This window comes from Netta rufina (assembly GCF_964035555.1).
Source record: "Netta rufina genome assembly, chromosome: 30".
Classification (NCBI taxonomy): Eukaryota; Metazoa; Chordata; class Aves; order Anseriformes; family Anatidae; genus Netta; species Netta rufina.
This window is the reverse complement of record NC_140154.1, coordinates 36,171-106,821: the sequence shown is the minus strand read 5'-3', so window position 1 is coordinate 106,821 and position 70,651 is coordinate 36,171. Positions and strand designations below refer to the sequence as shown.

General features: G+C 50.8%; 4 protein-coding genes across 4 annotated transcripts; all 4 read right to left on the bottom strand.

Annotated features, from left to right (window-relative positions):
- Positions 1–9,739: 9,739 nt before the first annotated feature.
- LOC311220149 (keratin, type II cytoskeletal 4-like) lies at positions 9,740–15,289 on the bottom strand (the record flags this gene model as incomplete). The annotated part of the gene is made up of 9 exons (XM_084303605.1): positions 9,740–10,218; positions 10,737–10,765; positions 11,090–11,310; positions 11,695–11,820; positions 11,906–12,070; positions 12,679–12,774; positions 13,433–13,493; positions 13,798–14,012; positions 14,831–15,289. 9 exons carry the CDS (start codon positions 15,287–15,289, stop codon positions 9,740–9,742), a joined length of 1,851 nt encoding a protein of 616 aa, XP_084159731.1.
- A 6,311-nt stretch (positions 15,290–21,600) lies between these two features.
- Positions 21,601–25,598, bottom strand: LOC311220175 (keratin, type II cytoskeletal 7-like; the record flags this gene model as incomplete). The annotated part of the gene is given in 9 exon segments (XM_084303637.1): positions 21,601–21,637; positions 21,767–21,987; positions 22,671–22,796; positions 23,078–23,242; positions 23,529–23,624; positions 23,924–23,984; positions 24,165–24,376; positions 25,007–25,504; positions 25,506–25,598. Coding segments are annotated over 9 exon segments (1,509 nt in total).
- A 12,531-nt stretch (positions 25,599–38,129) lies between these two features.
- LOC311220174 (keratin, type II cytoskeletal 71-like) lies at positions 38,130–43,357 on the bottom strand (the record flags this gene model as incomplete). Its single annotated transcript, XM_084303636.1, has 10 exons — positions 38,130–38,278; positions 39,120–39,148; positions 39,333–39,553; positions 39,854–39,979; positions 40,080–40,244; positions 40,588–40,683; positions 40,948–41,008; positions 41,672–41,889; positions 42,933–43,119; positions 43,206–43,357. The coding sequence occupies 10 exons, from the start codon at positions 43,355–43,357 to the stop codon at positions 38,130–38,132; spliced, it is 1,404 nt and encodes a 467-aa protein (XP_084159762.1).
- A 10,103-nt stretch (positions 43,358–53,460) lies between these two features.
- On the bottom strand, positions 53,461–66,313 carry LOC311220173 (uncharacterized protein; the record flags this gene model as incomplete). The annotated part of the gene is made up of 20 exons (XM_084303635.1): positions 53,461–53,732; positions 53,840–53,874; positions 54,188–54,408; positions 54,635–54,760; positions 54,880–55,044; positions 55,215–55,310; positions 55,468–55,528; positions 55,718–55,932; positions 56,822–57,387; positions 59,494–59,577; positions 60,084–60,159; positions 62,357–62,724; positions 62,826–62,860; positions 63,171–63,391; positions 63,586–63,711; positions 63,831–63,995; positions 64,166–64,261; positions 64,419–64,479; positions 64,669–64,883; positions 65,672–66,313. The coding sequence occupies 20 exons, from the start codon at positions 66,311–66,313 to the stop codon at positions 53,461–53,463; spliced, it is 3,846 nt and encodes a 1,281-aa protein (XP_084159761.1).
- Between the last annotated feature and the right edge of the window lie 4,338 nt (positions 66,314–70,651).

Here is a 70,651-nt window from a genome sequence, read left to right as displayed (position 1 = left end):
AAAGCGCAACAGCCAGGAGTAGCACTGGGAATTGCCCCTGCAGAGGGAGAGCAACCGCATGCCAAGGGCAGGGCGTGAGTTTGGCACCAAAAGTGTTCTTCTGGGGAAAGGTGGGCCTTCCTGGTGAAAACCAGCTGTGCTGGGGTTGGAAATGCTGCCCTGCTGTGTCATGGGACAGTTGCCTCTTCTACGATACCAACTTTTCTAACCAGAAAGCATGTTCCTTCACGCACGGAGCCAACCGGGGACTCCAGAGATGCCCTCCAGCAGCTGAGTGAAAGGGGAGGGTGTGGGAAGAGGGAAATCCAGCCACGGAATTTCAACTAGTTCCCATCAATAGCTCTGTAAATCTGTGTGCGCACCATAAAGACCATAGAAGGTAGCTGTTCAGTGTATGTGGTTAATGTAATAGAGTTAATTTTGCAAACTTACAGACAGGTTTCTTCAGAAAAATGAAGTACAGCCGATACAGAAACATTGCGTGCAGCTTACTGGCAGCACAGCAGAAAACACGAGGCTTTTATCAGCAGCACAATCTCCATGTGCCGTGTCGAATCAGGAGGCATCACTCTACAGAGAGTGACATGGAGCATGTTCAGCAGAGAGCAACCCCCTCGGCGGCCTGGTAAGAACAATGTGGCTGGTGAGATAATGTGGAAGAAGCAACACACTCCTGGTGTGGGAGACCTCTTACCTGAACTCACAAGTCACCGAGCTGGAGCTAGAGGTATGGAGCCCATGAATAGTCAATGAGAGAGCTTGGTATCATCAAGCAAAAGATCATTTTCTAAAGTCACTAGTACAAAAACTTGGAGTCACCCTTTGCAGGGCCACGGGGGCATGATCCGGGAGCAGAGGTGGTGTTCCTGTGTCGGCTGCCAGCCTCAGCAGAATAAAAGGAGAAATATGAACCAGGAGGAAAAACAATGCTGTGTTTACAAGCACCCAGCTATTCATAAAGCCTTCCAGATGGACACTCAGATTAAGGAGATTACAGAAGGTATAGTTTCTAGAAGATGTACCTATTATCTTAATGAATGGTTGGAGTCACTTTTGTGATTCATTTTGCCACCAGCACACAAAAAACTCAAAATGTGTCATTCCAGAGGTGGTGGCTGGGTGCTTAAGCTCTGTATTATGGTTGTCTCTACTGGGCTAAACATGATAAAGAGAAGTATTTGTCCTAGAGGAATCTGCAACCAGCTTCTATTCATCACAGCCCTAATGCTCAGCATCACCTGCTCCAGGGGTACCTGAACCTGCAGCGCTCTGCCCCGCAGAGCAGCCAGCTGCAGCATCAGGCACCACAGCCTTCATTTCCCTACTGAGCCTACGGGCTCGTAACCTCCATTTCCAGAGATGAGTGCTCTGAATTGCTAGCAAACCACACATCCAGGGAGATAAAGACAAGCAACGGTAGTGATTATCGCTCCGGACTGGCGATCCCTCCTGCCAAAGCTGAGCTCTCGCAGCTATGTCCTCGGTGAGCCAGGTCACTGTGCCTTCAGAGAGGCAAAACCATGCCTCGATTCGATCTGTTTCTGGGATGGGTTCCTAAACGTCTTCACCAAAATCTCCCACTCTAGGAAGCAGTTTCTTTCTTGTGCCCATATTGAGTTGGAAATCCAGCTGGGCATCTGTCACCGACTACTGCCCTGCACTTGGGAACCTGTGCTGCAAGAAAACCCTGCGCTCAGTAACTGGAAAAGAAAGCTAAAAAAGGCAGAGAAAAATGGAAAAGAGCAAGCCTTGCTCTTTTCTCAAAACATGAATCACATGTTTTATTAGGCTGTACTGAAAGGACACCCTGGCCATCCTCTGTTGGAGGATAAAAGAAATCACATCATTAAGGCTTTCAGAAGAAGCTGCACGGAGTGGAACCTGAGAAGTTCAGGTCACATTTCACAGCCAGGCTGACTCTGTGCCCCACGATCCTGCGTGAATCAGGCACCCAGGCTCCTCCTGAGCTCAGTGGGGTTGCATGCACTGAGAAGATTCATTTGGGGAACTACAGTGTAATTTCTTGAAGCCACGTCCACGCATTGGTGTGTTGCCTTGTTATCCTCTTTGTTCTTGTTATTATGTGGTTGCTTTTTCTGGTTGAATATCCTATGGGGTAATCCACCTGCTGGGCGCAGTGTGTGATACCAGGGAGTGTTTAGCACCTGTCTCTCTTGTTCTCCGTCCAGAAATGGCTTGCATGTGGAAATCTCAATGACCAGAAGCCAGCTTGGTGCTCAAGACATCCCAGTAATTGCACACCTGGCCTCCCAGCTCCTCCTTGGCTTCCTGCAGAGAGCAGTTGGTGTTTCTCCCCTGGGCAGTTTTGCAAACACTGTCACCATGCTGCTCAGCATGGCAAATACCTGTCTGCAGAGAGGCCACCTGGCAGAGGATGGACTGGTGGCTCAACTTTCCCTCTAATTACTGAGTGTGACAACTGTGGCTTCCTTGTCCTCGTTTCAATTATGGATTGACAAACACCAGAGGCGGACTGTCCCCAAAACGTCATCCCCTGTCCCAGTGGCTTTCTTTCAAGTTATTCCAAGAGTATATGATAAAGAGAAGCAGTTGCTTATGAGATGGCTACTGGGTTTGGCATAATTGCGTGTTGCTCTGCTGTGCTTCAGCACCTCCTTCCCACCCTCACCCTTCATCACTGCCACCATCCGAGCGCTACAGGGCACCGCATGGGCTCGTCTCCAGCACTGGAGGAATCGGGTGCCGAGTGGTCAGGCCCTGTTTGTCAGGTACGCTGAGTCCCCTTGCCTTCACCCCAGAACTGAAAAAGCACCCCTGAATGCAAAATATTTCCATGCTTTACCCTTCTATCTATCTGCTGTCTTTGCATTTTCAACCTGTCACTGCCCAGGAATAATAGCAGAGCTAATTTGCCTTCTGCTGTGCAAAATAACTCATTTCAAGAAATCTGTCAGTGTTTTTTTCTTAAGGACCTATCCAAGGTCAACGTCTGGGCTCCTCCAGCATTGTCAGTCATACTTGTGTGCTGGTATTCGGTAGCTGGTGTGTCCTTCGTGCATGGTGCAAAGCCTTGTGTCCACTCTGCTCTGAGCCCTGCTCAGTGTTGCAGTTTCTGATAGAGCCCATCTCCCATCACTTGTCCATTTCCACGGTGATGGAGGCATTGCGAAGCTTGTGCCCAAAGGTTGCAAAAAGTTGCAGTCCGGAGTGATTCCCCCTCATTTGCATCACTTTTGGGGAAATGCAGAACTAATTGTATAATGTGAGTCCTCTTCCTGCAGCTAAAGTCCGACCTGGAGTGACTCACTGCTGAGGAACAGACCGAGCTGCCTTTAATCCAGAAAAAGGATAAAAACCAACCTGCTGAGCTGGAGCACAGCCAGCGAGTGCTGGGTGGAGACGGAGGATTCCCCACTGCAGCGCGTGGGCAGCGCCTCGACCCACCCGAGCCCTGGAGAATGTCTGTGGGATTTCGGTTCCCACATGTAACACAATCCCTGTGAGTGCCTAGTTTGGATATGTAGCTGTTCCAGCTCCAAAACCCAATTCTATCTATGCCAAACCGAGCCATGCTAAAGATGAGGATGTTTCCAGGGTGGATGAAACCTTCATTTCCCTGCGCTTCCTTTAATTGGGCTCGCAGGCGGAGGTGCCTGAGGTTAGGAGCTTCCTCCGGCCACCTCATTGACACCAAAAAAGTGGAGAAGGGAAGCTCAGCCTCTTGTTGGCCTGTGTTGGGAGAGGAGCAGACCTTCTGAAGACACTGCAGTAATTCTTAAGCATTATCTGGCCTCCTAATAAGAAAAATTAATAATGAGAGCAACACTGGCATGCTGATAGCAAGGAGATAGCAAGTGCTGCTCTGGCCTGAATACACTTCAGGAAGAAAAAGAAACAGCCTCGTACTCATCTGCATCTTCTCCTTCCTTACGCTGCTCCACCACAAACAGTCCCTGCCTCTGAGAATTTCCTCATCTGCTGTTTGTGTCTCATGGGTGGTAGAAGAGAAATCCTGACCAAAGGCAGCAAAACACGTTTGGGGGCAGGTGAGTCAAAGCACACCCAGGAGTTTGGTTCAGCCACCAAGCAGAAAGGGCCACCATTCACATTGCTCTGGTGCTGCTGAGCTGAAGTAAAAGAAAACGAACAGTTTTCCATCAACAGCAGCTTAAAAGGAAAGCAGTTTGATTAAGTGGAGGCAGGACAAAGCCCAGCAGCTGGCACCCGCAGAGCTGGGGGATCCTCCAGCCCTAGGCTGAGCGTGGGCGAGGACATCTCGCTGCCACCCTGAGCCATCCCTTTCCAAGAGACATCTCCAACTTCCAGCTTCCCCTCCCTCCTGTTAGTAGCACTGACCACATCACAAGAAACAACTTGCTTTTGAATGTAGTGTGGATTGTGGAGCCGTCTGGCTGCGAGGAATGAGTGTTCACAGGAGGGACTAATTACTGGCTAATTTCTTACCTGTATTTATCCACAATCTGCTTTGTGGCAGGCTCTTTGGGTATCATTTGTTCCCACCTGCTGTGCAAAGTGTCTATCCGCTTCCTGGGGCTGAAAACACGGCCTTGGATTTCCCGTGTGTGCAGCCACGAGGCACCCCATGGCTGCCAGCCCCGTGTGCTAGCAATAATAATAACGTAGTAATAATTATAGGCAGTGGCGTGTTCATTAAAGAGGAGAAAGCAACGTATCAGGAAGACAGCTAGGCCGTCCCATTTGGTGCAGAAAAGGGAAAGGAAACCTCTTGTGTGAAAATTGGGTATACGAAGAAAAAAAAAAAAAAAAAAAAAAGAAATGCAAATGATCCCTGATAATGATTCCCTGAGTAATGGTTAAAAAATGCAATAAATCTGCGTCTGCTTTGTCAGACCACAAAAATGCAACTTCTATCCCCCAAGGAAATTCTGAGCTGTGTAAACATTGGTTTTTTTCACACCTGGGATAAAAAGGTGAAATTACACAAGTCAACTTTTTTTTTTTTTTTTTTTTTTTTTTTTTAAGTGAGATGTTTCAAACCATTTCTTTCTGATGTGGCTGGGGACTTCCCAGTTTGGCTGTGTAAGGTATTCACAACAGAATAAAGCAAAATTTCTGCTCCCACCTTAGCGTAGCAGGCAGATTGGCTGCTGAAGTTTCTTTAGCTGCATGTTTCATGGTCCTCTTGTTCGGCCCTGAAGCTTCCCTGATATCAGGAACTTTCATCTACACTGGTGCATTGGCTGTTTTCATGGGACTTCCAGGATCACCCTCACCATGACTCACGCTGCAGGCTTCTTCACTGCTATAAAATCCAAATTTGCTGCACTCACCAGGGTCCCTACAACCTCTGGGATCTTTAAAGCCAGTCCTGTGAAGCTCTCACACCTTCTGCAGCCTATTTGTTGTCCACCACCGAGATCTCCATAGACTTGAACAGAGACCAAAGGCAAGTTTTGATTTCAGAAAAGCTATTGAATTATTTATTTTATTTTATTTTATTTTATTTTATTTTATTTTATTTTATTTTATTTTATTGTATACTTATTGCTGTTGCTACTGATGCTCTGATGCTGCATGTGCTTGAAGTCCCTTCATCTCACCAGCAGCAGAAAAGGCAGAAACAAAGACCCAAAGTGCTGGACCTCCGGGGCTGCATCTTCAGCTTGTTCCAGGTAAGGAGAGAAGAAAATGGCATTTTGCTTGTGGGCAAAGGGCGGAGCAGGAAGGGAAAGAGCCCAGCTGGTGGCATGCTTTGAAAACAGCCCTTACGTTGGGCACAGTTGGATGAGATAAATGGCTTTGAACCTGTTTGGTTTGGTTTGGCTAGAGGTAAGCAATGTTTGGTTATGACATGAAAAAACACTACAGTTGCTATCACATGCACATGGAGAATAGTGAGCAAGTGAAAATGCTTGACTGACAAGCTTGGTCTGAAGGACTTCCTTGTGTAACGCCTGGCACTCAGTTTGCCTGCTCAAATATTTGCTGCAAAGTGTGTTTTTTGGGTTGTCTGCTGTGGTTGTGCCACCTCGTCCGCTTGGTGCTGCAGGGCTCTTCAGACTGATATGAGCACTGTGGGGATGACTTTCTCCCTTGGTCTGTTCCTGTAACAGACCCACCTCTTCCTCCTCTTCCCACGTTCTTATCTGGGTGTATTTATCACAAAGCTGCCCTGGGAGGCATGAGTCACCCTTCTGGGGCTGTAAATGAGGTTCAGGGTGAGCGGGTCAGTGGGGTAGGGCTGTCCTTTTTGAAGATTAATTTATGTCAGAAGAGGTCCACCCTAACCAGGTTAGTAGAAATGGAAAATGCAGGTTATAAAGTAGGATGAGACATTTGAAGGATTTTGCATGATGCAAGAATGGAGTCAACCCTGTATTTAAATTGCTGTAGGCCAAGGCCATAACCATTTTTTGGAGGGGGCACAACACCCTCCACTCTGCCTGTCTGTTCCCATGGGTGATGGAGGGGACCTGGACCATGCTCTTAGCCCAGAGGCTTTGCTTCTTCCCACTTTCTTCTTCATCCCCTTGACTGTAGTAGGCTTTGGGTTAGAGTGCTTGTACTGGTCAGGCAAAACACAAAAACCAAAACATTTCACACAATTAAATTTCTGGAATGGTATTTTTAAGTTTCTAATTGCTAAAAGAACTGAACAGAAGCTTTTCCCAGTTATCAACATGCTTTCTCTGGGTATTTTTACATGACAGAAAATCCAGATGCCCAGCCTGAAACAGCAGTTTGTTTTAGATAACTGCAGTTAGAAAAAAGAGCAAAAATCTTTCTTGGAAAAATAGTCAAAACAGTCCTTTGAAATGTTTGTAATGAAACTGTATAGATGGCAAAAGTTCAAAAATATAATAGTGTGGGTTTTGCTATTTTGCCATGATTCAAAATGGGAACGTTGTTTCGATTCATAAAACAAACAGTCACAAAAAGAGTAGGAAGGAAAAATAGTAATCACTTATCTGGAAATGTTCCCAGCCTCTCAAAGCTTGTAATACAAGGCTTAATGAATAGTTTGCAAACCATTTGAGATGAACCTTTCCCCTTTGTTACTGTGACAAAATCTTTACAGCTAACCCATTCAGCCATAGCCACACAGAAAATAAAAAATAAATGTAGCCTTCATTTTCCTCTTTGGTTTTCTAAAATTATAGCTGAGAACACCTGGGTGTTGGCTCAAACACAAGGGGGAGCGGTGCTGCCCGTCTTCTGGAAGAGGCAGTATCACCTTCCTTTCTTCTCACTATTATTCAGTCCACTAAAAGGTAATTATTCTCCTGTTGCAATTAGGCAGTCGCCTACTGATTCCTTGGTTGAGCTGGGAGAAGTCACTCTGGCTGACGTCAGGGTTTTGAACAGGTTTAGGCTCCTGTTCGCCCCTGAAGCCAGAGAGAGGTGCAGCGGGGGGGGGGGGGGCGCTGCCCTTTGCTCCCCAATATCCCAGGCTCTTGCCTCTTCCTTGGCCTTGCTGTCAGGGGATACCAAACCTTGGCCTCATCCCTGTCGTGGCCATGAGGGGAAAGCCCCGGATAACACGGTGGCCTCCACTCAGCCTCCAAAAGAAGGCTGAGCAGAGTCTCTCTGGCTGTGGATCACAAGTGCCCCAAGGAGGACCCTAGAGCTGCCTAGCATCTCAGCAGGGGCTCGAGGCGTTGGGCTGGCCTTCCTTCCAAATTGCATTTGCAAGCACGCAGTGGTGAATACATTATGCCCAGATGCAAAACTAGCTGATGAGGTGGGCTCTGTCTCATCTAATCTTAGCCACTTCAGATAAACCACCGAACTGTGTTTCCTCGCTAGAGATTGGGGCTTGGATGGTGGGCTGTCCATCCCACCTAACCTGGGTCTGTCAAGTGGCCAAGCTTAGATGAGACATTTTCCACTTTTAGCAAGGAACTGACAGCTCATGCCCTTCCTCAAAGGCACTTATCTTTTTTCTTTGCATCAGTCTTTAATTTTTGCCTTTTTTTTTTTTTTTTTTTTTAGGTTGCTATTAGAATTGTGCCCCGTGAGAGCACAGAGATCAGTGGCGCCATGTGACCTGTAATTCTTCATGTGCTGGAGACAGGAAGAAATTCAGTGTGATAATAGTGTCTGCAAATCCCAGGGATGACAGGCAGGGTGTATTCGTCTGAGTGTATGCAGGCGTCTTGCATGGCGATGTCTCCATTTGCGCTAATACCCCTGCCCCAGGCTGCCTGTAGAGCCAGAAGAGAGCTAATTGATGCAGTCAGTAGAGTCTAGCGCTTGATGCATTTCATGCTAAATTAGGCGTCTGTGTTTGGTCAGATGAATCACCCAATGGAAATGTTGGTTTCTTTCCATGAAATGAGCCCCCAGCAACCAGCTTGCATGAGCTCTGCGTGGGAGACTTCAGAACTGAGACAAAGTCAATCCCACCCCGTTACAGCTGAGAGCTTAGAACTCATCCCTTTGCCTCTGAACCATATGGGGCAGCGTCACCCTTTGTCAGCCCTAGTGCCACTGGAGCAGAGGTAGTTTATATCTGGAATAGATACGGATCTGGCAGAGCACAGCCCTGATTGCAGTCCCACTGAGCCCACGTAGGACAAGGTCAGCACGGGCATCTGTCCTCGTTCCATGAGGTGACCTGGGAGGAGCAAGCAGGAGGAGGTCGTGGTGGGGAGTGAAGCTTTGGGCTGGCACCCTTGTCATGCAGGAGGCTGTGCAATGCTCAGAAGCATTTGGGGGGATCCTTGCAAGCTTTGAGATCAGTTGGTACTTAAGCAAAGGGCACCTTGGGCTATAAAATACCTAAGGGCAATGTCATTAAGGAGGTAAATAGAATAAACACCACTGGAGTCCTGGCATCTGAGTCCCACCACGCCCCAAGCTCTCTGCAGAGAATCCAGAGATCAGTTTGGCCCTTTCTCTGCCCATGGACACACAGACAGCAAAAAAGCACTTCTTTCCCCACTTTGTACTTTCATTAAACACCAGCTATGGAAAAATTCAGGGACAAAACACATACTTTCAATGCAGTTTATTGAAGGCACAGTGGAAAGCTGGGAATTTTGAGCAGTCAATGAAGGAAGCTCAGTTTACGTGAGTAAAAGATGTCAGACTCAGAAGCCTTGGAACTTCCTTGGTGTTTCAGGGGTGGGGATGGGGGTGAGCTCTTCTAAAAATCAGCACGCTTTGAACTAGCCACCCCTAACATGCAGAAGCAAATGAAAGTACTACGTGTTCATCTGTAAGCAAATTCCACAAAAAGCCTATGGCTGCAGTGTAAATAGCAGGTGCTTTGAAAGTTGCAATTGCCCTGTTTAAAATTTAAGCTCAGATTGGCAGCTCAGGGTTTATTTTTTGACAAGAAAAGGAACATGCGCTTTGCAGTGCCTCCTGGGAAAGTTAAACCATCACGCTCTTTTCTGAAATGCTTTGGGAGGTGCTGTAAGAAGAAGTGTCTTGTAAGGAAGAACATCACTAATGAATCTGCTCGTTATGGGAAAGCCAGGGAGGGAAGGCAGTGGAACAAACAAAACCTAAAAGCTGCACTAACCTAGGCAGTATAAACTCAGGGAAACAACACCATGTTGAGCACCTGCTGCAGAAGCTTGCTAGATGTGACTTTAGGGTTGGGGACTCTGAAAACGTTACCTGATGGAGTGTATGTCTGATGCTAATGAGTTTGGGAATGGACTTGGTGACAATGGTGCTATTTGTGGGCAGAGAAACAATTCTGCATCATCTCAGTGATAGGAACTGAGCTCTGATGGTCCTGGCTGTTCCACCCCTGTGGATGTTCCTACGGAACAACACAGGGGTCTCTGACAACCCCAAAATTCCCCACCACACCATTGTTGCACCCCACCACTTCGGGGCCATTTGCAACAACGACTGGGGAGCCCCCCAGCTGCCTGATTACACAGCCTTGGTTTCCAAAGCTGACCACACCACCGGCTTGGCAAGCCCCCATCCTGGCATTCAAGCCCGGGTTTCCCGTGCTGATGACGGTGCGGGCCGGGTACCCGCCGCTCCGGGAGCTGAATCCCCCATTTTTGCAGCTGACTCCCCCAGCTTGGCAGTACACCTCTGGGACACACTGCTTCGCCACCGAGCTCATGACTCTCTTGGGATGGATTCCAGCACTCCGGGAGCTGAACCCTCCGTTCTGGGAGCTGTGGCGTCCGGACCGCCTCCCCAGGGAGCCGTAGCCACATGCGGCTGCGTTCGCAGCCAGCATCCCGCAGTCTTCAGGGATATTGTAGCCGCTGCTGACCACAGCTGCAAGACAGCCCATGGGATTAATTATTTGGAGCTGGAAGACGCTCAGAGGCAAGTCATTTCATGAGGGACAGAACCAACCAAACCTGATCGGCACTGCACTGATCCAACCAGCCTGAGCCCCTGCTCCTTCCTCCTCCTCCCCCAGGTCCCCGCACAGCCCTCGCAGATCCTCCTACCTCCCACGCTGCTTTCCAGGCTGGAGGCTTGTTCTTGCCCAGACCCAACGCACACCAGCCCGTTGCCTGCTGGGCTGGCCAGGACAGCTTGCTGTCACCTCCAAGAGGAGAAAAGGGGCATGAATTTGACCTTCCCCCCCCTCCATCCAAATGATGATTTTCTGGAAATTCGGAGGCATTTGAGGTTTCTGGGACAAAAGCTTTTTCCTAACAGCCTGGGCTGGACTGGAAAGGGAGACAAAGGAGGAGGGAGCCAGGATTTATGGAACACTGCTGTTCCGTAAAGTGCCCTTCCTACCACGAGAAACCCTCAAGGCTGTAAATCTTCAGGTTACTTACACACGCTCACCGGGTTCCCCACACATATCCTGTTAGGGGAAAGAAGAGAAATGCATGTTATCCCATTAACCAGTTGCATGCACATCTAGAAACTTGACGTTACTCATAACTTCCAACCACACATCCAGCCCACTTGTCTCCTAATCCCTTGTTGCAACACGTCTGACTATCCCTAGGACAGGAACTGTTTTTGCTGGCACAAGGGTGGCCTGTATGGCCTCCAGCCATCTCTCCAGCCCCAGTTTCTGTGAGCTGGCAGGATCCTGGAGCTGCTAACTTCACTTAGGAGCTGGAATCATCTGGCCTATAGTTGCAATATCCAGGAGGAAAAGGACAAACCCTTGGCCACCCACCTGCTCTCTTCACCCTCCAGTAAAGTCTTATAGGTTGCAATCTCAATGTCCAGGGCCAGCTTGACGTTCAGCAGCTCCTGGTAATCCCGCAGCATGCAAGCCAGCTCATCCTTGGCCTTCTGGAGGGCGTTCTGCAGCTCAACATGCTTCTCCCGTGCATCTTTCAGGGCACAGTCCCCACGCTGCTCAACATCACAGATGGAGGTTTGCAGGCAGGAGACCTGTCAGAGGAGAGGATGACAGTGCAGGTGTGTTTGGGGCTCTGCTTCCTAATCCTTGGGTAATCTGCATCTGGATTAATCAGCTCTTCCAATTGCAAACAGGGAAAGACACCAGCTTCCCTGGAGGGGTTTCTTCTCCCAGTCCATTTTTCTACTACATTGTACAATGCATGACTAAAACAACTCCATTTTTAAAAGACTGCTTAGCTCCCAAATTTCTCCCTGTTTCATTTCAGCGCTGGTCACCACTGAAGGCTGGATTTGGGACTTAGCCTAAAGCAGGTTTTACGACTACTAAAGGCCGATGCATCATCTTCCCCTGTGTCTCATCGGTCCTCCAAGGCATTGCCCTTTCTGCCAACAGCACCTCCAGGCCTCACCTACCTGCTTCTTCACATTCTCCAGCTCACACTGCAACTTCTGTATCATCCGGGTTAGTTCTGAAATCTCACACTTGTTGCTCTGCAGATCGTCACAGTACTTGCCCCTTTTATCCTGAAGCTCCTGAAACTGGAAACCAAAACCAGGACAGTTGACATTTCTGACCTGCAGCCCCCTGAGCTGCTGTCAGACACCCAGGTTGCTTCGTACTCACCCTGGTTTGGTAGAAAGCATCCACTTCTTCTTTGCTCTTCTGGGCTATTTCTTGGTACCAGCACTCCACGTTCTTAATGATGCTTTCCATGTCCAGGTCTCGGTTGTTGTCCATTTTCACGATGACCGAGGTGTCACATAACTGACGATCTACCTGAGCTCGTTCCTACACAGTGGGGAATGGCAGCTGTTAGCAATGTTAGCTGTTGGCAGTACTCAGACTTTGGAGGGAGGGAGGGAGGGAGGGAGGGCTGGAACAAAGAGTCACACTGCCCAGCTATGGGCACGAGTCAAGAAATGTCCCTTTGGCTGGCTCAGCAGAAAATCCTCCCTGCTGGATGAGCACGTCAGCTGCTGACCTACGTGCTGACCTGCAGCAATTCTGTCCACATCAAGGGCAAGGAATGCGGGTGACTTAACCCCTGGTATCCTGTCATCTTCAGCTGCTTTAGTGATGTTAATGACAGGATTAAGCTGGGAGTTTCTTGAGCTCTAATCAGCCAGCTGCAATCCGGAGTAACGAGACAGACGCATCTCTTTTCTCAGGGGTAGAGTTAGGACAGCCAGTTCATACCTGGAGCTGCATTAAGAGAGGGGGAACCACCCTACCTCCAACATAATCATGCTAATATTACATTGACCTTGTAGTTCTGTGCTTTCAAGTATTCAGGGGTTGGGATGAGAGCGGTCCAAGAGGGACTGGGAGCTGTAGAAGTTGGGGGCACCCAAAGGGTGAGGCAGCACTGGCTCTGGGGACAAACCAGAGGAACTCACCTCCTCAAACACACATTTCAGCAGCTCCAGCTGCCTTCTTAGCAGATCCACCTTCACCTCCAGCTCTTCCTTGTTCAGGAAGATACAGTCTGCGTCCTGAAAGAGATGAGATGCGCTCCAGCCCAATCTCGCTGAAACATTGGGGAAGCTCAGAGAAGACAGAGGCAGCGCCAATAAAAGAGATGCATGTTTCAACAAGATCTCAAGAGCAGAAAGGTGTGAGAGGATGAGTCAAGATGCCCCACTGTCTCCTCAAGGAAAACAAAGCCATTCCAACATGACTTACAGGGATTAGTTTATTTATTACTTAGGACTTAGCTACAAACTCAGAATTGACTAATGAGTGCATAAACATAATTTTTTAATATTGTTCAAATGATTTCTCCTTTTCTGATGTCCAAGTATAAAGGATGTAAAGAGACCATCAGGAAATAACCAGCCTCTTTAACATCAAGTGTGCCAGTGCAGCCTCTCCCACTCTGACCCCTTCCACGAATACACCCTCCCGTGACAATTTAAGAACGTGTTTGGGCTAAGAAAACTATTGTAGTAGTGCTGATGATGTGGACTTTGAGGGTATATTATTCTTGCTTTCTACTCCCATTGTCTCTGTTTCTGACTGTGCTTCTTTACAGGCCTCCCTCTTCCTGCTCACTTCTGCCAGGCGTTTGCTAGCAGTGCATTATTTCAGCCACGCTTTACACCAAATAAGCTCGTTAGAGGTATAACAACCCATTTATTCTGTGCTTCTCACCTTTTTCAGTGCTACAAACTCGTTCTCTACAGTTGTACGCCTGTTGATTTCCTCTTCATATCTGTTGGAAAAGGAGAAGAAAATGGCTGAGGCAAGCAACACTCAAACACAGACAGCAGCCACCATGAGCAATAACAGCCTTCGCTTGCCCAGAGAATCTCATCAGGCGCTGGAAGAGCAGTGTCTGGAAACCAAGCATTAGGCCAACCATAGATTAGAAGCCTCGTCATAATATTACCAATGCAAAGAGCCTGCAAGCGAGGCAGAAGAATGCACCATCCCCGAAGGGGCTGCGCCACTGGGCTGGGAGCGGTTGCCTGCAGGAGAGCAGCGCCAGCAGCAGCAGGAGACCCGAGGGCCCTTACTTGCACTTGAACTCCTCCACCAGCTGGCTCGTGGCACACTCTTCACTGCCCAGCTTTTGCTTTTCGCACAGCAAGCAGTCCAGGCGCTTCCGCAGGTCGCAGATGTAGTTCTCAAAGTACAGCTCGAGGTTCTTCCCTTTCTTCGGTAGTACGTACTGCTGCAGGAGGCCCCATTTGGTCTCCAGCACCTTGTTCTGCTGCTCCAGGAAGCGGACCTGAGGGCCAAAAAGCAGCAGTTCTTCAAAGAAAGAAGGGAAGGCAATAACCCACACCTGATTTAACTGTCTGCCCCCACTTTGAAACCAGAGCTGGTCCTGCAGGCATACGAATAGGACCTTAGGAAAGCGTGGGGCAATATGCCATAATATTCATGAAATTATCATGAAATCCAGCCCCTATTTAGGAATCTAGAAGTTACATGTCTGAATCTCTGCTAACTCAATTTCTCACTGATGACTGCAAATGAAGCTCCTCCAGAAGCTGCCTCTGATGTGCTGTAGGACGAGACAACGTCCCCAGCTGGAGGGACCTGTTTGTCTCTTCCCTACAGAGGGATTCTACCATGGCAGCTCAGCCTTAAACATCTAACATTTGGGTGCCTGAATCAAGATCAGCTTTCTCTGCCTTCAGGAACAGTTTTGGAACAGCCACTCCACGTAAAGACAAAGGGGAAAAGAGACTCTAACACAGGACAGAAAGATGAGCCCATCTGAGCTCTAAGTTCTGAGGCAGAACAAGGCTGCAACAAGAAATCAGCCTTGGACTGAGGCCATCCAGAGAGGGGACAACTTCAGGAAGTCCGGTGCTGCCACAGACGGGACTGACCCCAGCAAATACTCAGGCTGAAGTGAGCCTACCTCCAGCAGTGGAGATCCTGGTCTGAACAAACACAGCTCGGTGGGATCTGGACCCTTGCAGGGACCCAGCTCCGTAGCACAGGGCACAGGCAAGACTGGTGTTTTGGGGAGGATTTGGGTTGTTTCCCCTTGTTTTTCCACTGAGAAACGTGGGTAGGGAGCAGCCTTGCACTCACCTTGTCAATGAAGCAGGCAAACTGGGTGTTGAGGGTCTTTATCTGCTCCTTCTCCTGGCAGCGTATTTCGTGCTCCAGCGGGTCGACCCCAACGCAGAGGGGCTTCAGGAGCCTCTCGTCGATGCAGATTCCTTGGATGCCATCAGCCTTGCGATCAGGGTAGCCTCTGATGATGCTGTATCCCCTGGGGCCACAAAGGCCGACCCTTCCTCCGACACCACCGTAGCCTACACCTCCGAAGCCGAAGTCTCCGAAACATCCAGTACCACAGACCCCGTTCACATAGGAAATTCTCCTGCTTCCACCCAGGTTGCAGACGCTCCTGCTGCTGTAGGCGCCAGCCCCGCAGCGGGCAGGTTGGCAGGCGGAGGCGGCGAAGCTTCGGCCGCAGATCTCCGAGGCTGAGCTGAAACCTCTCCGTCCCAGCACGGACCTCACCGTGGGCGCCTGTCTGCTCATCGCGGCTCCCGTGGAGGTGGAATGTGGAGGTTCGGGGGAAGCTCTGCTGCAGGAGAGGAACGGAGATCCCGCTGCAGTGACACCTTGACGCTACCCCTTATATATATTTGGGAAGCTGGCCTTGATAGGATCAGGACATTAATTTAAAGCGCTTAAGGGTTTGGTTTGCCTGGCAGCAATGAATGCTCCTCAAAATGCAAAACAGCCCAGCAAATACTAACTACTGAGGAAATAAAAAGGAATCTAAAAGTGCTCTGTTTGCAAGTTGGCTTAGAATACATTACGGTTTGAAGTGCTCCCCTAACTTACGCTAATTATAGTTTAGCAAACATTTTTGAAGAAACTCTTTGTGATTTGTTTGCAGTGTGTCGTTTGGGGTTTTGTGTCTCATGGGGTTTTGTGTATGATGGCATATTTTGCAGACTTGCACTTTGTGGGGTTAATTTCACAATCTCTCCTTTTTTCTCTCACCAGGCTCATTTTGGGTGTGGAAAAGTAATAACAACAAAAAAGAAATCAGCCATGAAAAAAAACAATGGAAGTAGTGCTATGATGCCTAAAACACTGGTAAATTTACTGAGTTATGGGTTTGGATTCATATGCAAGGACTCAGAGTGCCCCCCCCAGAAAAACTTCCCTTGCAGCATTTCACACCAACCTTCACTTACCACCACAAAACACCACCAAAACAGAGCAGATTCATCCAGAAACTGAGGCACGTTTCCGTTGGCCACTAGATTTATGTCCTGTGACATCCCAGTGATGTTTTTCACTCAAGCAGTGCTGCAAATTCTTAACCCGAGGTCCATTTGACATGGTTAAATCTTTGTCCCTCGCTATGTGGAAGTTCCTACCCATCTGGACGTCAGAGACCTTTTGCTTCATCTTCTGGCAGTACCTGCAGGTAGCAAAAAATGATTGGCCGCGTGTTTCAGGCTGGTGAGATCCACCACATTCAAGAAGCGACAGCTGAAGGATGGGTGACTTTGCCAGGCACGTCCTTGACTCAATGGGGATGCACTCAGAGAGAGACAACAGCCCCTGGGCCGGTGTCTGGGGGAACTGGCGTGATTCACTCTCCACAGGCATTGGTCTTTCTCCATCAACAGAGGAAGCCTTAATGAGTAGATTAGACGGACACCTGAGATGGCTTTGACTCACATTGGCCAGAGAATCCCTCTCTCCTAATCACCAGCCCAGGGAGGTGAGACACTGAAACAACCATCTCTGGCTCTTCAACAAACTGAACCTCAGAAAGTCAGAGCAACCGGGCTTTTCCAGCTCTTTGGGGATAAAGCCCTTGGGAGACAAGACATTACCGTGCACACAACTGATAGCCCTCAGCCCTTCCTCACCAAAGGGGATCTGAGCTCCAAGAAGGCTGCTCCTGCCTATAGATGTGAGGGTATCTGGTGGTAGCCAGTAGCCATGTTCCCTCACCCTCTTTAACCCCCCTCCAAAGACATTTTCATTGCAAATCACAAAACCAACGCTAAACCTCCTTAAAATGTTAAGCCTTCTAATATCAAGCTCTCTGAAAAGGATACACGCATCGAAACTCAGAAAGCCATAAGACGTGACTACAACGCTGAGATTCACGAGGCTATTAATTGAACGCATAATTGCAACTTACATGAGTTTGAGGGTCTGGTGGTATAAATTAGTTGCGTAAACTGATGCTCTTGCCTTATACAACTGGAATAATTCAACATGTTTATAGCATGACTTTCAGATTACACCTTTGTCTGTAATATTTTAGGCTCACAGTTCATGCTGGGTTGCCAGCACAATTGGCAATATCAGTTAAAACATACTGCTGGCAAATACGGGAGACTTCAAGCTAAAGCTTGTAACTTCTACAATCTTTTAAATTCTAAACAAAGGTTGATCGGAAGTGAAATGCACATTTGAATCCAAAGAACAGTACAAAAGGCAATTGTTTCACTCTCTCACTCAGCTAGAGCTGCCATGCATTCTACATGGCAAGGCTGCGTCCTGAATCAGAAGTCGGGCTGGGAGCTGCTGTGCTGCCGCTCCCTTTCTGCACCCCATTATACACGTCGGCTGCGTGAGGGACACCTGGAACTTATCACAGACTGCAATTAGACGTCTGTGAACCAACTGCGCTGCATCAGCCCCACTTCCAAAACTTCTCACCAGTGCTGCCGGCTTCACGCAAGGTAAGAGATTTGTCCAGTATTGAGAAAAATGTTGGTGTTGGCCAAACTCCTGCTGTTGCTCATGAGCCACGCTGAGAAGGCAGCATTGCAGGAGGTTCACTTAATGTCTTCTAGGTCTTTCCAAGGAACATCGAGTGTTTCATCTGTTGACACGTAAGATCTCAGGAACCAACAACTTGTTGTGAGTAAGGACATGAGAAATGGGAGAAGCAAAAATTGCATTTTTTAAGAAAAGGTAATTCATCATACTTACTTCTTTTTTAAGGGAAAAGGGGGGACAGAGGAAGGAAAGAAGAAAAATATTTTGATGAGGGGTTGAATGAATCATTTTAACGACTAGCAATCTCTCCCTTTGTCAGCGTTCTTCTCCCTGTATGTGCTGCTGAAAATGGAATTCATTATGAGAACATGTGAAGTTCACTAATTTGTTTGTTGCCTCTGGAGATGAATCTCAACTAGCTCTTAAAATATATTTTATGCGATAGTCTCAAAGAACCATGCTCCATCTCTGTAATTATAGACAGCCATAGAAAACTCCTTGCATTCAGATAGGACAATGGCAATAACAGCATTTGATAGGCATAAGATTGGGTTGTAATATGCATTTTTACACACGCACAGCTTCATGGACTATATAGACTCTTGTCCATGACATTCACAAGGTGTTAAAGAATTGATTTGGTTAGTGCATCCTCATCTTCTTGTATCCTAAAGCCAAGGTCATCCATGAGAATTCAGTGTGGTAATGTATTTTTTCCTCTCATTAGCCTCTGTCTGCTCTATGTCAGAAGTCGAGGCTGGGATTTTCAAAGGATGTTCCTCATAAAATTCATCAAACACTGGGCCTGGATTTGCCTCCCTCCCAACTTCAGCCATCAAACTGGCCGTGTATTCTAATTTCATCTTTGAGACTCCCTCTATGGCTAATGTAAGGAGATAGGCATCTCCAGACGGTGATTCATCACGTCCTAAAATAGGCAGCTAGGATAGGTGGGAGGAAGCAGCCTCTGGAGGCACTTGCCTCGCTCTTTATTGACTACCAGAGGCAGTCTAGACAACCAGACAACCAGACCAGGCGCCCAACTTCTGGATGGTTAAAGTTAGGCAAAATTAGTCCCACCCTTTGGGCGCCGAATTTCTTCAGCACCTTTGAAGTCTTAATGAGAGTACACAACATCACACGCTCCCTAGATCTGCTCAGTTCCTGCTGTACACGTATGTCATATCTCCGCGTGGTGATTAGCACCTGTAACTCTGAGGCTCCCAACAAAGCAAAGGATTGGTTTGATCTTTTTCCACGCTGATGTCTTCCTCCCACAGAACTGCACAGTGGAAATAAGTGTGGGATGTATGGGAACCCAGGCCCTTGAATGGGATGGAATCACACTGCCTGTTAAAGCAATAAGATCAGAAAAGGAAAGGAAAACATTGCGGCTATTACTAGGCTACGGCAGCCTCCCTGTAAAGCTGGGGGAACTCTTCTCCCTTACCACTGAAGCTGTTTGCTTGGGCAGGAGGGATTCTGTGAGCCCTGCAGAGGAAGAATTGCCCACAGAGGCTGGGCCAGGTCCTCCTGGGAAGCATGTTCAGGTGGCAGGAGATACCTCTGCCTTTTGTTATGCTAAGGCACTAATGCCCAAGCCCTTGTTTGACTTGATTCGTGTAGCTTTGTGATGTGCTGCTGAATTCCTGATGAAGCGCCCGGCTGATTCATGAAGCACTGATGTTCAGAGAGGCTGGTCACGGCTTTAAAGAAAAGTACTTCCTAAATTAACTTATCAGATCAGAACCTTGAAATGGTGAGGGGGGAGGCTGGAGGTGAGAAAGCAACACTAATTCTGTGTCACCTCTCTTATTCTTCTCTTATGACAGAACCACCTGTTTTCAGTGGAAACACCATAACCTTTTTGAGATACTTAAACCCCTCTTAATGAATATTTACAACTGCTCCATTTTCTTTTGTTGTCAAATCTTTCCTGTGGTTTTCTTCATTAAAGATCATGACTGTTTTCTTTTGTATTCCTGATTGTTCTCTTTGTATATGATTGGGAAAGGGCATCTTATCACACAGGAATTACGGAGGGAGAGAAAGCTCTTCCAGTTCTGAATCACGATAATTGCTTCCGATAGAAAAGACCTTCCCTCTGGATTCCCCCTTTTGTAAAACACATATCTGCCTGGCTGGCACCTACATGGTTCATTTCTTTGCTCTGCTAGTTAGCTTTCATCAGTTCAATCGCAAAACAGTTTAGTCCTTTGTGGTTGGTTTATGGCACCAATTTGTTGGCTTCTTTTTTAATCTGCTCAAGCGAACAACAAAATGTCTCCCTCTGATCAGTTTTGAAATCCTAAACTGGTAGTCATAGGATTTTCAAAATGATGCTGAAAAAAAAAAGCAACCAAGCATATTCCTGAGTTCTTTCCTATAATGACCCTATTGCAGAAGCTTTTGAGCAGCTATAAAATGTGTTTTATCATCACACCTCTGTAGTAGACATGCTATAAAAATGCAAAGCAACTGAGATGAGTTCTCTGTGAATCTTGTAACACCCATTGAATAGCATTGGGAAGGAGCCAAATTTGCTGCAAATTGGCATAAATAACCTGACTTTAAAAGGTTTCTGTAATTTACTCCAAGCAAAGTCGGTGCTGCACAACACTCTCTGGACAGCCCTGCTACCTCGGCTTAGCTGTTCAGGCTTCTAATCAACATATACGCCTGAACTGGGCTTTTCTGTAGTCTTGGGAAATGCTAAAACCCAAGCAACAAAACATTCGTCTCCATGCACTTTATTGGGAAGAAAAAAAAAAAAAAAAAAGAGCAAAAAGTGCAGAGCTCTGTAGTCACCAAGGTAGAAGCGAGGGTGCTGTAATTCATGCGGATGTCAAAGCACAGACCGCCTGTCAGGACGCTAAGGAAGGAAGCTAATAGAAGCACAAGCAATGCAATTACTCTTTGCTGACTACAGAAGGTGAAATGTATCTTTTTTTTTAATTGAGATTTCCTTTATGACTTGCCTGCCTGCATATGGATGACCCATCAGCTCCAAGACAGCGAACAAAGAGCCCCTGGAGTCCTGCCCCTCCCCTCCGTGACCCCGCGCCACCAGCACAACTCCGCCAACTCGTCTAAAATTATGTCGGGCAGACTTTGATGAAATGGAGAGTCCCACAGGCTCATTTCCAGGAAAACTCCAGAGGCAATTTATGGAAAGGTTTTGAATTAAATATCTCAACTTGTTTCATAGAAAGCAAAGGCTTAATCAGGAAAAAAAAGGGAAGATAAGGCTGGTGGGAAGTGGGAATTGAGTGATAACATGATAAGTGCCCCAATCCAACCTCCAGACCTTTAAAGAAGCAGCATTAAGCAAGAAGTATATGTGTTAAGCATCTATTTTTTGATGCGATCCTGGTGGAATTCCTCTGATGTGGTTTCCTAATGTTCTTCTACCCAGGATGCCTCTTCCCCTTGTGTAAGGTGGGGTGGGGGACATTTTGCTGCTGCAGGTGGAACAGGGCTGTGCTTTTCTGCTTTAGCTCTTGCCTCCTGCTTATCCTGCCTAGCAGAGCGGGTGCTCAGATGCAGGTATTCCTGGGGCACAGAGGCCCAACTGGGATCCCCTTCTGTGGCCAGTGCACCACCTGTGAGCAAGCCGGGTTTCCTGAGCTCTGCGCAGCTCCGCAGCTCTCCCCAGACCGCCTGCCAGCCCCTTTGCAGAGCCCATCAGCACCCATGGGGGCCGAGCTCTGGCACGAATGGCCCCCACATCCAGAGCTACTCCTGGGGAAGCAGCCACAGCTGGGAGCACCAGAGACCCAGCACCTCCCTGCAGAGCTGGCGGCGCTTCTCGAGGTGAACCCCCCATGGCAAGCTGCAGCATCTCCCGGCTGGGATGCTCTCCCAGCACCACAGAAGGACCCGTGTCTTCTGCACTGCAGACCAGGTCCACAGCCCGGGCTGGCTTTGGAGCCAGAGGATCTGTTGCAAGGTGTGGTGATCGCTGTTATGGGAAAATACAGGCTGAATCACTCGGGGAGCGCTTCCCATGGGGATAGTGCAGCCTTTCTGCACCCCGCTGCAAACCAGCGCTGGCTTTTTTAATGTCATAAGGAAAACAGAAAACCTCGAGCTTACTTACATACTCTCATGGGGCTCCAAATGCGTATCCTGAAGGGGAAGAAAGTCAGAAGGTTATCTGTCATATAACTAGCATTTCTAGCATTTTCCAGTCTCCGTGTCTCTGCTGAAGTGTCCCGAAACTGAGCACTGCACGCACACTGTTGCAGAGGTACCCACCTGCTCTCTTCACCCTCCAGTAAAGTCTTATAGGTTGCAATCTCAATGTCCAGGGCCAGCTTGACGTTCAGCAGCTCCTGATAACCCCGCAGCATGCAAGCCAGCTCACCCTTGGCCTTCTGGAGGACATTCTGCAGCTCCGTGTGCTTCTTCTGTGCATCCTTCAGGGCACAGTCCCCACGCTGCTCAGTATCCTTAACTGATGTTTGCAGAGAGAACACCTGTATCGGAGGCACAGAATTCCTCACTTTCCCTGCCCAATGTCTTCCATATTTTCCTATAAAAGAGAAATTCTGTCGTCTTTTGAAATGAAGTATCGATGTTGCTTTTAGGGAAGGCAAATATTTCCAAAATCAAATCTCAGTTCTGAAACACTACAGAATAGATCTCTGTACTGTGAGGCTGTGTTAAGCCTTGTTTTGAGGATACTAATACTTCTAATAGCTCTAATTGGAACTGATAATTAAGGTTTTCCATTACTTCCCGTTATAAAATATATAATGAATCAGATGGTCTGAAAATTATACTAGTTCCAATGGGTGGTGAATTACTGGTGATTCATAATTCTACCCTACTTACTGAATGCTTTGAACCTATGTCAGAAGCATTGTCTCCTGCCAGAATTCTTGCTGGAGCAATTGTCTGTGTGCTGTAGTAAATCCAATGATCTAATATGGCGATTTTTTTTTTTTTTTCGATAATCAAAATGATCCAGCAGAAAACAGGGCAGCACAGCAGATTACCCTTTTTCCCTGCTCCACAGGGCTAAGATCTTCTCTAGAGTAGTGGGACCAGTGTGAGGCACTGCTATTCAGCAAAGACAAAATAAATGCAAGAGATGTAGAAAACCAGACTTGCTATATCCCACCTAGGAGATTCAGTGATTAAATATGGCCCACGATACCTGCTTCTTCATGTTTTCAAGGTCACACTGCCACCTCTGGATTGCAAAACTCAGCTCTTCAATGTGTTGCTGGTGGGACTTGAGTTGACTGCAATGACTCCTCTTTGCCTCCTCAAGCTCTTGGTACTGACAGAAAGACAAGAGAGAGCTGGCAATCAATACTGGTAGCATAGGCAACAGAGGAGCCTTGCCTCTGTTTCCAAAGTAAAGTAGACTAACTTTAGAAAAGTCCTCATGCTATTGCTTTGGGGATGTTCTCCTGACTTGGAGACTCTGCCAAGTTTAGCAGAACAGAAAACTAGGTCCATAAGTTACGTAGTCAAGACAGAATGAAAGAAATCCTTGCCTCTGAACTGCTGCCTTCTGACAGCTACATGAAGGACATGTTACTGTTTGCTGCGACTTACCCTAGTTCTGTACAACGCATCCAACTCTGTCTTGCTTTTCTGAGCTGCATCCTCATACCAGCGCTCAACGCTCCTGAGGATGCCCTCCATGTCCAGACCTCGGCTGTTGTCCATTTTCACAACAATGGAGGTATCACAGAGGCTTGTCTCCAGCTCAGCAATTTCCTAGAAGCCATATGAAGTGGCTGTGAGCACTGGGTTTCCTATCTCGCAGCCCAGTGGCCGTAATACCACCCCTGAGAGTTTGTCTGGAGCCACAGCCCATGAGTTGTGGCTAGAGTTGGTCATGCATGCAGCTTGAGGGTTTGGGGCTTTTGGAGATCTTCTTTATTCCCGCTGCCTCTCCTAGCGACCCTGATGGATTGGTTTAACTGGGACTAAATCAGTGTAAACAAGGAGTGGCTGGTAAGAATAGCTGCCATCAACAAGAATGGGAGAGGAGCATCCATACCTGAGCCGACACACACTTCAGGAACTCTGTCTCCTGCTTTAGGGTTTCCAGCTTTGCTTCCAGCTTTGCCTTGGTCAGATAGACACAGTCCGCATCCTAAAAGAGTTCCCAGACATTTAGAAGTCAAAATGGTGGCTACATGGAGACCTAAGTAACTTTACTGAGTTTTTAGTATAGGAAATTTTGTTTAGGAGATGTAGTTGTTCACCTCTGAGGGGTGCCAGAGGCTTATACAATATTGCTGAGTTCTTATGCTCCCTGGCAATACTCTGCAGCATATTTTTCTGAATCCATAATTGTCCAATGACTTATAATATTCTCAAAATATTATGGCAAAACAGAGGAAACTTTTCGGATGTCTGAATCCAACGCTTCCATTCATCCCAATTCCTTACCTTCTTCAGTAACACGAACTCGTTCTCAGCAGCTGTGCGTCTGCTGGCTTCCTGCTCGTATCTGTTGGGGAAGAGAAGGGACTGGTTGCTGGGTCATGCTGATGCTGGAGATCTTCCAGCATCCTGGGTATTTAGGGCTCAGGGTGCCTTTGGACCTCAGCCTTTTGTTAGAGAGAAGTCTGTTGATATGTATAGAAGTCCATTAGAAAAATCTGTCTAGCTCCCTGCCCCATGAACTTACTTGCATTTGAACTCTTCAACCAGCTTCTCTGTGTTGTTCAGCTCAGGCTCCATCCTCTCCCTCTCATGCAGCAGCGAGTCCAGCCGCCTCTGCAGGCTGCAGATGAAGTTGTCGAAGGCCTGCCTGAAGTTCTTCTGTGATGGCAGGACCTGCTTTTGGAGGAGGTTCCATTTGGTGGCCAGCAGCCTGTTCTGCTGCTCCAGATGCTGCACCTGCATTCAGAAGGCAAAGCCACCGTCGTTGGGCACACGCTTTGGTGCATCAAAAAGGGACCAGATGAAGGTGGGGGGAACAAGGGGACTTCTCTTCCAAGTTAATGCTCCAGGGGCTCATTGTGGTTCGAAGGGGACGAGAGGGCAAAAGGGGAGCATTGCAACCTTCATAACCCAAGAATCCAAGAGCAAACAGGGTGTGCTGCTCTCCCAGTCTCCAAGGAAGCCCCACAGACTTTGTGGTTATGGGGTATTTAAACACCTTTGTAGGCCAACTGGCTGGTAGCAGAAATCATCCTTTGGCTGTCGACAACACAACTTTACAAAGTCTATCTGTGCAGAGAGGGCAAGAGTGCAGAAGCGCAGCAAGGTACCTTGGAAGAACAGCTCGCTTCAGCTATTAATAATGCATACAGCTGCAGCTTGTCAACACATAAATAATCAGGTTAAAATAACATTATCAGCTAGATCTGCACTTGCATCTCATGGTGCTGGAGCCATGCATGCTAAAACCAGCATCAGGGCCACGTAATGGGACAGGAAAAGGAGAGGAATCAAAGACCTGAGCACAAAAAAGGGTTCCTTTATACTTAAAGCCCATCATTCCTTTAATCTCGCCTCAGCTCTCACCTTGTCAATCAAGCAGGCAAACTGGTTGTTGAGACTCTTCAGCTGCTCTTGCTCCTGCCTTCGGATGTGCTGCATTTCAGGGTCGATCTTCACATCAAGAGGCTGCAGCAGGCTCTCGTTGATGTGCACTGCACGAATACCTTCACTTCTGCAGATGAAGGCACTCCCCTGACCCCCCCTTTCACTACAGGCGTGGACGTCCCTGCGCCCCCACCCTCCACAGCCTGCCTGTGCCAGGCAGTGGCCAGCAGAAATCCATTTCCAGCCCCCAACATCACGGAGGCTTTGGCTGCTCCAGGCTCTGTGCCCTCTTCCCAGTGGGGCAGCAGAGGGGAAGGTGCTGCTCCGACAGCAGCTCACGCCACTCACAGCAGAAGATGCTGAGAAATTCCTCCCATGAAGACACCTCCCTGCTGACAGCTGCTGGCTCATGCTGGCAGACGTGGCGGGGGAGAGGATCAGGGATGTGGGGCTGCTGGAGGAGAGCAGCTCAAAAAGGGGCCCCTCTGCTCTGACATCCCTGAGCGCCTCCTTTATACGCATCCCAGAAGTGGGGCTTGGTTGATGCAGATGAATAATTTGGGGTTTTCATGGGGTTTGCCTTGCCTGGCAGCAATTTGTAGGTTTAAATATGCAAAACAATGCATAACACTGAACATTTGTGAAATCCTATGGAATTGTGCTGCTTTTGAATTGCTTTGCTTGCATTCCAAGCTTGGAGGACACCGTGTGCTGGGTTTTGTAAGGATTTTTTTTTCAGCTTGTCCTCCCTCCTTCCATAAATTACAGCTTAGCAAGAAGGACATACCCTTAAGAGTATCTCCCACTCTGTCCAAGAAACTCTGTAGAGGAATGTTCTGCTGAACAGCAAATTAAAACTGATCCTTGCATTATCTATTCTTTCCCCAGTCACTCCCTTGGGAGTCTCCGAGGCATCTCACCCAAAGGCAAAGACAGCACGTGTCCACCAGCCACAGGCAGCCCCACACCTGGAAGCTGGGAAACACAGAGAATGGGACGCACCAATTGGTACAGAAGGGTGAAATATTTATTTTTACAAACAGCCCTCCTGACACCATCCCTGTGCTGAGGCTGCTCACTAGCAGCCTCTCTCTTCTCCGTCAACTCCAACAAAAGTCTAAGCTGACAAGCTCAGGCTTAGATGACCAGCTTTTGGAAGCATAAATTAGAGCAGCTCTAACTTCTCATTAAGTTTTTAGCCCAGATTTTATAAAAGACCCCCCAAAATGAGACTTCCTGGAAGATGACAAATATCCTAGATAGGAGACTTAGCCACAAAGCTGTTACCTGGATGCTCGTTAACCATTTAATTGGGAACAGCGGCAGGCTTAGCCCTGGTGGGAAGACTATGAATGCACCAGCAACCAGTACAAGGTAAAAACATGTACCTTATTAATAGGGCCGCTGTATGGCTGCTCTCTGTTACTATTCTTTATACTTGAGCTTGTAATTAAAACTCTCGGGATACCTCAAGGCAAATAAAAATGATTTATTAGGGTTGCTTGACAGCTGGGGAAGAAAAGGCTGATACGTTTAATATATTTGCTGAGAGCCTCACAATGCCTCAGAGGTGGGGCCAGGATTACATCTCTGTCCTGGTGGCTTCTTTCCAAAGCCTCTTTCAAAACAGAAAGGCAAATGGTTTCATTTCAGAGGGCTTGAAATGAAAGGTTTTCCCCTGCTATTATGCCATCTTAATCCGTAACTTTTGGTTGGCTTTTTTTTTTTTTTTTTTGTCAATTAAATGTTTATATGTTTCAATTGGAGAAGGAAAAAAAAAAAAAAAGCATTTCAATTGCTCATCTCTTCTCTGGGCTTTGCAGGGATTTTTTTAATTATTTTTCTCACTTCCTCATTTCAGTGGAGGGCTTTTTCACCACCTTTCGCAAGAAGGCTGATGAAAAGCAAAACGGGTTACCAGAAACCTTGCTGGTATTCCAGCTCCTGGAGCGGCTGGTGCCCAAGGTTTTCTCGTACCTCATTATTTGCAAATGCTCTGCACTGGAACAGTTTGCCCTTAGCCCAGCAAGGGAGACAATCGATGGTATGCAGTAGCTGGAAAGACAACCGGCTTAATTGCAGGTTCTTGACAGCACTATCAATTACACCCACACGCCGAGGAGCAACAGTGATTGAAGCCCTGGGTGCCTCACCGCCCGCTTAAATGCAGGCAGAGTCCATGGCAGCCCCAGCTGGAAGAGCAGGATCGGAGCCCACAAGGAGGACACTTGGCCCGGAGCTGCACCGGCTGCTCTGCACCCATTTTGTGCTTCCAGCTGGGCCCTCCCCAGCCTCCCACTGAAGACCATTGCTGCACCCAGGGGTGAGCATTGGGACACCCATGTCCTCCCGCACCACGCAGGTGGCGAGCTCACCCACTCCACCCAGTGAAGAGAGGCTGAGCCTTCCAGGGAGGCAGGGTGAGCATTGGGTCCTGCTCCCTCGATGTGTTTGGAGCCTACAGGGTTACAGCTCCTGCTTTGGAAAGTTTTCTTCTCCTGCACATGCTTTGATGAGCAAAACTCACAAACTCAGGTTTTTGTGTGCTCCCAGATGTAGCAAAATGTTCCTCTGTCTGGACCAGCCTCACCCCTGACACCCCCCCCCCCCCCCAGTCCTGGTGTCCCTGATGGCCCCAGCTCCACAGAGGACAGAGGATGCCACCAGAGGCAGCACGTGTGCACACCATCTGCTCGTGGGGGCACTCTGGGCTTAAAACCCACCAGATCTGCCCACTTCCTTCTGGTCGGTGGCACTCCGTGTGCCCCTGAACAGAGGTGGCTGTATGTGTTTGTGAGCACTGAGGAAGCAGCAAGGGGAACAGCTACCAGGGCAATCACAGCTCGTCAATCCTCTAACCGCCAGGAATTTTGGAAAGAGGCCCAGCAGCGAGAACAGGAGGCCCATAATTCTCATGGTGCTACAATGGTGCCGTGCCCAACGTCACACCTTTTGCCAAAGTAAAGCAAGGGAAAGAACCTTTTGTTCCTGCCACCTCTGCACGGCAGAGGGCTGCAGCCCCAAGCTCCATCGCCCAGGATGGCGCCCGAGGGGCATCTCCGCGCAGCTCTGGCCCAGCTCCTTTCTCCCACCAGGTGGTGGCATCGAGCGCACCCTGAGCATCCCCACCCGGCCGTGGCGGTGCTCCTGCGCCCAGTCCAACGCTCCCCGCTAGCAGGAGCTGGCTCGCACCTGTAGAGGGCAATATTTAGAAGGCACGGGGACAACGAGGTCCTCAGCCGTGCCAGAAGGTGAGATTTCTTACGGGTTTGTACCCCCAGGTTTGCACCTCTCGTGCACGTCAGGGTGTGCCCCGAATAGACCAACACATACACACACACCGAGGAGGGTTTCAAGCTTTTAGTTCCCAAAGAAAAAGGTCCCAAACGGCCTCAGTGGAAGGGCTCAGAGCAATACAAAGAAAGTCTACAGAAACAATAGCAAACATCACAATACAGACGTAAAACAGAGGTGAGTCCGTGGTGAGCAGGTTACAGCACTCGGTGCAGGCAGAAGAGCGCCCAGGGTTGCAGGTGACGTGGCCAGACCAGTGGTGACAGGGTGCTGGGCCTCCAAAACAAAGGCAATACCCTTGCAGATTTTTGCAGGCAGATGTTATTGTGGTAGGGTTCTCTGGAAGAAGGCTGGGTCCCTGACCAAATCCCCAGGCAGACAAGCATCCCCCCCCCGCGAGCAGGCCACCCTCCATCAGTCCAATTCCCAGCCCCGTCCACAGGACCAAACCATTCAAGTCCTCCACAACCTGAAATGCATCACTGATATTCCTCCTCCCCGGAGCTGCTCCTATGTCCAAAGCCAGACCCAATGCGGCCAGAATGAGAAAGGTCCCCAGATCTTGACCCCAGAGCACTAGAGCTATACCCTTCATGGACAGAACTGAAGGAATCCCCAGAGGTGGATATCTCACAATGAAAACCTTCCCCACCAGCAGATGTACAGGAACCATATCCTGAACTACCACAACCTCCAGAAATGGAGCCTCTCCTACCACAATTGCCTCCAGAGCTAGAGCCTCCTCCAGAGCCTCCTCCTCCTCCACAGATGGACCCTCCACTGCCATAGCTCGATCCACTACGACCTGAGCTCCCAGGGCCTCCAGAAATGGACCCACTGCCTCCATAACTTCCTCCAGAACCTGAGCTGCCTCCTCCTCCTCCTCCACAGATGGACCCTCCACTGCCATAGCTCGACCCACCATGACCTGAGCTTCCAGAGCCTCCAGAAATGGATCCTCTTCTACCACCAGAACTGCCTCCTCCTCCTCCACAGATGGACCCTCCACTGCCATAGCTCGATCCGCCATGTCCTGAGCTTCCACCTTCACCCGATATGGACCCTCTTCTACCACCAGAGCTTCCTCCAGAGCTGCCTCCTCCTCCAGAGATGGACCCTCCACTGCCGTAGCTCGATCCACCATGACCAGAGCTTCCAGAGCCTCCAGAAATGGACCCACCACCTCCATGACTTCCTCCTATGCCAGAGCCAGAACCTCCTCCTCCTCCACAGATCGACCCTCCACTGCCATAGCTTGATCCACCGTGACCTGAACTTCCAGAGCCTCCAGAAATGGATCCTCTCCTGCCACAGCTCCCTCCAGAGCTAGAGCTTCCTCCAGAGCCTCCTCCTCCTCCACAGATGGACCCTCCACTGCCGTAGCTCGATCCACCATGACCTGAGCTTCCAGAGCCTCCAGAAATGGATCCTCTCCTGCCACAGCTCCCTCCAGAGCTAGAGCTTCCTCCAGAGCCTCCTCCTCCTCCACAGATGGACCCTCCACTGCCGTAGCTCGATCCGCCATGTCCTGAGCTTCCACCTTCACCTGATATGGACCCTCTTCTACTACCAGAGCTGCCTCCAGAGCCCCCTCCTCCTCCTCCTCCTCCACAAATGGACCCTCCACTTCCATAGCTCGATCCACCATGACCTGAGCTCCCAGAGCCTCCGGAAATGGACCCTCTTCTACCACCAGAACTGCCTCCTCCTCCTCCTCCTCCACAGATGGACCCTCCACTTCCATAGCTCGATCCACCATGACCTGAGCCTCCAGAGCCTCCAGAAATTGACCCTCTTCTACCACTGCTGCCTCCAGAGCTAGAGCCTCCTCCAGAGCCTCCTCCTCCTCCACAGATGGACCCTCCACTGCCATAGCTCGATCCACCATGACCAGAGCTTCCAGAGCCTCCAGAAATGGACCCACCACCTCCATAACTTCCTCCTATGCCGGAGCCAGAGCCTCCTCCTCCTCCACAGATGTGCCCTCCACTGCCATAGCTTGATCCACCATGACCTGAGCTTCCAGAGCCTCCAGAAATGGACCCTCTTCTACCACAGCTGCCTCCAGAGCTAGGGCCTCCTCCAGAGCCTCCTCCTCCTCCACAGATGGACCCTCCACTGCCATAGCTCGATCCGCCATGTCCTGAGCTTCCACCTTCACCCGATATGGACCCTCTTCTACCACCAGAGCCTCCTCCAGAGCCTCCTCCTCCTCCACAGATGGACCCTCCACTGCCGTAGCTCGATCCACCATGACCTGAGCTTCCAGAGCCTCCAGAAATGGACCCACCACCTCCATAACTTCCTCCTATGCCGGAGCCAGAGCCTCCTCCTCCTCCACAGATGTGCCCTCCACTGCCGTAGCTCGATCCACCATGACCTGAGCTTCCAGAGCCTCCAGAAATGGATCCTCTCCTGCCACAGCTCCCTCCAGAGCTAGAGCCTCCTCCAGAGCCACCTCCTCCTCCTCCACAGATGGACCCTCCACTTCCATAGCTCGATCCGCCATGTCCTGAGCTTCCAGAGCCTTCAGAAATGGACCCTCTTCTACCACTGCTGCCTCCAGAGCTAGAGCCTCCTCCAGAGCCGCCTCCTCCTCCACAGATGGACCCTCCACTTCCATAGCTCGATCCACCATGTCCTGAGCTTCCACCTTCACCCGATATGGACCCTCTTCTACTACCAGAGCTGCCTCCAGAGCCTCCTCCTCCTCCTCCTCCTCCACAGATGTGCCCTCCACTTCCATAGCTCGATCCACCATGTCCTGAGCTTCCAGAGCCTTCAGAAATGGACCCTCTTCTACCACTGCTGCCTCCAGAGCTAGAGCCTCCTCCAGAGCCTCCTCCTCCTCCACAGATGGACCCTCCACTTCCATAGCTCGATCCACCATGACCTGAGCTTCCAGAGCCTCCAGAAATGGACCCTCTTCTACCACCAGAGCTGCCTCCAGAGCCTCCTCCTCCTCCACAGATGGACCCTCCACTGCCGTAGCTCGATCCACCATGACCTGAGCTTCCAGAGCCTCCAGAAATGGACCCACCACCTCCATAACTTCCTCCTATGCCAGAGCCAGAACCTCCTCCTCCTCCACAGATGGACCCTCCACTGCCGTAGCTCGATCCACCATGACCTGAGCTTCCAGAGCCTCCAGAAATGGACCCTCTTCTACCACTGCTGCCTCCAGAGCTAGAGCCTCCTCCAGAGCCTCCTCCTCCTCCACAGATGGACCCTCCACTGCCGTAGCTCGATCCGCCATGACCTGAGCTTCCAGAGCCTCCAGAAATGGATCCTCTCCTGCCACAGCTCCCTCCAGAGCTAGAGCTTCCTCCAGAGCCTCCTCCTCCTCCACAGATGGACCCTCCACTGCCGTAGCTCGATCCGCCATGTCCTGAGCTTCCACCTTCACCTGATATGGACCCTCTTCTACTACCAGAGCTGCCTCCAGAGCCCCCTCCTCCTCCTCCTCCTCCACAAATGGACCCTCCACTTCCATAGCTCGATCCACCATGACCTGAGCTCCCAGAGCGTCCAGAAATGGACCCTCTTCTACCACCAGAACTGCCTCCTCCTCCTCCTCCTCCACAGATGGACCCTCCACTTCCATAGCTCGATCCACCATGACCTGAGCTTCCAGAGCCTTCAGAAATGGACCCTCTTCTACCACAGCTGCCTCCAGAGCTAGAGCCTCCTCCAGAGCCACCTCCTCCTACTCCACAGATGGACCCTCCACTGCCGTAGCTCGATCCACCATGTCCTGAGCTTCCAGAGCCTTCAGAAATGGACCCTCTTCTACCACTGCTGCCTCCAGAGCTAGAGCCTCCTCCAGAGCCACCTCCTCCTCCTCCACAGATGGACCCTCCACTGCCATAGCTCGATCCACCATGACCAGAGCTTCCAGAGCCTCCAGAAATGGACCCACCACCTCCATGACTTCCTCCTATGCCAGAGCCAGAGCCTCCTCCTCCTCCACAGATGGACCCTCCACTGCCGTAGCTCGATCCACCATGACCTGAGCTTCCAGAGCCTCCAGAAATGGATCCTCTCCTGCCACAGCTCCCTCCATAGCTAGAGCCTCCTCCAGAGCCGCCTCCTCCTCCACAGATGGACCCTCCACTTCCATAGCTCGATCCGCCATGTCCTGAGCTTCCACCTTCACCCGATATGGACCCTCTTCTACTACCAGAGCTGCCTCCAGAGCCTCCTCCTCCTCCTCCTCCTCCACAGATGTGCCCTCCACTTCCATAGCTCGATCCACCATGTCCTGAGCTTCCAGAGCCTTCAGAAATGGACCCTCTTCTACCACTGCTGCCTCCAGAGCTAGAGCCTCCTCCAGAGCCTCCTCCTCCTCCACAGATGGACCCTCCACTGCCGTAGCTCGATCCACCATGACCAGAGCTTCCAGAGCCTCCAGAAATGGACCCACCACCTCCATAACTTCCTCCTATGCCAGAGCCAGAGCCTCCTCCTCCTCCACAGATCGACCCTCCACTGCCATAGCTTGATCCACCGTGACTTGAACTTCCATAGCCTCCAGAAATGGACCCTCTTCTACCACAGCTGCCTCCAGAGCTAGGGCCTCCTCCAGAGCCTCCTCCTCCTCCACAGATGGACCCTCCACTGCCGTAGCTCGATCCACCATGACCTGAGCTTCCAGAGCCTCCAGAAATGGACCCTCTTCTACCACTGCTGCCTCCAGAGCTAGAGCCTCCTCCAGAGCCACCTCCTCCTCCTCCACAGATGGACCCTCCACTGCCATAGCTCGATCCACCATGACCAGAGCTTCCAGAGCCTCCAGAAATGGACCCACCACCTCCATGACTTCCTCCTATGCCAGAGCCAGAGCCTCCTCCTCCTCCACAGATGGACCCTCCACTGCCGTAGCTCGATCCACCATGACCTGAGCTTCCAGAGCCTCCAGAAATGGATCCTCTCCTGCCACAGCTCCCTCCATAGCTAGAGCCTCCTCCAGAGCCGCCTCCTCCTCCACAGATGGACCCTCCACTTCCATAGCTCGATCCGCCATGTCCTGAGCTTCCACCTTCACCCGATATGGACCCTCTTCTACTACCAGAGCTTCCTCCAGAGCTGCCTCCTCCTCCACAGATGGACCCTCCACTGCCGTAGCTCGATCCACCATGACCTGAGCTTCCAGAGCCTCCAGAAATGGACCCACCACCTCCATAACTTCCTCCTATGCCAGAGCCAGAACCTCCTCCTCCTCCACAGATGGACCCTCCACTGCCGTAGCTCGATCCACCATGACCTGAGCTTCCAGAGCCTCCAGAAATGGACCCTCTTCTACCACTGCTGCCTCCAGAGCTAGAGCCTCCTCCAGAGCCTCCTCCTCCTCCACAGATGGACCCTCCACTGCCGTAGCTCGATCCGCCATGACCTGAGCTTCCAGAGCCTCCAGAAATGGATCCTCTCCTGCCACAGCTCCCTCCAGAGCTAGAGCTTCCTCCAGAGCCTCCTCCTCCTCCACAGATGGACCCTCCACTGCCGTAGCTCGATCCGCCATGTCCTGAGCTTCCACCTTCACCTGATATGGACCCTCTTCTACTACCAGAGCTGCCTCCAGAGCCCCCTCCTCCTCCTCCTCCTCCACAAATGGACCCTCCACTTCCATAGCTCGATCCACCATGACCTGAGCTCCCAGAGCGTCCAGAAATGGACCCTCTTCTACCACCAGAACTGCCTCCTCCTCCTCCTCCTCCACAGATGGACCCTCCACTTCCATAGCTCGATCCACCATGACCTGAGCTTCCAGAGCCTTCAGAAATGGACCCTCTTCTACCACAGCTGCCTCCAGAGCTAGAGCCTCCTCCAGAGCCACCTCCTCCTCCTCCACAGATGGACCCTCCACTGCCGTAGCTCGATCCACCATGTCCTGAGCTTCCAGAGCCTTCAGAAATGGACCCTCTTCTACCACTGCTGCCTCCAGAGCTAGAGCCTCCTCCAGAGCCACCTCCTCCTCCTCCACAGATGGACCCTCCACTGCCATAGCTCGATCCACCATGACCAGAGCTTCCAGAGCCTCCAGAAATGGACCCACCACCTCCATGACTTCCTCCTATGCCAGAGCCAGAGCCTCCTCCTCCTCCACAGATGGACCCTCCACTGCCGTAGCTCGATCCACCATGACCTGAGCTTCCAGAGCCTCCAGAAATGGATCCTCTCCTGCCACAGCTCCCTCCATAGCTAGAGCCTCCTCCAGAGCCGCCTCCTCCTCCACAGATGGACCCTCCACTTCCATAGCTCGATCCGCCATGTCCTGAGCTTCCACCTTCACCCGATATGGACCCTCTTCTACTACCAGAGCTGCCTCCAGAGCCTCCTCCTCCTCCTCCACAGATGTGCCCTCCACTTCCATAGCTCGATCCACCATGTCCTGAGCTTCCAGAGCCTTCAGAAATGGACCCTCTTCTACCACTGCTGCCTCCAGAGCTAGAGCCTCCTCCAGAGCCTCCTCCTCCTCCACAGATGGACCCTCCACTGCCGTAGCTCGATCCACCATGACCAGAGCTTCCAGAGCCTCCAGAAATGGACCCACCACCTCCATAACTTCCTCCTATGCCAGAGCCAGAGCCTCCTCCTCCTCCACAGATCGACCCTCCACTGCCATAGCTTGATCCACCGTGACTTGAACTTCCATAGCCTCCAGAAATGGACCCTCTTCTACCACAGCTGCCTCCAGAGCTAGAGCCTCCTCCAGAGCCTCCTCCTCCTCCACAGATGGACCCTCCACTGCCGTAGCTCGATCCACCATGACCTGAGCTTCCAGAGCCTCCAGAAATGGACCCTCTTCTACCACTGCTGCCTCCAGAGCTAGAGCCTCCTCCAGAGCCACCTCCTCCTCCTCCACAGATGGACCCTCCACTGCCATAGCTCGATCCACCATGACCAGAGCTTCCAGAGCCTCCAGAAATGGACCCACCACCTCCATGACTTCCTCCTATGCCAGAGCCAGAGCCTCCTCCTCCTCCACAGATGGACCCTCCACTGCCGTAGCTCGATCCACCATGACCTGAGCTTCCAGAGCCTCCAGAAATGGATCCTCTCCTGCCACAGCTCCCTCCATAGCTAGAGCCTCCTCCAGAGCCGCCTCCTCCTCCACAGATGGACCCTCCACTTCCATAGCTCGATCCGCCATGTCCTGAGCTTCCACCTTCACCCGATATGGACCCTCTTCTACTACCAGAGCTGCCTCCAGAGCCTCCTCCTCCTCCTCCTCCTCCACAGATGTGCCCTCCACTTCCATAGCTCGATCCACCATGTCCTGAGCTTCCAGAGCCTTCAGAAATGGACCCTCTTCTACCACTGCTGCCTCCAGAGCTAGAGCCTCCTCCAGAGCCTCCTCCTCCTCCACAGATGGACCCTCCACTGCCGTAGCTCGATCCACCATGACCTGAGCTTCCAGAGCCTCCAGAAATGGACCCTCTTCTACCACCAGAGCTTCCTCCAGAGCCTCCTCCTCCTCCACAGATGGACCCTCCACTGCCATAGCTCGATCCGCCATGTCCTGAGCTTCCACCTTCACCCGATATGGACCCTCTTCTACCACCAGAGCTTCCTCCAGAGCTGCCTCCTCCTCCACAGATGGACCCTCCACTGCCGTAGCTCGATCCACCATGACCTGAGCTTCCAGAGCCTCCAGAAATGGACCCACCACCTCCATAACTTCCTCCTATGCCAGAGCCAGAACCTCCTCCTCCTCCACAGATGGACCCTCCACTGCCGTAGCTCGATCCACCATGACCTGAGCTTCCAGAGCCTCCAGAAATGGACCCTCTTCTACCACTGCTGCCTCCAGAGCTAGAGCCTCCTCCAGAGCCTCCTCCTCCTCCACAGATGGACCCTCCACTGCCATAGCTCGATCCGCCATGACCTGAGCTTCCACCTTCACCCGATATGGACCCTCTTCTACTACCAGAGCTGCCTCCAGAGCCTCCTCCTCCTCCTCCTCCTCCACAGATGTGCCCTCCACTTCCATAACTCGATCCACCATGACCTGAGCTTCCAGAGCCTCCAGAAATGGACCCTCTTCTACCACAGCTGCCTCCAGAGCTAGAGCCTCCTCCAGAGCCTCCTCCTCCTCCACAGATGGACCCTCCACTGCCGTAGCTCGATCCACCATGACCTGAGCTTCCAGAGCCTCCAGAAATGGATCCTCTCCTGCCACAGCTCCCTCCAGAGCTAGAGCTTCCTCCAGAGCCTCCTCCTCCTCCACAGATGGACCCTCCACTGCCGTAGCTCGATCCGCCATGTCCTGAGCTTCCACCTTCACCCGATATGGACCCTCTTCTACTACCAGAGCTGCCTCCAGAGCCTCCTCCTCCTCCTCCTCCTCCTCCTCCACAGATGTGCCCTCCACTTCCATAGCTCGATCCGCCATGTCCTGAGCTTCCACCTTCACCCGATATGGAGCCTCTTCTACCACCAGAGCTTCCTCCAGACCTAGAGCTGCCTCCACAAATGGACCCTCCACTGCCATAGCTCGATCCGCCATGTCCTGAGCTTCCACCTTCACCTGATATGGACCCTCTTCTACTACCAGAGCTGCCTCCAGAGCCCCCTCCTCCACAAATGGACCCTCCACTGCCATAGCTCGATCCACCATGACCTGAGCCTCCAGAGCCTCCAGAAATTGACCCTCTTCTACCACTGCTGCCTCCAGAGCTAGAGCCTCCTCCAGAGCCTCCTCCTCCTCCACAGATGGACCCTCCACTGCCATAGCTCGATCCACTATGTCCTGAGCTTCCGCCTTCACCCGATATGGACCCTCTTCTACCACCAGAGCTTCCTCCAGAGCTGCCTCCTCCTCCACAGATGGACCCTCCACTGCCGTAGCTTGACCCACCATGACCAGAGCTTCCAGAGCCTCCAGAAATAGACCCACCGCCTCCATAACTTCCTCCAGAACCTGAGCCGCCTCCTCTTCCTCCACAGATGGACCCTCCACTGCCATAGCTCGATCCACTATGACTTGAACTTCCAGAGCTCCCAGACTTGGACCCACCACCTCCAGAGCTTCCTCCAGAGGCAGAGCCTCCTCCTCCACAGATGGATCCTCCACTGCCATAGCTTGATCCACCATGTCCTGAGCTCCCAGAGCTTCCGTACTTGGTTCCACCACCTCCGGAGCTTCCCCCTACTCCAGATCCAGAACCTCCTCCTTTGCAGATGGACCCTCCACTTCCATAGCTTGATCCTCCTTGACCTGAGCTTCCAGAACTCCCATACTTGGACCCACCTCCTCCAGAACCTCCTCCTCCACAGATGGACCCTCCACTGCCATAGCTCGATCCACTATGACTTGAACTTCCAGAGCTCCCAGACTTGGACCCACCACCTCCAGAGCTTCCTCCAGAGGCAGAGCCTCCTCCTCCACAGATGGATCCTCCACTGCCATAGCTTGATCCACCATGTCCTGAGCTCCCAGAGCTTCCGTACTTGGTTCCACCACCTCCGGAGCTTCCCCCTACTCCAGATCCAGAACCTCCTCCTTTGCAGATGGACCCTCCACTTCCATAGCTTGATCCTCCTTGACCTGAGCTTCCAGAACTCCCATACTTGGACCCACCTCCTCCAGAACCTCCTCCTCCACAGATGGACCCTCCACTGCCATAGCTCGATCCACTATGACCTGAGCTTCCAGAGCTCCCAGACTTGGACCCACCACCTCCAGAGCTTCCTCCAGAGGCAGAGCCTCCTCCTCCACAGATGGATCCTCCACTGCCATAGCTTGATCCACCATGTCCTGAGCTCCCAGAGCTTCCGTACTTGGTTCCACCACCTCCGGAGCTTCCCCCTACTCCAGATCCAGAACCTCCTCCTTTGCAGATGGACCCTCCACTTCCATAGCTTGATCCTCCTTGACCTGAGCTTCCAGAACTCCCATACTTGGACCCACCTCCTCCAGAGCTTCCTCCTCCTCCTCCTCCACAGATGGATCCTCCACTGCCATAACTCACACCCCCATGTTCTGAGCTTGCACCCACTCCTCCCTTTTCTGACATCGAACCTTTCCTTCCAGAGTTTTTTCTACCACCAGAGTTCATGCCTCCCTTCCCTGTTTTCACATCACCGGAGTCTCTTCCAATGCCACCAGCAGAACTCACAGTGTGTTTAACAATACCTGCAAGGAATGAAAACATATCCACCTCATTTTTTGGCTGTAAGTATTATAAGCAAAATTCATATATATATATATATATATATATATTTTATGGCTGTCACCAGAGCTTTTCTAGTACTCATAAAGGTGTCAGTTAGGATTGTCAGCAAGGTTCTTAATTTATCATTATAGTAATGAAATTTTGCCTGATCTGGTTCTGGGTCTTATGGCTTGACCAGCTTGTGTTTTACATGACCTATGTCTTACACTGCGAGTGAACATACAGTGCAGCCTTTTCTTTTAGGAAGGAAAGCACTGGTCAGTCTTTCCTTTAGCTCCTACTTTCATAGATTTGAAGACTTTTTTTTTCATTTAGTTCTGACATTTTAGTTCTGACCATATGGACATTCTAAGTGATATATTTCCTGTTTCCTAGAGATTTGGTTCAATTTAACTGTTAAGTTCAAAATTTAGTAGATCAAGACTGACACATACATTAGCATATAACTGCGTATATACAGGCATGTACACACACTCTCAGAAGGGAGTACCATTTACTTTGTTTCCCTAGGAAAGTAATGTAGAAGCACATGGGGTTGTTCTGGTGCTGGTTGTTAGGTGCTGCTGACAGCAGAATTGTAACAGTGCCCTTAAGAAAGCAAAGCAAAACCTCGAGATACTTACAGATCGTGGCTGGTGCGCCTTCTTGTATCCTGTGGATGAAAAGCAGCACTGAGACGATGCAGCCAATAAATACAAAAGTAAGCCTAGGCTCTATCAACAGGCTGAAAAAATCTCATCCCTTAAAGGCAGCAATTCTCCTAAGTGATGGGTGAGAGGATGGGACAGAGTGCACAGCACAGCTGCTCCCAGCCAGGGGGAACAGCCTATACCTACCTGGTCTCCTCCTCCTCGAGCAGTGACCTGTACATGGCAATTTCAATATCTAGGGCCAATTTCACATTCAGGAGCTCCTGATAATCATGAAGAATTTGAGCCAGGTTATCTCTGGCCTGCTGCAGGGCGTTCTCCAGCTCCTGAAGCTTTCTCTGGCCGTCTCTGACAGCAGAGCTCCCACGCTGCTCAGCATCCTTAATGGCTTCTTCGTGTTCAGCATTCTGCAGAGGGCACAGAGAGAATGCATCTGTAGCCCTCCAACAGAACAGGGATTTTCCAGCTCTCCTGCCTCAGTGACAGAGCTCAAACAATACAACACCTGATTGGGTTAATCAACTCAAATTACAACCCGGCGTAGACACCCAAAATCTAAATCTGCTTCATTTTGAAGAGCAAATATCATCTCTAGGTTTGCCTCCAAAGGACAGGCTACATTGAGCTGAGCGCAGGACAGGCTGCATTTAAACCCCGTGTAAGAATGACCTGAATAGTTCAGTCTTGTTGGAAAGTATCAGCTTTACCTTTTTCCTTACGATTTCAATTTCCGGTTGGAGTCTTTGGATCTGCCTGGTAAGTTCCTGGATTTCCTGGTAACTATTCTTTAGTTGCTCCCGTTGATTTACCCACATGTTCTGAAGGTCCTGGTACTGATGTGCAGCAAGAAGAGAACAGAATTTTTGGTTTCTGAGCCAAGGAACCCCAAGCCAGGCACGGACTTGCCTCCCTGCCTAGATGATGCCTACTCACCCTGCCTCGGTACATGGCATCTACTTCAGCTTTGCTTTTCTGAGCAATTGCTTCGTACTCCTGCCTGACCTCCTCAACGACGCCATCCATGTTCAGCTCCCTGTTGTTGTCCATGGACAGAACAATGTTGGTGTTGCCAGCCACTGTTTGCAGCTGGGACAGCTCCTGCAAGGAAAACAAGATTTGGGATTTCAACAGCCAACTGAGCAGTTCAGGCCCTGTTAGGAGGAACAACACGGAACCTCGGGACAGTTACCACCAGAGTTCCCCTGCATGCCCCAGGTCCTATCACTCCACCACCAGCTGTAATTGTCAAGTGTCTTTTCCAGCCTTCATGACACACCTGCCCCCTTCACTCACAGATAAAAAACAATTTTATTAGATGCAAGGCCAAGGATGACCCACTCTGCAACACCACCCTACAGACAAAGGGGAATTTTCCTGAAGCCTCCAAAGATGCATGTGCTTCCTGACCCAAGGGGAAGTTTTTAACCAGAGGCATACTCACAGCATCATGCAAGCATCTGAGGAACTCAAGTTCCTGCTTCAGTATTTCCACCCGAACTTCAAACTCCATCTTCCCCATGTAGGCACTGTCCAGCTCCTGCAAGAAAAACCACAGACTCTTATGTGTCTTTGATGGCAAACTCTCCACCAAAATGCTATTCTTGCAAGACTTGATAATATCTAATTAAGCCCTCAATCCCAGAGTCGGAGAATCTCAGCTTCATTTGAAAATTTCTCTCCTTGCTTGCAGTGAGAAGATCTGGTTTTATATTACTCCAGTTAGAGTAATATTTGCTTAACCATCCAGTTGCTCTTTTATTTCTGAGGCTTTGAGTTAACTCAGTGTCCCGCATTACTTCACCTTTTTAAGTTCCACAAACTCCTCTTCCTTGGATGTGCGCTTGTTGATTTCATCCTCGAATCTATCACAGCAGAGAAAAGAAATATGTAGCTCATTGCCTGTCTTAATTTTTCAGTCAAGTGGCTCAGAAAACAAATGGAATGGCCCAAACAGCGAATGTGTCAAGCTTTTATTTAACTTCATTTAATTTCTGGCAGCTGCAAAACCATTGGCAAACCCTCTGCACAGGCATAAGCTACGTCAGCAGACAGAACATGCTATGCATCATCTACCATGCCCTCGTGACTTCAAACTTGTTTCATGTAGACAAGAATTATGTCTCTTGGGTGCCACTGAGCCAGCAGAAGCAACTCTTCTCAACTTGCCCCCCGCTCAGCTCTGTCCCTCCTCCCCCTGCCACCAGGTTTACCAAACCCCTGTCAGAGAAGCAGGGGTGAGGAATCCAGGGCTGCTCGCTGCCTGGGGGAGGCAGGGCATGAAGGAGGACCAAAAGGATAAATCCACAGATTTCTCCTGTCACTGCGCTGGGTTCTACCCCCACCGGATCCACTCTGTTCTTCCAGCTTCAGCATCTCACAGTGAACCTGCCGCAGAGCAGTGCTACAGCGACTACAAAATGCTTGAAGGCAAGAAGCTAAGCCATACCATCCCAGAGCACAATTATCACCGCTTTGGAAAATTCCAGCTCTACAATCTGCCTTTTCCCAGTCTTGAGATTATTCACCTCTTTTTGTAATCTTCAACAAGCTGAAGCATATTATAGGCTTCTGGATCCAGCTGCTCCTTCTGGCTCTGGAGCGTCTCCAGCTGCCTCTGCAGGTTGCTGATGTATGACTGGAAGAACGTGGCGATGTTCCTGCTCTCCTCCGGGTGGGAGCTCTGCTGCTGCAGAAGTTCCCACTTGGTCATCAGGGCCTGGTTCTGCCGCTCAAGACATTGAACCTGGAAGGCAAAGCAGAGGAGTATGGCAGCAGCACATAGGCAAGAAGAAACAACCCCTTCACAGACCACACAGGACCACTCTATAAATACCTCTCGCCTTAGAGAAGGGGATCAGAAAGACCTACACTGTGCAGAGCTGGCATTTTTGGAAAACTAAAGGGACAGCAAAAAAGGTTGTAAGCTGGGAGCTGACATCCAGAAGGTTCCAAAAAAAAAAAAAGAAAAAGTCAAAGGTGCTCCTATTTTTTCAGCATTAAGCTTGCTTAAAATAGCTGGGTGTAACCAACGAGTTTCTGTAAGGTGATACAAGAAGCCCTTATGTCTTCACGTGGGACAAATAACACCAGCTTCCACCCCGTACAGAGACTCATGTGAACACCCAAACAGAGGCACATGCCAGGTCCATGTGGGTGGAAGTGTTTTTCTGGATGTTTTGCTCCCGTGCCTGTGAGTAGGAATGGCTGGGAAGATAAGACTGCACGTAGAGGTGGAGGCGTTGGGCAGAACACAAAGAAAGGTAAAGAACAACGTGGGGGCCACCGGCCACTGGGAAGAGGCTCAGGGCTCCAAGCAAAGGAGTCACTCTCTGCTTCGTGGTCGGTAGAAATGTGACTTTTGCTTTGCTTGGGAAAAAGAAACAGAACATACCAAGGATGTCCAAGTCTACCACCCGTTCCTCTTGCTAGCACAAACAATTCTCAAGCCCCAGGACACAACTAGCCATGTACATAACCTTTTCCTCTAAAGGGAAATGAGTTACGATGTCGGTGACATCCTGGCAGTTTGTTATTGTCTTGCCACAAAAGACAACTCAGAGATACTTATCCCAGGGCTAAATGTGATTCATGCAGAAGCATTTATAGCAAGCTATTAACAACTTCACACCAGCGTAAGAGAATCCAGGGGAATTTTGGGGGCAGAGGATGCAATGTAAAAGGGGATCAGATGCCTGAATCAGGTGTGTCCCCATGTCTCGTGGGCACTGAAGCACCCCTGCTGTTCCCCCCTCCTGGATAAGAAGTCCAAAAAGAACAGGGACTCACCTTATCGATGAATGATGCGAATTTGTTGTTGAGAGTCTTAATCTGTTCTTTCTCATCTGACCGCATCCTCTGGAACTCGGGGTCAACTTGTACTTGTATCGGCCTCAGCAGGCTGGTGTTGACGCGGACCTCCTCGATGCCTCTGCTGATGCCAGCATGTCCAAAGTCCAGTCCAGCCCCTTGCTCGCTAAAGGCAAGGCCAAGATATCCACCACGTGCCCCTCCGCCTGGTCCTCCTCCATACACGCTACCACCACTGTGAAAATCTCCCACAAAACACCCTCTTCTTCCAAAGCCCCTATCAAAATATCTCCCACCACCGAACCCCAGGCACCTGCCATATCCTCCTTCTCCTCCATAGCCTCCACCGGGATAAACATTCCTAAACCCTCCGAGGCTGTGGAGACTCCTGCTGCCATACCCATACCCGTAACCACCGCATCTCTCCTCTCTGTCGCCTTCCCAATGGCTCATGGCAGCCGCGCTCCTCCCGCTCCCCAGTGTGCCGCAGTGAGCAGAAGAAGAGCTGAAGTACCCGTCCCCAAATCTGGAGAAGTGGTGGCTCATCGCGCTGCTTTCGGAGTGTTAGGGCAAGATGAGCAAGCAGGTGGGGATGGTGCAAAACAGGAGCAGAAACGAGTGAAGGATCCTCAGCTCCTCTGCTGGGGGTGACAGAAGTTCTCCTTTATATGATCTGGGGGAGTTAGCCTCCATTCCGTGGTAATTAGCAGGTCTGTTAATATTGTTATTGGATTGGTTCATCAGGCAGCAATTAATGGGTGCTTGAATAGGGGACGGAGTAAACACCACACACCAATGGAGGAATTGTGAAACTCTCCAAATCCTGCTTGACTCATGAGCTTTGCTCAGATGAGATTTTCTTATCTCATTAGCGTGCCCTCCATTATTAATTACAACTCGCACAGTTATCCATATGCATTACCATGGTTTGTCCTCTCTTGAATTTCCCCACCGCTTTGGGCATTTCATTTTATGAGACGTGAGGTCTTGGTATTGCCCTCATAGTGATGGGCTGGGGTCGACCCACCTTGCTTCGTGCCATCACCCAAAGTATGTGCTACACAAAGCAGGCTGCGTCCTGCTGCTCACACCACTGAAAGCCTCCAGCTTTGACTAATATCTCATAAAAGTGAGCAAAATCCAATCCAGAGTCCCCAGAAGCACGGGTCGAACAATTTCCATGGGACAAGCTCCTCTCCCTGGTCCCTCGCACAGCTTTTGAATGCGCTGGGCTGCACCTCGAGAGGATGCGCCTCTTCCCAAGGATGTTGGACCGAGCCCCACAGGTACGTGGGTTACGTGGCCAGGGCTTCACAGACCTCACCCTGGGTCCCTTGGGAAGAGACTCAGAACCCCCTGAATGGGAGGTTTGTAGGGAGAGCTGGTGTACTTACAAGTGGGTGGGCTGAGACCTTGGAGCATCATTAGGCTCAGTAGGGGATTAGCACAATGCCAGATTTGCTTCCAGCTGCACCAGGCCACTGCAGGCACCTCACAAGAAAGTGCTGCACAAAAAACAGTGCCCACACAAAACCAGTGGCCTAAACTAACGCACCAGTTCCCCACACAAAGCAAACCACATGGCTGCTGAAGCATGCAGAAGCTCTGCACTGCTCTCCGAGGCACCAGCATCCCACAAACCCTGCCGGAGGAGCAGCCATCCTGCCCCGTGTGCCGTGTAAACTGGGCTGCTGCTGGGACCAGCACTGGTATGGCCCAGCCCCAGCACTGCATGGCCTCAAAACGGCTCAGCCTTGGCACAGCTCAGCCTCAACACAAACCAGCCTTGGCACGAATCAACCTTGGCACAGTGGCCCCAGCCACGCCTGGACCTGCTGAGCTGGCTGCAGAAGCAGTGATGCGTCTGGGCTCAGAGATGCTCGTGCATCCTGCGGAGGAAGGAGATGCCTCCTGCTGCCCCGCAGCCAGTTGGCATCACTCTCAGACGCCTCCAAGTAGCTCTGACACTTCACAGGAAACAGCAAGGCACACGTGGACCAAAAAGAAACAGCAGGAGAGGTCCCAACACGCATAGACCACAAGGACCACAGACCCAACACGTCCTTCCCTTGGGGGTGGATGATGCCGAGTCTGTCGGGGCGTGAGGCCCTTCAGGGGCCACGTGAGTCCCCCGGTTCTTTGGGTAGGGGGTTGAAGCAAATTAAAATAGTATCCAAAAGATGTCCAATTTACTGCCTAGTCTGCTTCTCATGCTCAAGGAAATGGATCTACTCTTGCAAAGGACCATTTAATCCACCCAAAATAGAAAGCTTAAATGGCTAAAATAAGCCAAGGAAGAAAAATGTGCAAGATCACCCAGGGACACAAACCAATGCCCTTTACAAGCCATGTTCGATGAGCACTGCAAGGAAATTGGCAGCCACTGGACACACAGCAGTATGGTACAGTAGTCCATTAATAAATACAGTACTTAAACTTAATAGCAGTGCAGATGGAAGAGATAGATGCGCATACACGGGATTGAAATTGCAGATCTCGAACACTGATTGCCTAAATACCTGTGTAAGTAGAGCCCTCAGACACCCAGGAAATGGGACTGGGGTCGCGTAGGCACACCTATAAAAATGCCTCTCGTCCCAGAGACTTTCGTTTTCCCCCACCTTCCATCGTCAGCACCAACGACAGCCATGAAGACGCTGGAAGGGAGGAAGAGGAGGAAGAGAAGCAAAAGGGCCCCACATCAGGGCATGTGCGGAGCCAGGCAAATTGCCAGCCCAGCACACCAACACCACGAAGCTTCCTGGAGAGGAAAGTTGGGAGGTCTGGGTGCCCCCTAAGGTGGAATGGCTTTGAGACTGACAGAGGCTGGAAACAGGTCCTGCAGGCTGGGAATATTTTTTGGGGGGGAAAAACGCTCATTTGCCTCAGTAAACAGAAGTGCCTTGTGGAAACACACCAGTTCCATAGTGCAGAACCAGGGTGGGAAGTGATGGAGCCCAACAGCACCAGGAGCTGCTTCGTGGTGCGGATGCACAGAAGTAACCTGGGGACCACAGCAGCTTGGGGACAGCCCCACATCTCTGCTGGCACACGGGTGGTTGCCTTTTGGGCTGAAGAAGGCCAGAAAATGGGATTGGGTGGAGACCAAGACACCAGGGGACCAGCCTGTAGGAGGCTGGAACCAACACTGAAGCTCACGAGGACAGCATCAGCCAGGCCAAGGGCTCTGGGAGCATCATCCCTCCCTGGGGCTTCAGAGCGGGTGCTCAGCTCCAAGAAAGCCAAAGCCCTGCAGGATGGAGCCTCTCCATGTCCTTCCCTGCCTCCTCTCACCTGCAGGATCTGCTTTAACGTGGTGGGCAGTGCTAGTGCTCCCTTTCAGCCTCAGGTCTGGACCAGCAGGTATTCTTCTGGTGCACACGCAGCATCGCTTCGCCTTGCAGACCCGTTAACAAGTGACTAATGGCTAATTATTGCAGGGTAACAGGAAGGTAAACAAGTCTATAACTTAATTTTAACCACCTATAATATTAAATGATCTATTCTGAAAATACTAATCATAATTATAATCTCTTAATCTCTTACTTCCCCTACAAGAATGTGAAAGTACCAATTTAACACAATGTGTGAAAATAATGAAGTAATTTTTCTACTGCTGTTACTAACTGCAGTGAGTGGATGAGGCAGAAGTTTGTTGCTTTCCTTACTTTATTTTATGCAGCTGCACTTGTGAGGAGGTAGAGCAGGGCCGCTCTAATGCCCTGGAGCTGGGGTGTGCTGTGCTGGAGCCATGCAGAGATGAAATCTCCAAAGGGTTTCAGGAGAAATAGAGACGAGCTGCAGAATATTAATTAAAATAAATAAATAAATAAATAAATAAAAGGAAAAATGAGCTTGAGGAGGAAACTGGATTGAACTCTAGGTTAAATGTGCCAAGTGCCATGAAAAACCCAAACTTCTTCCTGTGTGCAGCTGCTTCTCAGCAGGCAAACATCAATGTAAAAGGCACCCATGACACAAACAAAGGAAAAAGATAATGGCAGCTTCATGGTCTGGATCTGCAATAGGAGTAAGGAGAGGGAGTTGTTGGAACACCAGTGCTCAGCACACACAGGAGCAGCCCCCCAGGAGTTGCAGCTCCCCAGGAGTCTGAGCTCTTGGGGCTGGCTTCCAGCAGCTCCCCAGGGCCAGCAGCCAAAGTGAGCCCAGTCCAAGCTGTGACCCCACACCGCGCCCAGCAGGACTCCCACAAAACCCAAGGAAACCCAGGAAATGCTGGAAACCTGCTCAGTGGGCCTGTCCTGTCCAGCTAGGTGGGGGATCAGCAGCTCTCAGTGGGAGAGAGCACACTGAAAGAGTCACAGCAGGCAGCCAAAGGCACTGCTTGTGATGGGAGCAATTTTAATAACATCCTTCCCACCCCAGTAGGAAGTTGAAGCAGCTGGAAATAATTCTGGCAGATGTTCAGAATCCAGTAAACAATGTGATTAGCAGCCGGTAAAAGAAGTGGGTCCCTGTACTGCCTTCATTGTGCAGAGTGTCATTACAGCTGGGAAGGTCACCACACCCACACCATCATGCCTACGTCCCACCTGGGCTGGCCTCCCGCTTGGTTAGAGCTGATAATTAGTCTAATCAAGGTCAGACTTTGATCAATTGAGTAAATCACTCTTTTGAGTTATTGGAGCCTCAATTGCTGTCATTAGCTCTGCAGGAGCAATAACAGCACCCACAGGACAACAACGCCAGTGGAGAACAGGCAAACCAACACGAAGTACCAGAATTTTGGTTCTTCTTAGACTAGACCTATGCCCAGAAAGGGAAGGCTCCATCAAAAGGTCACGTAGTGTAAGCACCTTGTGGTGCCCAACTCTAAAGGCATTTTGTCTCATTTGTCCCTATTTTGTCTAATCTTGCCATGCTGAGCTGCTGCTCAGAGCTGTCCCTTATCAAGAGGAGCTTCCCAGGAAGCATCCTCTCCTGCTTTCTTCTCTGCTCACACGTTGTCACCAAATGGCTCTCCTCCTGAGCCCCAGCTGTTTTGGCTCTCTTCTGCTGCACGTTGCAGGGAGACAAGCAGCAAACTCTGGGCAGTAAGGAGTAGCTGAGATGTGTGTGCATGTACAAGTTTTCTACAATACACTTGATGTCCTTTCTGAGCCCTCTAGTGGCACCTGCCACAGTCTGTGCCTTGAAGTCCTCTCAGAGCCATGAACTGCACAGCTCAGTGCAATTCACCGAGCCCTCAGCCCAGCCGCAGGATGCCCCAGGACTGAAGCACCTTGCTGACGATGCTCTGGTAGCCTGATGCTACCACCCATCACTGCCCCACCACGAAATAACCCCCCTGCCCAGAAAAAGGACCTGGCAACCTGCTGCAGACTGCCACAGCCCACCACAAGACTTCACATGGTAAAAGTCACGGCTCCCACCTTGCCGACAGGAGGCAGGAGTTTTGCTGGGGTCTCAATTTGCTCCTTCCCCAGCATTGGCACCTTCTGAGCCCTGGGTTTGACACTGAGGCTGCGGGGTGCCAGCAAACCTTGGACCACAGTGACTTTGTGCACGGCAGCAGAGGTGGCAGATGGGATCTGGCCTCTCTTTTCCCCAAAAAAAACAATGTTTTCACCGGAAATTTGCTATACAACCAAAGCACCCTCCCAGCTGAGGACCTCTAACACTGCCATCCCCTCATCACAGGAGAAATACCTGCCACGGGGGGCCCTTCGTTCCCTTTCCTATGTCTGCAAGGAGCTGGGCTTGACTGGAGAGGTGAGAAGGGAGCGATCCAGGCCAGCTGATGGGCTTGGCTCCTTGGCTGCCAGCCCAGCCTCTGCTCCAGCAGGCTCCCAGCACCTGCGGAGGCGCAGACAGCACAAATGCCTTACTGGAGGGACTCCAGAGGGAGCTTTTTGCAGGAGGGAGGGAGGCGGGTGGCTCTGGGGACCCCCAGGAACAGCGCGAGGTCTGTGCCTGGGACAAAGACCCAGCTGAATCTGGACACACGTCAAGCCCTCTAAAGACGAGGCAAGGCTGAGGACCAGCAGCTCAGACAGACCTGTCACAAATGTAGTTATTCATTGGCAATGCAATGCCTCACTTGTCCTTTCATCCATCTGTCAGCAGGCAGCAAAGCATCACACAGACAGTCCTCCCTTTAGGTAGTGTTTTTCTCAACCACCTGAAGTTTGCATCTCAGCCTGGCCCATAATTTGCAGGGCAGCCAATTTGTCGTCATCCCAGAGTGTGCGAGCACAGGGCACACACACGGGGTGTGTGTGTCCCTGTGCAGGCTGCAAGCCCTCTGCTGGCACCCAGTGACCGTGTCCCTGCTGTCTTCATCAGCACACCGTGCCACGGGAGGCGTGGGTTGGCTTCAGCCCATGGTTAACAGCGGGCATCGTTGTGCCACAGCATGCCGGGGTGCTCAAGTAGCAATAGAGATGGTCAGAAAATGTGGAGTGTGGGGTCATGAGCGCAAACCTAAAGGAACATCAGCCAGTCCCCAGCGTGAGCATAGGAGCAAGACAAAGGGCACAGAAGCACCAAAATCCAAGCCAGCAGGTGTGAGGAATAAGAGGAAGAAGGGTTGCTGGCAGCACTGGGTGCAGGTGATGCGGTTGCCAGAAGTTCAGTAAATCAAAATTCCCTCCTGTCTCCTCCCAAGGCCAGGTACTTGATGGATGATGGAGCACATACACAGGTCATCTGAGGTTTTCTGCTGAGTATTTGAGCTATTTTCAAACTTGGACAAGTAGAGTTGAAGGTGACTGAGCTGGGGGTGCTGCCATTACTGTTCCAAGAGGAGATAAGGGACCGAAGGATGCTGGCTTCTGCGTTCAGCCCCAGCTCCCTGTGCTTCAGCTCTGCCCTGAACATCCCATCCTCCAGGACTCTGAGGAGTCCTGCTGCTCAGGAGACATGAGACAGGTAAATACAGCATCAAGGATGAGGAGGCAGATTACCCCCGGAGACAATGATCCCATCCTCTTCACAAAGCAGAGTCACTCATAAAAGCAAATGCTGCCTGCTCACCAGCTGTTCGCTGTCCCATCCAATGCAAAGTGCGTGAGTCTTCCCCGTGCTTGCTCAGTGACCAACCCAGGGGAAGCAGTCCTGGTAGCTCCTGAGGCCCTCCCATCACAAACACGATTAGCGACAATTAAAAACTCATTACAGCTCTAATTACAGCCAATATAATGCCACTTGAATTCATTCCTCAATAAGCTCATAAAACTTGGCACCTATTGTATTTCTTTCCGAGTCCCAATGCAGGCAACTCACACCCTGGGCTGGGTAACGCGACGGACACCGACCCACGCTGGTTCCCTTCCCCTGCGTGCGGCCGTCCCAGCGTCCGGGGCTGTCTTCACCCTCAGCAGGTCCTGATCCCCCTGATCCCCCTGACCCCCCTGATACCCCCGCATTGGAGGAGGGCTCGGGGTCCCGCAACCCATGTCCAGTTGTCCCCTGAGCCGCAAGGCGCCCACCACCAGTGGTCTCGGACTGAGCCAGTTGGATACTGGGAGGGCCAGCAACCTGTGTCTGCCACACCCAGGTTACCTGGGCTGGGTGATGGAGACTCAGTATGAAATCCTAGGACTGTGACATTTTCCATCTCACATTAAATGTCAGTCTTTGCAAGTGAAAAATAACCCGAAAATGCAAGCGGGTTCTTGTGAGCACCTAGGCAGAGCCCACAGGATGTTCCTGGGGGCACAGAAGCACACGTCCTTCTTGCAGAAAACCTTACAAATAACCCTCCCCCAAACAAGTCTGTATACTTTCATCTTATTTTCCCAAAATGGCAACATCTTGTCCCCCCAAAAAAATAAAAATATGTTAATAATTGAAGCAAAATCATTGCTCGGTGAGGTTGAGGCTGTTTCACAAGTGAGTTCACTTCTCTCAAACCAAACAACCCCCTTCACTGCAAATACGGATCTGCTCTTAAACCTGGAGCCTGCGGCAATCGCAGTGCCCCACGGAGCAAACGCAGGGAAGCCCAGTCACCGGGCTGTCACCATCCTTCTTTCAAGCAGGATGCACTTGAGCAATTAGCTCGACTCCCTTTTTTATGAGCCCAGCAGATGGGAACGATAAACTCCGGCACCTCCGCGTTTCGGCCTGGCCCCTCTCCAGGAAGAACTCAGGGAACTCGCAGGAGCCTGCGGCTTCCCGCGGGACCGAGCCTGCAGCTGGAGCCGCGGCGCATGGAGCCAGCAGGTCTGGGGCACAGCCGAGCCGTGGCTTCCCCCATTTCAGCACGTTGGAGACCTTCATTGTCTCTGAAAGAAGTCCCCAAGAACACTGCAGGGCTTTGTGTCGTCTGGGCCTGTACCTGTCCTTGAGCTTTTCACCAGGGCAGGGAAGTAGGAGATGTCTTCTTGATCTTTCCCACCCCAACCTACAAATTTTCAGAATCAGAAATGTCACTGGTTATACAAAGAAGAGTTCAGAGGAGAGCTATTCTTTCTTCCTCATTTCCTTTTTTTATTTGGATGTCAAGGACTCCAGATTAAAGCCCTGCTCCACTTCTGCCCTTTTGTCTGCCAGATGCCACCCTGCAGCAGGACAACGCACACACAGCAGCACAGCCAAGGCTGATTCACCGACTGGTCCAGCTCTCGCTCCTCCCAATGCCGGGGAAGAATCCAGCCAAGCATTAATCAAATTAATTCAGGCGCAATGGGATGCAATTTACAGAGGGCTAATGACTAACCCAGCTGGGCGATCTGGAGTTATAATAGCAGGTTTGGGGCTGTGTCTCATCCTTTCACGTTGCTTTTCTTCGTGAGTAACTCATGTCCGCACACCACCTTTGGGCATTCCCACCGCTCACGCAGGAGGTGGCCGTGTCAGAGCCCTGCTCGTCAGGCAGATGGTGCTGCTGCCCCAGGGGATCCAACCTGCCCTGGGGGTGGAGGACAGCCAGCCTTCACCAGGGCATTGGTCACCCACTGCCTGTCTACTGCTCGTGTCCTCCACCATCGAGGCCTCCGGTGTGTGCAGTGGGAGCTCCAGGCACCACCAAAGGATCATGGCATCATGGAATGGTTTGGGTTTGAAGGGACCTTAAAGATCATCTAATTCCAACTGCCCTGCCATGGGCAGGGATGCCTCCCACCAGACCAGGTTGCCCAAAGCCCCATCCAACCTGGGCTTGAACACCTCCAGGGATGGAGCATCCACAGCTCCTCTGGGCAGCCTGTTCCAGTGCCTCAGCACCCTCTGAGTGATGAATTTCTTCCTTATATCTAATCTAAACATGCCCTCTTTTAGTCGGCCCTCTTTTGTCCCAATGGCTGTGTTCAAACTATCAAAGTCCAACTGCCACATCCCAGTGGACGTGTCCAAACGTCCCCTCTCCAGTGCCTACATCCCAATAGCCGTGTTCAAACCACCCCAACCCAACTGCCACGTTCAGACCACCACGTCCCAACAGTCACATCCCAGTGGCTGCGCTCAATCCGTGTGTCCCCTCCCCGTGTTACACCCACGGCTCTCCTGCCCTGCGGAGACACATTCTGCTGGGGAGGAGCAGGATGCTGCCACGTGGCTCTCTGTGAGGAGGAGGAAGGTCCAGCTTCCTCCCTCTGCCTTTGGCTGGGAACTTCATGGCCTCAGGGCCCAGGGGTGCTGAGAGATGGGGCTATGGGGTGCACCAGCTCCTGGGGACAGGCCACCTCCTGCAAGTCCCCCCCCATGTCCTGCTGGATTTGCTCTGCAGGACAGACCCCGCACCGCACCATTGCCTTGCCATTCCTATAGCAAAGAACAACATCTGTTGCCCCTGGGGACCCTCCCCTCAGGAATGCTTGGTGATAACACAACACAAAGACATCTTTTCACCTGTCTGCAGTTTATTGGTAATGAAAGAACTCGGGGAAAGGGGGTATTGGTAGAAAGCAACAACGCATTCAAATTCACATAACAGAAGATTTGCAATAAGGCCTTGTATACGTCAGCTGTGAAGGAGAAGAGGGAAAGGAATCTATAAAATATTAAAGCTGCCAAATGCTCCAGGGAGCTGCTTCTCACTCCTAAATCTGACTACGAGACATTATCACATTTTCTTCTGCTTACATGAATTCCCGATACAGCTGAAACAAGCATGTGGGCAACATGCAGGACACAGAAGGCACAAGGAGAACACGGCCATTGAAAAAGAGACCTTGAGAAGTGAAAGGAAAGAGCAGATTCGTACACACTCCTGCTCAGCCAGCACAGCACAGCAAGGGAGGTAGGGCCCTTGGATGAACTCTCTGGTGACGGGTATCCGCAAGGAAAATATTTCCTAATGGGGCTGTAAATGTTTCATCCCTGCAGAGTGGTGGAGCACAGAGAGGAGGCAGGCAGTGCCAACAGGGTGGTGTTTTGCTGCAAATCTCCCTCTGGGAAGGAGGCAGAATGGTTTAAGGAAGTTATGAGGGAAACAGTTCATTTCTTTGCTGGATACCGGTTCCGGATGCAAGGGGCTGTGCCGCTGGCTGAGGACGGGAGATGCTTCTTATGCTTCTTTCCTTTGAGGGACTGAGGTCGGGGCTCAGTATTTTACACCTGAAGATTTGACCGTTGTGGTTGTGACACATCTCCGGACGGAGGAGGATCCGCCTCCAGTAACGAAGCTGCCACCTCCAGAGCTGCACATTCTTCCACTGCCAGAGGAGAAGCCTCCGCTGTATATCCCTCCTCCCACTCCACAGCTGCCTCCGACGATGCTTCCTCCTCCGACCGCACATACTCCTCCTCCCATGCCACTGCCGGCACCAAAGCCTCCGACTCTGCCTCCAGCAATGGTGGTTCTGCCTACCACAGCTGCAAGAGAAGGACAGGGTCACTGTGCATGAAGTGACAGCCTGGGAATCCTCACAAAACCCAGGAGAAAAGCCATTCTGCAAAGAAGAGGATGCGCTGGTACTTACAGACATTCACGTTGGCTGGATTGTCTCCACACAGCCTGCGTAGGGAAAGGAACGCAAGATGTCAATCTGATACAAGACAGAGCACTTTCGCTCAGTGCAGTTTCCCAGGTACTTCATTTATTTCCTGCTTCTTCTAAAGACAGTCAATAAGATTGGGACATAGTCCCTGTGGTATTTTTTTTTCTTTTTTTTTTTTCTTTTTTTTTTCTTTTGGCCAAAAAAAAATTTGGGAAAAACTGAGAGTAAATAAGAAACCAAGTTTATATGGGTTGCGAAAGATGACGAAGCCTCAGTCTGCCCCAAGCAGAGGCAGTACCTTGGTGTGGCTGAGATAACAGCATGTCTCACCTGTTCTCCTCTCCCTCCAGCAGCTTCCTGTACATGGCAATCTCCACATCCAGGGCAATCTTGATGTTCAGCAGCTCCTGGTACTCCTTCAACAGGCGAGCCAGCTCCTCCTTGTCTTTGCTCAGGGCACATTCCAGCTCCTCCAGTTTCCTCCTGGCATCCTTCAGAGCCAACTCACCGCGCTCCTCGGCCTCAGCAATAGCTGCCTGCAGCTGCTGGTTCTGAGCAAGGACAAGAGCACTTCCTCAGTCCCCTTCTGTACACTCTCCACCATAGCAGCCCGAAAGGCAAACTGGAGGGCACAAACTGTGGAGGAGCAAGCAGTCTCCTCCACAGATGCTGCATTTCAGCGGCTGCGCTTCCCTCCTGCAGCCCTGAGCACACCAGCCAGCTCTCCCACAACCCAGACTAATGGCAGAACCAAAGGAGATACTCAGCAACCCCTACCTGCTTCTTCACGCTCTCAATTTCTGCCCGCAGCCTCTGGACATTCCTGGTAAGCTCCTGGATCTCAATCTTGGTGTTGCGCAGGCTGTCCCCGTGCCTGCCAGCTGTGCTCTGCAGCTCTTCATACTGATGACACCGAGACAAACAACCCATCGATGAGACAACCTCACAAGCACTCAGCCATCCCCCGTGCTCCATGGACGGGCAGACACTGCCCCAGCTGCCCTTGGCTCTTGCCAACTCACCCGGCTCTGGTACCAAGCCTCAGCTTCAGCCCGGCTGTTCTGAGCGATCTGCTCGTACTGGCGCCTGACCTCCTCGATGATGCTGTCCAGGTCCAGGTGGCGGTTGTTGTCCATGGACACCACCACAGACAGGTCGCGGCTGATTGTCTGCATCTGAGCCAGCTCCTGCAACCAAGCACAGGAGTCAGCCTCAGCGTGCCAGGAGAGGAGGGCAGCGCAGAGCAGCCATTCCGGCAGCCCCAGCGACTCTCCGGACCGCAGCCCCACGGGCACCTCGCCTGCCCTCGGTGCCTGGACTCCCCCCGCGCCTCGCTGCAGCCCGGGCAGGCTCTTACCTCCTCGTAGATGCACCTCAGGAAGTTGATCTCGTCGGTCAGAGCTCCCACCTTGGCTTCCAGCTCCACCTTGGTCATGTAGGCACAGTCCACATCCTGCAGGACAGATCACGCAGATGGGCACCGGCCTCTCCCCATCACTCAGGGGCTGCCAGCAGCCAGGGCCTGCTGCAGGCAGCTGCCCGTCCGAGTGCTGCCTCCCTACAGCCTCCTGCCTCCAGCTCACCGCCCTCCTCCTGCCTCTGGCACTCACCTTCTTCAGCACCACAAACTCGTTCTCAGCAGCCGTGCGCCTGTTGATTTCTTCTTCGTACCTGTGGAAGGTGATGGACAAGATGAGGCTCCTGCAGTGCTCGAGCAGCAGAACCCCTGGCCTTGTGCAGAAGCCTCCAGCCCCCTTTGGAGAGCTCCCGAGCAGAGGGAAGACACAGCAGGCACTCGCAGGCTGGCCCTGCTCTCCTGCCTTGCTGCTTCCTTCCTCCTCGCTCTGTCTCGGCACTTACTTGGTTTTGTACTCCTCGACGTATTGCCGCATGTTCTGCAGTTCCGACTCCAGCTCTCCCCTCTGTCCCACTAGAGACTCGAGTCTCCTCCTCAGGTTCTGGATGTAGTTCTCAAAGAGGACATCCAGGTTCTTCCTCGGCCCCGAGGGCCCTTGCTGCTGCAGCAGCTCCCACTTGGTGGAGAGCACCTTGTTCTGCTGCTCCAGGAAGCGCACCTGAAAGCCCACGGAGGCTTGTGTGAGTTATGCACCCTGGAGGGCAGCACACTCCTCAACCTCCCGCTTCTTTGGGAGGCCAACAGAATCATTTCTCAAATGACCAAATGTCTGGCTGAAAAAATGACTGGTTGAGAGCCATTTTTCCAGGAGGAAGTTTTCTCCCTTCTTCCTCCACTTCTCTTTCTGTTATTCTTGAATTTGTTCCCCTTTCAGCTCCTATTTTTATTGTTTTTCTGAATATCTATAAGAATGTTTAGATTCCATATTAACAGCTCCAATTGCCAATTTTGACAGACATTAATTTTCAGAAGCATTAGATACTTTCTTGTCTGCATTATAATGAATGAAATCTCGTGTGTCTCTGTATTGGAGAACACTCACCACAGAAGGCACAAAAAGCATTCAATACGTATGTCCTATATTAAAACAGACTATGAAGCACAGTGACAAGCAATGTTCTCCTGGTGCAGACAATCTATAGTCCATCAATCTGTGTGTGAACCAAAATAAGGAACTGCCAGGAATTAACTGAAATTTCATTCCTACTCTCTAAGTTTCTTGAGAAGAAACTACCTTTGAAAAAGGACAGGCTTTAAAGAACCACTTAGGATAATCAGGTATGCCGTGACCCCTTTGGCCTGACTCCCCACAGAAGGCTAGAGACAAAAGGTAAGAAAGAATTCGGGTCAAGCGACCCTAGAGAAAGTCCTCTGGCCTCCCTGCAGATGTAAAATTTTCAGATTTCCTTAGCAGAACTCAGTGAGAACACCGCCAGCCTTCCAGCCACGCCAACACTGAGCGGGGAAGGACAACGCTCCCCCCTCCGCAGCACAGGAAAGTTCCTCAGAGACCCCAACCCCAAGCAGACGTAGTTCCAGCCTCTCACCTTGTCAATGAAGGAGGCAAACTGATTGTTAAGAGTCTTGATCTGCTCCTTCTCCTGGCACTTCACTTGCTGGATCTGAGGATCAATATCAACATGGACTGGCCGCAGGAGGGTTGTGTCAACCTGCACCGGCTGGATGCCTCCAGGGAACCCAGGACCACCTCTCACAGGGCCACCAAAGCTGCCTATTCCTCCACCAATGACACCTCCTCCAATGCTGCCAAATCCTCCTCCATAGCCTCCACCAAAGCCAACAATTCTACATCCGTATCCACCGCCATAAGAGCCACCCATGGAAATCCTTCCGCTGCCACCCATGTTGTGGAGGCTCCTGCTGCTAAAACCTCCACAACGTCCGGCGCCTCCAGTTCCCCTGGATGTGGAGAATGAGCTATAGCTGATCCTGCTTCTGCCCCCACTTCCACCAAAGCCACCACCGATGGCAGAGCAAGAGCTGTATCCCCTTCTGCTTCCGCCTCCAAAGCTTCTGCAGATTGACTGCCGAGACATGGCTGCTTCTTCCAAGTGGAGTCGAGGAGAGGAGAGAGACCAACGGAGCTGTGCTGCTGTGGAATGGATGTGGAGAGAAGTGTGTGCAGTCTTCTCTGGCTCCACGGCTTCAGGCATTCCCTTTTATCTGTTTCTGGCGGTGGGCTGGGTCTACATGGGCGTGAAGAGGAAACAAATTTACTGTCTTCATCAGCTTGGTGCGGTTAACAGATTTTTGCCAAATTGTTGACTCCACCCAAAAATACGCTTTGCAATGCAGAAGAGAATAAAAGAGCAAGAGCATTGAAACAGGTCTCAATGAGTAAGTGGACTCTCATATCTTGCGGCATCTGGAAAAATATGTTTTATAGTGATGTAGTCATGTTCTTCCCTCCTCCTACCTTTCTATCCATTCTTAGCAATTTCTCAGATTATCTGGATCTGGATCTGCTGCATGGAAGCTCAGTGTCAAACAAGCATTCTGGTGAAAATCAGCTAGAATGAGACTTTCACAATCCCCCCAAGCACACCCTGAATCTCCTTCTTATATGGAAAATTGCTGATGGCTTTCCAAAAAGCAGTTTCCCAGTGTAAAGCAAGAATACCACACATTAACATTTAACAACAGTCAGCATTTCTTTTTTATCCAGAAAGGAGGGGCTTAGTTCTTTTCCTAAGAGCATGCTCACCATCAGTTGGGATGGGAGTGCCTTCTTCAAGGGCAAACTCTCACAGAATGTGTCTCCCGGAGGTAAGAGGACCAGACTCCAAGCACCAGAGCACAATGAAGTAGAGAACATGGAAAGCCACACTCCTTCTTTGTGCTTTTCTGATGGGCACAGGAGCTGCTGCTGCTGAACCTGCAGAGGAGAGGAAGGACACTCAACGCTAGAAGTGGTAACGATGACTGAAGACAGAAATATAGCAGAGAAATGTGGGCAGGGATAACACTGACTTGTGAAAAGACTATTTTTTACTTAAGTTGGTAGCTAAAGGATCAGGTTGAGTTCATCATACTCAATCATTTCTAAATAAGGGGCACATAAAAGTTTGAAGAAGCTTTGATGCTTTCTTAAATAGCCAGAGGTGCAATATTTTCTTTGCTGAAAATATGAAGTGTACTTTAAGAGCTATGGCAAGGACACATGAGACCAGAGGAACTTTTCTGGGAGAGAGGAGGTGCTGCCTAAACTCATTTTAGAAAACTGTATTTTTAAGAAACCAGCTGCTGCTACAAATTATCCAGGTATGAGGTAGGAAATTCACCTGAAAGATATTTTGAAGATACGTTCTGAGTCTTAATAATCAAATACACTTTTTAGTTGTCTGTATAAACCTTAAGGAATAAATATATATATATATATATCTTTTCCTAGTGTTTAACTCCAAAAATCATCAAAAATGTCAAAGTAAATATACCTTAAAGACCCCTAAACATTTCAGCAGTCCAACATTATACTCTGTTTAACCTCCCAAGGTAGAATATACACCTTGTGTGTTTGAGTCTTCAGAATCTTCTGTAGGACTTGTGCAACAACAAAGTGTTGTTTGAAAATATCAGTAGGTATCAGCCTTTAGCCACAGACACTTGAAAGCCTTGGGAAAACTGGTTCACACAATAGCTAAAGGAATCCAAACCATTAATGGCACTGAATGCCACTGAGATGGAGGATGCTTGGCTCCACAGCCTCTTCATGCAGCAGGGCATAGGAGAGTGGAGAACATTACCCTTGAGGGACTCAAGGAACACTTGGCCAATGGCAGTCATCCCTACAGAGAGGAGACGCCTTCTCTTTCAAAAGCAGCTTGAATGAAATGAATTAATTCGTTGGTCATTACTCCAGGACAGATAATTAAGTCCTCCACCTCATGCCGCAATCCATTACTCCTGTCCATTGGGTGCAGTTCCAGAGAAACGTAAGGTAGCTAAGTTTTTCATCAGGAAAAAACAGGTCATACCTTCTCATGGCCTTCCTCCAGATTACCACACACACGGGAGACGCTTTTCTCGGTAGGCAGCACGAGGTGCTTGTAACATCCCACATGGCGACTCCACAACCAGGGGCAAAATCTGTCAAGTCAGCCAAATGCCTGGATGCTGACCACATTCGGCACATACAGATAAGACGCCCAGATTGAGTCACTCTGACGTCTTCAGACAAGATGTGTAGATTATTCCAGACCTGGAGTCGCATCAGCCTCCTCCAGGTGAAACTCGATAGGCAGCTTGGGCTCCAGCAATCCCTTCTGATCTCTTACGCAAGGAGCTGTGCACAGCAAAAGTCGTCAACACTAGGCAAAACGTAAACTCTGCAGAAAAAAAAAAAAAAGATGCAGTGCCAGGCTGCAGACCAAGCCAAGCTGCACCTTCAGCCCATGCACAGTAAAGAGATTCTGGCATGAAACTCGAGCAGTGGCATCGACAAGGATGCCACCATCACTCCTCACAGCAATGCCCACAACGCTGCATTCAGGTGCTAAGGCTGAAAGGAAACCGAGCGCTCCAATTAAGCACCAAAGCAGTTGACTCTGCCCCAGGCCAAACCCAAAATGCTCTTGGCAGAGGCTCAGCTCCTCACAGGCGTTGCCGTTCCATCCTCTGCCTTGGGTGCCAAACAAGGCCACCTTTGCCAGCTCTACCGCTGCTCTGCTGCTCCCCACAGGGAGCACAAGGCCCTCTTCCAAGACCCCTCTAACCATTCCCCGTTGCCTCCAGTGGCCCTCTCCCAAAGTCGGCACCTGCTGACCTGCTACAGGGACACTGGTCGCTCACAGGGGTTGTTGTGGGACTCCCAAACCACTACTGAGAGCGGTTTCTGACTCTTTGATCTCTTCTTGCGGTGGAGGCACTGCAGCACAGCGCAGATCAAACACATCAGCATTCTGCCCACCTCCTGCTCCCCGGCCTCCCCCTCGCACCACACCAAATCTCTCCCACTCATTCTCAATGCAGAGACGAGGCACCGAGAGACTTGTCTGACTTTTCAGACGGCCGGTGAGGACGTGATGGCCACAAGTCGGCACAGATCATCCCTTGGTGCCCTCAGGCCTCCAAGCTGTGCAGCCCACCTGGCCACCGCCGCCTTGTAGGCCTCAGGCCAGCTGCTTGGCCAGCGTCCATATCCACCATCCCAGGCAGATGGAGAGGTGGCCTCCCATTGACAGCTTCGCCTACCACATACCAAAGTCCACTCCAAGGCAGAAAACTCAAGTGAAATCTCAACAACAGACTGATCTGATGTCTGCTCCTCCCTGCCACTGCCTGTTTCCATCATGTGTCAATGTGTTTGGATCTCCACTGGTTTAGCCATTATGCTCTGACAGTGTTGCTGCACAAAGCCCATAATTTTCTGTTCCTGATTTCAGCATACCCTGAGTACGGCTTCTTTTGTACATCCTCTGAGAATCTGACATCAAAGAGACAAATAAAATCCCTTTCTAGGTCAGTCTCAGTTTATATCGGCAGAACACTGGTGACCTGTGACGTGGCTAGCAGGGTACCAAGTGCCTTAGTTTGCTGAACCCAATAGGCAAGGTCTAGCCTGTTGATTCTGCACAGTTTTGGAAGATGCACATCTGCATTGTGGAGTTGACTGTACATGATTCACAGGATGAGGCTACATCAGGATCTAACCAAACCTTTCCAGCCTCCTGCACTCCTCCATTATCATGCTACAAGGAGCAGTGCTCCTGCCTGCTCCCATTTACTGCACAGTTTCTGAACTGAGCTTCCAAAACCTGCTCCACTGTAGCTGTGGACTTCCATTTTCAGGCAATGCTACAACTGATAAAAGTCAATAAGCTTTTATCAACATATATCCAGAGATAGCAGAGAATATCCCAAGCAGGAAAACAACCACGAGGATAAATTACTCTAACTCCTGGTTCCACACAAGAGCACCCAAACATCAGACCCTACATCGGAGAGGGTTCTCCAAACACTTCCCGAACTCCTGCAGCTCGGTGCCATCCCTGGGGAGCCCGTCCCAGTGCCCAGCCACCTCTGGGTGCAGAACCTTTCCCTCACACCCAGCCTGACCCTACCCTGTCCCAGCTCCATGCCGTTCCCTCGGATCCTGCCGCTGTCCCCAGAGAGCAGAGCTCAGCGCCTGCCCCTCCACTCCCCTCATGAGGGAGCTGCAGGCCGCCATGAGGCCTCCCCTTGGCCTCCTCCTCTTCTCCTAGGGAAAAGAGACTTCTAAAGCAGTGACGAGCAGACACCGTGAATGTTCTCTGCAATTTATTGAGAATGGCAACATCCCAAGGACATATCACACACAGAAAGGAAAGGAGGGGGCACAGTACATCTGGTTCCATGTCACAGCGGGCCTAGCGCAGAAAAGCAAGCTTGGTTTTCTTTGCAAAGTGTCCACGCGGGCAGGAGGTGTCAGCAGGTACCATGGAGCAAGGGCAAGTGGAGCCCGAAGCCACGGCTCGAGAGTGCTCCTGCGTCTAGCAGGAGACACCGGGCACCTAAAGCTGCCCAGGTGCTTCGCCCCGGGACAATTTGTCCCTCTGGTCGCCTGCAGAGAGGCTGCTTGCTCCCCGGCTCTGCCAAGGGAGGAGTCCACTTGCCCCTGCCTGCCATGCCCCGCAGCACAAGTGAATGGAAGCAGCAGGGTGTACTGCATGCAGAAGCACCCCAGGGATACGGCCATCTAGGAAGCAACCTGACGGAATAGGCACAGAGAGTGTTTTTATACACGTTTGCCACAAGGCAGCTAGAAATGTACAAGGCAGCAAGAAAGGCAGAGCATTTCCCTCCTTTAAATCAGCTCTCCGCGCTGGGTATCCACACGAGAGACTTTTCTTTGCTCAGTTATTCATCGCTGGGCATGGGGCTAGTGAACAGCGTGGCACGGCCACGAGGCTCCCTTCCTGTGAAGGAGCCCGGAGGCCCAGCAGGTAGGTGGTGGACCGAGAGGGACACAGTTCGTTTCCTTGCGGGATACCGGAGTCGGATTTAAGGAGGCTGGGCTGCTGCCAGGAGAGGGGAGGAGAAGCTTCTTTTGTTTCTCGATCTGCCTTCAGGGCTCAGAACCTTACTCCTGAAGACTTGACGGAGGTGGTTGTGACACATCTGCGGACGGAGGAGGATCCCCCACCGGAGCTGAAGTTGCCACCTCCAGACGCGCACATCCTTCCACTTCCAGAAGAGAAGCCTCCGCTGTACATTCCTCCTCCCATGCCACAGCTGCCTCCAGAGCTTCCACCTCCAAAGCCTCCTCCTACTCCACATACTCCTCCTCCCATTCCTCCTCCCATGCCGCTGCCGCCGAAGCCTCCTCCCATGCCGCTGCCGCCAAAGCCTCCTCCCATGCTGCTGCCACCGAAGCCTCCTCCCATGCCGCTGCCTCCGAAGCCTCCTCCCATGCCTCCTCGGCCTCCGGAGATGGTGGTCCTGCCTACCACAGCTGGAAGAGAAGCACAGGTTATGCATGGGGCCGTGGCACATTGCTTCTCCAAAATACACAGCCCACTGTGATTCCACAAGGAAACAACTGAGGATACTTACAGACATTCACGTTGGACATGCCGTCGTTGCAAAGCCTGAAAATGAAAACAGTACCAGTTTGTCTTACTGGAAGTGCAAGCTTTTTCAGCTGAGATTTTCCTTTTTTATTTACTGTATATATTTTCCAAATTCTTTCTGATTTCCCAATTATTTCTTAACACAAATAAGCAACACCAAAGCCACCTCTTATAAGAAAGATGCAAAACATTTCTGAGTAGGGCTAAGAATTAAAGCATGTTTAAAATATGACTTTAATCTCCAGTGGGTTAGGACAAGACCCAATCCACACACAGAATAGTCTATCAAGAATGGTTTAGTCAAATAGACACAAATAAAGAATGGTACCTGTTCTCCTCTCCCTCCAGCAGCTTCCTGTACATGGCAATCTCCACATCCAGGGCAATCTTGATGTTCAGCAGCTCCTGGTACTCCTTCAACAGGCGAGCCAGCTCCTCCTTGTCTTTGCTCAGGGCACATTCCAGCTCCTCCAGTTTCGTCCTGGCATCCTTCAGAGCCATCTCACCACGCTCCTCGGCCTCAGCAATAGCTGCCTGCAGCTGCTGGTTCTGAGCAAGAAGAACAAATTCTCAGGTCACATTTTGTCACCTGCATCGACCCCCAAGCCTCAAGCAGAGGGGTCGAGGAAAAACGCAATATCATGAAGTCAGTTCAACTACAGTGCTTGAAGAAAATGTTTTTGCCCCACACAATAACATTTGTGATCCAGCTGGTATCCAGTGAGACACCAAATAACCCCTACCTGCTTCTTCACGCTCTCAATTTCTGCCCGCAGCCTCTGGATGTTCCTGGTAAGCTCCTGGATCTCAATCTTGGTGTTGCGCAGGCTGTCCCCGTGCCTGCCAGCTGTGCTCTGCAGCTCTTCATACTGATGACACCGAGACAAACAACCCATCGATGAGACAACCTCACAAGCACTCAGCCATCCCCCGTGCTCCATGGACGGGCAGACACTGCCCCAGCTGCCCTTGGCTCTTGCCAACTCACCCGGCTCTGGTACCAAGCCTCAGCTTCAGCCCGGCTGTTCTGAGCGATCTGCTCGTACTGGCGCCTGACCTCCTCGATGATGCTGTCCAGGTCCAGGTGGCGGTTGTTGTCCATGGACACCACCACAGACAGGTCGCGGCTGATTGTCTGCATCTGAGCCAGCTCCTGCAACCAAGCACAGGAGTCAGCCTCAGCGTGCCAGGAGAGGAGGGCAGCGCAGAGCAGCCATTCCGGCAGCCCCAGCGACTCTCCGGACCGCAGCCCCACGGGCACCTCGCCTGCCCTCGGTGCCTGGACTCCCCCCGCGCCTCGCTGCAGCTCGGGCAGGCTCTTACCTCCTCGTAGATGCACCTCAGGAAGTTGATCTCGTCGGTCAGAGCTCCCACCTTGGCTTCCAGCTCCACCTTGGTCATGTAGGCACAGTCCACATCCTGCAGGACAGATCACGCAGATGGGCACCGGCCTCTCCCCATCACTCAGGGGCTGCCAGCAGCCAGGGCCTGCTGCAGGCAGCTGCCCGTCCGAGTGCTGCCTCCCTACAGCCTCCTGCCTCCAGCTCACCGCCCTCCTCCTGCCTCTGGCACTCACCTTCTTCAGCACCACAAACTCGTTCTCAGCAGCCGTGCGCCTGTTGATTTCTTCTTCGTACCTGTGGAAGGTGATGGACAAGATGAGGCTCCTGCAGTGCTCGAGCAGCAGAACCCCTGGCCTTGTGCAGAAGCCTCCAGCCCCCTTTGGAGAGCTCCCGAGCAGAGGGAAGACACAGCAGGCACTCGCAGGCTGGCCCTGCTCTCCTGCCTTGCTGCTTCCTTCCTCCTCGCTCTGTCTCGGCACTTACTTGGTTTTGTACTCCTCGACGTATTGCCGCATGTTCTGCAGTTCCGACTCCAGCTCTCCCCTCTGTCCCACTAGAGACTCGAGTCTCCTCCTCAGGTTCTGGATGTAGTTCTCAAAGAGGACATCCAGGTTCTTCCTCGGCCCCGAGGGCCCTTGCTGCTGCAGCAGCTCCCACTTGGTGGAGAGCACCTTGTTCTGCTGCTCCAGGAAGCGCACCTGAAAGCCCACGGAGGCTTGTGTGAGTTATGCACCCTGGAGGGCAGCACACTCCTCAACCTCCCGCTTCTTTGGGAGGCCAACAGAATCATTTCCCAAATCAACTGTGGCCAACTCAAAGCTCCGAGCTGCTAATGCCTGATATTTCACAGGCATTTTTAAGTTGTGGGCCTTTCTGAAGTTTTCACTTTTGCTTGAATAGTTGTTGCCAATTGGAAAATAAGTTGCACTCTCTCCGAAACATCGGGTTTGGACATTACTGTCATCTCAGCAATTGTGAAGTCAAGGAAGCAATTACTGATTCATCTAACTGCTGATATATTCTGTAAGTGATTCTGTCATTGGTTTCTATTTGCAGTTATATTAATCCAAATTCACTTGAATGGTATTTAACACTCATATGTTAAAAGGATGAGCTCCTTGAAAAAAAAGCTTCATCAAATTGAATTACAGTAATGAGAACTCTTAGAACAGCTAAGTATACTATGATGACTTTACCCTGAATCACTATAAATTAAGCTGAAGAAATTACTGGACAAGAGAATCTACAGAATGTCCTGATGACACTGTCTTTAATCTTCCATTAGCATGAAAACCTTGTCTATTGTTCAGTATTACTTAATAAGACCTTAATTACAGCTTGCTGCAATGGCATCATTCTTGCAACTTTATCAAGTGCTATCAAATGTACCATCAAACTTGATGGTAAGAAAAAAATTCCCTTTCCACACCATGGGAAAGTTGTTTAAAAAGCCCAAGTCCACACAAAATTGGTCCTAAGTTCTCACCTTGTCAATGAAGGAAGCAAACTGATTATTAAGAGTCTTGATCTGCTCCTTCTCCTGGTTTTTGACCTGCTGGATCTGGGGGTCAATCTCAACGTGGACTGGCCGCAGGAGACTCGAGTCGACCTGCACCGGCTGGATGCCTCCAGGGAAGCCGGGACCACCAAAGCCGCCCATTCCTCCACCACCCATGCCTCCACCAAAGCCGCCCATTCCTCCACCAAAGCCGCCCATTCCTCCACCACCCATTCCTCCACCAAAGCCACCCATTCCTCCACCGCCCATTCCACCACCACCCATTCCTCCACCAAAGCCACCCATTCCTCCACAACTCATTCCTCCACCGAAGCCACCCATTCCTCCTCCGTAGCCTCCACCAAAGCCGCCCATTCTGCCTCCATAGGCTCCACCACCGTAGCATCCACCTATGGCAATTCTTCTGCTGCCACCCATGTTATGGAGGCTTCTGCTGCCAAACCCTCCACACTGTCCACCACCTCCAAATCCCCTGGATGAGGAATATGAGCTGTAGCTGATTCTGTTCCTGCTGCTGCCTCCTCCAAAGCCACCACCAATGGCAGAGCAAGAGCTGTAGCCCCTTCTACTCCCTCCTCCAAAGCTTCTGCAGACAGACTGCCGAGACATGGCTGCTTCTTCCAAGTGGGGTCAAAGTCAAGATGAGCAGATAGACCAACAGAGCTGTGCAGCTGAGGAATGAATGCAGAGAGAAGTGTGCGCAGTCTTCTCTGGCTCCACGGCTCCAGACACTCCCTTTTATCCGCTTCTGGAGGTGGGCTGGAGCGGCTTGGGTGTGAAGGTGGAAACCAATTTATTATTTTCATCAGCATGGTGTTGTTGACAGCTTCTCAGTGTAGCTTTACCATATTTGGGCCTGCCTAGAAACACACCCTGCAATATAGAAGTGAATAAAAGCACAAGAACATCGAAACAGGTCTCAGTGACTAAGTGGCCTCTCATAATTTTATGACATGTTGGAAACCACCTTGCACGATAATGCACTTTTCTGCAGCCCCTCATTGGATTCCCAACCTTCTTTAATGGCTCCGAACAATTCCAGATATAGATCTTTCCAATCAAAGCTTCACTGAAAGGAGAACTTTTGATGAAATACAACCTATAATATAGCTTTCACAATTCCTTAAACACACCCTAAATCTCCTTTTTATATGTGAAATTGCCTTTGGCATTTTAGAAGTTTCCCAATCTTCAATGGGAATTCGTGGCACCAAAGTTTGAAGAGACTCAGCATATTCTCCTGCTAGGAAGGAATTACACCTCTTTGGAGTGTGCGTGGTGTCACTTTGGATGGGAGTGTCTTCTCCCTGCGGATTAAATTCCCTCCAACCGTATCTCCTCAGATCTGTTAAAACCAACTGGGACAAGGCTGGAGCAGAGAGAAGAACACAGTGTGAATCGCCACGCTCCTTCCCCGCGCTCTCCGGGCAGCGATGGGGAATGATTGCCTGGGGAAGAACAGAGGGACACTTCAGCAGCTGCTGCAGCGATGATGACTGGGGACAGAGACAAGCACCACAGAAGAGAAAAGACAGACGAATAATTTGAGACAGGGGTTCCTGCTGCTTAGAGGAATGCTGACCTCTTCTTTACCTGGTTATATACAAAGATGGGACAACTCAAGTGGAAAAATGTTAAGAAATGGAACTACTTCAACTTCTAAGGCATAGTATATACTCTTATTTTCAATTTTTTCATTGGGAAAGGTAAGAAATTTATTCTGTAGGATGTCTTTGAAATAAAGATGCCAATTACAGAATTGCATGTGAAAGAAATTTAAACTCATTATGCACAAAGATCCAGATTATGGCATAAAATATAAAATGATACTGATGCACAGCATCCTGAAGAACCTAGATTACAGGTGCTGGTTACAAGGAGGCAGAGTTGTGTAAATGCCATTTAAAAAGCATTCTGTAGGCATTATCAGCCTGGAAATATGAAATCAAATATGCATTTCAGCTAATGTGTGAAATAAAGCACTAAATTTTTACGTTTCCTCTTGTATGTAGCCAGCACAAGTAATCTAAAAATGAGAAGAGAAAATAAACATTACGAAGCTTCAAAAGATTTAAAATAATAATGAACATGAACTTAAGGTTATTCAAAAGATCTAAGTATTAAATTTACATCCATGATATCCCATAAGACTTGCACAATGAAGCATTGTTTGAAAATATCAGTAGGTATTAGCCATTAGCCACAGGCACTTGAAAGCCCTAGGAAAACTGTCTCACGGAATAGCTAAAGGAATCCAAACCATAAAAGCCACTAAATGCCACCGAGATGGAGGATGCTTGGCTCCACAGCCTCTTCATGCAACAGGGCATAGGAGCATGGAGAACGTTACCCTTGAGGGACTCAAGGAACACTTGGCCAAGGGCTACCCGGATGGCTGCAGCTTGGCTCAGCCAAAAGCTGCTGCTGTAGAATTGGCAGCCATCCACACAGCAGAGAAGGGACACCTCTTTCAAAACAAGGATCTAATTCCTTGGTCATTAATCCAGGACAGATAAATAAACACTCCACCTCATGCTGCAATCCATTACTCCTGTCCATTGGGTGCAGTTCCAGAGAAACGTAAGGTAGCTTAATTTTCTGTCAGGAAAAAACAGGTCATATCTCCTCATGACCTTCCTCCAGATTACCACACACACGGGAGACGCTTTTCTCAGTAGGCAGCACGAGGTGCTTGTAACATCCCACATGGCGACTCCACAACCAGGGGCAAAATCTGTCAAGTCAGCCAAATGCCTGGATGCTGACCACATTCGGCACATACAGATAAGACGCCCAGATTGAGTCACTCTGACATCTCCAGACAAGATGTGTAGATTATTCCAGACCTGGAGTCGCATCAGCCTCCTCCAGGTGAAACTCGATAGGCAGCTTGGGCTCCAGCAATCCCTTCTGATCTCTTACACAAGAAGTTATATGCAGCAAAATCATCAACACTAGGCAAAACGTAAACTCTGCAGAAAAAAAAAAAAGATGCAGTGCCAGGCTGCACCTTCAGCCCATGCACAGTAAAGAGATTCTGGCATGAAACTCGAGCAGTGGCATCGACAAGGATGCCACCATCACTCCTCACAGCAATGCCCACAACGCTGCATTCAGGTGCTAAGGCTGAAAGGAAACCGAGCGCTCCAATTAAGCACCAAAGCAGTTGACTCTGCCCCAGGCCAAACCCAAAATGCTCTTGGCAGAGGCTCAGCTCCTCACAGGCGTTGCCGTTCCATCCTCTGCCTTGGGTGCCAAACAAGGCCACCTTTGCCAGCTCTACCGCTGCTCTGCTGCTCCCCACAGGGAGCACAAGGCCCTCTTCCAAGACCCCTCTAACCATTCCCCGTTGCCTCCAGTGGCCCTCTCCCAAAGTCGGCACCTGCTGACCTGCTACAGGGACACTGGTCGCTCACAGGGGTTGTTGTGGGACTCCCAAACCACTACTAAGAGCGGTTTCTGACTCTTTGATCTCTTCTTGCGGTGGAGGCACTGCAGCACAGCGCAGATCAAACACATCAGCATTCTGCCCACCTCCTGCTCCCCGGCCTCCCCCTCGCACCACACCAAATCTCTCCCACTCATTCTCAATGCAGAGACGAGGCACCGAGAGACTTGTCTGACTTTTCAGACGGCCGGTGAGGACGTGATGGCCACAAGTCGGCACAGATCATCCCTTGGTGCCCTCAGGCCTCCAAGCTGTGCAGCCCACCTGGCCACCGCCGCCTTGTAGGCCTCAGGCCAGCTGCTTGGCCAGCGTCCATATCCACCATCCCAGGCAGATGGAGAGGTGGCCTCCCCCCTAAGGACCACTACCACCCTCCTCACCTAACACGGTGGCCTACTGGTGTATGGGGAGATACGAAGGGGATGCTGTGAGACAGTCCTTCAAATCCCTTGGTTGTTACCATGGCTGAGTCGTGAATACTAGAAAAATGTTTCTGTCTGAGCTGTCTGCCTGCATAACATTTGATCAGAACATCCTATGTGTGGGCTCATGTTTTCAAAAAAAAGAAGTCATGAGTCTTTTATCGAGATATCAAGAGTTATTGCATATCCTGAGTTGGAAGAGAGCCATAAAAATGGTCTGGAACACAAGCTGTAGGGGGAGCTGCTGAGGGAGCTGGGGTTGTTTAGTCTGGAGAAGAGGAGGTGTCACCTCAGCCTGCACTGCTCTGGGCCAAACATACCCAGAGACCTTGGCCATTCCTCACATGTCCTTCCCTCAAGAACCTTCACCATCTTTGTCACCCTCCTTTGGAGGCTCCCTGATAGTTTTGAGGCCCTCTCATCCTGCGATACCCACACCCGGTGCTCAAGGTGAGGCCGTAACAGTGCGGGGCAGAGTCCCCCATGCCTGGACACGCGCCAGGCCCTCATGGCACAGCCATGACGTGCTGAGCACAACCCAGGTTCCCACCACATCGCTTCCCCAGAGGCAATCCTACGGAGGAGAGACTTCTAAAGCAGTGACGAGCAAACACCGTGAATGTTCTCTGCAATTTATTGAGAATGGCAACATCCCAAGGACATATCACACACAGAAAGGAAAGGAGGGGGCACAGTACATCTGGTTCCATGTCACAGCGGGCCTAGCGCAGAAAAGCAAGCTTGGTTTTCTTTGCAAAGTGTCCACGCGGGCAGGAGGTGTCAGCAGGTACCATGGAGCAAGGGCAAGTGGAGCCCGAAGCCACGGCTCGAGAGTGCTCCTGCGTCTAGCAGGAGACACCGGGCACCTAAAGCTGCCCAGGTGCTTCGCCCCGGGACAATTTGTCCCTCTGGTCGCCTGCAGAGAGGCTGCTTGCTCCCCGGCTCTGCCAAGGGAGGAGTCCACTTGCCCCTGCCTGCCATGCCCCGCAGCACAAGTGAATGGAAGCAGCAGGATGTACTGCATGCAGAAGCACCCCAGGGATACGGCCATCTAGGAAGCAACCTGACGGAATAGGC